Below are 72,089 nucleotides of genomic sequence, written 5' to 3' on the forward strand. Positions count from 1 at the left end.
ATTTCTTTTTGTATACATGACTTTTTATGCACTTGCCGAAGGAAATTATTTTACTTTTCTCCAAAACCATTTTACTGTGATTTTCTCGTTACACTGTATACGAATTCCACCGACTTTGTCGGGTATGACTGGATGAAACCAGAAATATCCAGTTGTGTTTTCTCTAACTCAATTCCAGATATTTCTACAGCCTCTGTGTTTGTTTTTCCTGGATATTAGCAATGGAATTTATGGTTTTGAATGTTTTTTATCAGGGAACATTTAATACTGTGCAGGGACACACTAATTGGTTCCACATGGAGACACCAGCTCTACACATTCGTATTTTCTAGGGAGAAAGCTAGAGGAACTGCGGCAAACAAACATGATATTTCTTTTTCTATATATGACATTTTATGCAATGGCCAAAGGAAAAGACTTTGCTTTTCTCCAAAATCATTTTTACTGCCATTTTCTCCATCCATTGCATAAGAATTCCACACCAATTTTTCCTGATGTGACTGGATGAAACCAGAAATATCTGGTTGTGCTTTGGCTTACTACATCCCAGATATTGCAACATCCTCTGTGTTTCTGTTTTCCGGATATCATCAATGGACTATATGATTTTGAATGTTTTTTATGAGGATATATTTAATTTTGTACCGTGGAAACACATATTGGTTCCACATGCAGACACCAGCTCTACACATTCGTATTTTCCGTGTAGAATGCTAGAGGAAATGTGGTAAGCAAACATGACATTTCTGTTTCTATACATGACATTTTATGCACTTGCCTAATGAAAAGACTTTGCTTTTCTCCAAAACCCTTTTAACTGTGACTTTCTGGGTCAATTGCATACGAATTCCACCCACTTTGTCCGGGTATGACTATATGAAACCAGAAATATCCGGTTGTGTTTTGGTTAACTCAATCCCAGATATTGCTACTGCCTGAGTGTTTGAATTTCCTGGATATTCTCAATGGACTTAGTGTTTTAAATGTTTTTATCAGGGAACCTTTATTTTTGTACCGTAGAAACACTAACTGGTTCCACATGGAAACACCAGCTCTACACATTCATATTTTCTAGGGAAAAATTTACAGGAACTGAAGCAACAAACATGATATTTCTGTTTGTATAGATGACATTTCATGCACTTTGCTAACGGAAAGACATTGCTTTTTTCCAAAACCATTTTTACTGTGATTTTCTCAGTCCATTACATTCGAATTCACCCCACTTTGTCTGGATATGACTGGATGAAACCAGAAGGATCCGGTTGTGTTTTGGCTAACTCAGTCCCAGCTATTGCTACAGCCTCTGTGTATGTGATTTCCGGATATTACCAATGGACTTTATAGTTTTGAATGTTTTTTATCAGGGAACATTTATTTTTGTGCTGGGAAGCACTAATTGGTTCCACATGGAGACACCAGCTCTACACATTCGTATTTCCTAGGGAGAAAGCTAGAGGCACTGCGGGAAACAAACATGATATTTCTGTTTATATAGTTGACATTTTACGCACTTGCCTAATGAAAAGACTTTGCTTTCCTCCAAAACCATTTTTACTGTGATTTTCTCGGTCCATTGCATACGAATTCCACACCACTTTGTCCGGATATGACTGGATGAAACCAGAAATATCCGGTTGTGTTTTGGCTAACACAATCCCAGATGTTGTGAAAGCCTCTGTGTTCGTGTTTTCCGGATATTATCAATGGACTTTATGGTTTTGAATGTTTTTATCAGGGAACCTTTAATTTTGTACCGTAGAAACACTAATTGGTTCCACATGGAGACACCAGCTCTGAACATTTACATTTTCTAGGGAGAAAGCTAGAGGAACTTCGGCAAACAAACATGATATTTCTGTTTGTATACATGACATTTTATGCACTTGCTAAAGGAAAAGACTTTGCTTTTCGCTAAAACCATTTTTACTGTGATTTTCTCGGTCCATTGCATCCAAATTCCACCAAACTTTGTCCGGATATGACTGCATGCAACAAGAAATATCCGGTTGTGTTTTGGCTAACTCAATCCCAGATATTGCTACAGCCATTGTGTTTGTGTTTTCCGGATATTATGAATGGACTTTATTGTTTTGAATGTTTTTATCAGGGAACATTTAATTTTGTACCGTAGAAACACTAATTGGTTCCACATGGAGACACCAGCTCTAACAATTGTATTTTCTAGGGAGAAACCTAGAGGAACTGTGGCACACAAACATGATATTTCTGTTTGTGTAGATGACATTTTATGCACTTGCCTAACGAAAAAAGTTTGCTTTTCTCCAAAACCATTTTAACTGTGATTTTCTCGGTCCATTTCATATGAATTCCACCAAATTATGTCCGGATATGACTGGATGATACCAGAAATATCCGGTTGTGTTTTGGCTAACTCAGTCCCAGATATTGCTACAGCCTCTGTGTTTGTGTTTTCTGGATATTCTCAATGGACTTTATTGTTTTGAATATTTTTATCCGGGAACATTTAATTTTGTCCGGTAGAAACACTGATTGGTTCCACATGGAGACACCAGCTCTACACATTCGTATTTTCTAGGGAGAAACCTAGAGGGACTTTGGCAAACAAACATGATATTTCTGTTTGAATAGGTGACATTTTATGCACTTGCCTAATGAAAAGACTTTCATTTCTCGAAAAACATTTTTACTGTGATTTTCTCGGTCCATTGCATACGAATTCCAGCCCATTTTGTGCGGATATGACTGGATGATACCAGAAATATCTGGTTGTGTTTTGGCTAACTCAATCCCAGATATTGCTACAGCCTCTGTGTTTGTGTTTTCAGGATATTATCGACAGACTTTATTATTGTGAATTTTTTTATCAGGAAACATTTAATTTTGTACCGTAGAAACACTAATTGGTTCAACATGGAGACACCAGCTCTACACATTCGTATTTTCTAGGGAGAAAGCTAGAGGAACTGCGGCAAACAAACATGAACATGATATATCTGTTTGTATAGATGACATTTCATGCACTTGCCTAATGAAATTACTTTGCTTTTCTCCAAAACCATTTTTTTGTGATTTTTTTGGTCCATTGCATAAGAATTCCACGCCACTTTGTCTGGATATGACAAGATGAAACCAGAAATATCCGGTTGTGTTTTGGCTAACTCAATCCCAAATAGTGTGAGAGACTCCGTGTTTGTGTTTTCTGGACATTATCAATGGAATTTACTGTTTTGAATGCTTTTTATCAGGGAACATTTAATTTTGTGCTGGGTAACACTAATCGGTTGTACATGGAGACACCAGCTCTACACATTCATATTTTCTAGGAAGAAAGCTCGAGAAACTGTGGCAAACAAACCTGACATTTCTCATTGTATAGATGACATTATATGCATTGGCCTAAGAAAAAGACTTTACTTTTCTCCAAAACCATTTTTACTGAGATTTTCTTAGTCCATTGCATATGAATTCCACACCACTTTGTCCGGATATACCTGGATGAAAACAGAAATATCTGGTTGTGTTTTGGCTAACTCAATTCCAGATATTGCTACAGCTTGTGTGTTTGTGTATTCTGGATATTATCGATGGACTTTATTGTTTTGAATGTTTTTTATCAGGGAACATTTAGTTTTGTGCTTGGAAACACTCGTTGACTCCACATGGAGACACCAGCTCTACACATTAATATTTTCTAGGAAGAAAGTTAGAGGAACTGCAGCAAACAAACCTGACATTTCTGTTTGTATAGATGACATTTTATGCACTTTCCTAACGAAAAGACTTTGCTTTTCTCCAAATCCATTTTTACTGTGAATTTCTCAGTCCATGGCATGCGAATTCCACACCAATTTGTTCGGATATGTCTGGCTGAAAACAGAAATATGCGGTTGTGTTTTGGCTAACTCAATCAAAAATATTGTGAAAGCATCTGTGTTTGTGTTTTCTGGATTTTACCCATGGACTTTATTTTTTTGAATGTTTTTTATCAGGGAACATTTAATTTTGTACCGTAGAAACACTAATTGGTTCACATGGAGAAACCAGCTCTACACATTCGTATTTTCTAGGGAGAAAGCTAGAGGAAATGCGGCAAACAGCATGATATTTATGTTTGTATAGAATACATTTTATGCACTTGCCTAATGAAAAGAATTTGTTTTTCTCCAAAACCATTTTTACTGTGATTTTCTCAGTCCATTGCATCAGAATTCCACACCACTTTGTCCGTATATGCCTGGATGAAACCAGAAATATCCGGTTTTGTTTTGGCTATCTATATACCAGATATGGCTACAGTGTCAGGGTTTGTGTTTTCTGGATATTATCAACAGACTTTATTGTTTTGAATTTTTTTATCATGGAACATTTAATTTTGTACCATAGAAACACTAATTTGTTCACATGGAGACACCAGCTCTACACATTCCTATTTTCTAGTGAGAAAGCTAGAGGAACTGCGGCAAACAAAGTTGATATTTCTATTTGTATACATGACATTTTATGCACTGGCCGAAGGAAATGACATTACTTTTCTCCAAAACAATTCTTTTTGTGATTTTCTCAGTCCAATGTATCCGAATTCCACAACACTTTGTCCGGATATGCCTGGATGAAAACACAAATATCCGGTTCTGTTCTGGCAAACTATATCCCAGATATGGCTACAGCCTCAGAGTTTGTGTTTTCTGGATATTATCAATGGACTTTATTGTTTTGAATGTTTTTTTATCAAGGAGCATTTAACTCTGTGCTAGGAAACACTAGTTGATTCTACATGGAGACACCAGTACTACAGACCTGTATTTTGTAGGGTGAAATCTAGAGGAACTGCAGCAAACAAATGTGCCATTTCTGTTTGTATAGATGACATTTTATGCACTTGCCTAACGAAAAGACTTTGCTTTTCTCCAAAACCATTTTTGCTGTGATTTTCTCGGTCCATTGCATACGAATTCCACACCACTTTGGCCGGATATGCCTGGATGAAAACAGAAATATCTGTTCTGTTTTTGCTAACTCAATCCGAAACATTGTGAAAACCTCTGTGTTTGTGTTTTTTGGATATTATCGATGGATTTATTGTTTTGAAATTTTTTACCAAGGAACATTTAATTTTGTACCGTAGAAAAACTAATTCGTTCCACATGGAGACACCAGTCTAAACAATCCTATGTTCTAGGGAGGAAGCTTGAGGAACTACAGCAAACAAACATGATGTTTCTGTTTGTATAGACGATATTTTATTCAATTGCCGAAGGAAAAGACTTTGCTTTTCTCCAAAAGCATTTTTACTGAGATTGTCTCGGCCCATTGCATACCAATTCAATACCACTTTATCCGGATATGACTGGATGAAACCAGAAATATCCCGTTGTGTTTTCGGTAACTCAATCCGAAATATTGTGAAAGCCTCTAAGTTTGTGTTTTCTGGATATTACCAATGGACTTTATTGTTTTGAATGTTTTTATCAGGGAACATTTAATTAAATACCATAGAAACACTAATTTGTTACACGTGGAGACAACAGCTCTACACATTCGTGTTTTCTAGGGAGAGAGCTAGAGGAACTACGGCACACTATCATGATATTTCTGTTTGTATACATGCCATTTTATGCACTTTCCTAACGAAAAGACTTTGCTTTTCTGCAAAACCATTTTTACTGTGATTTTCTCAGTGCATTGCATACAAATTCCACACCACTTTGTCCGTATATGACTGGATGAAACCAGAAATATCCGGTTGTGTTTGGCTAACTCAATACCAGATATTGCAACAGCATTTCTGTTTGTGTTTTGTGGATATTATCAATGGACTTTATTTTTTTGAACGTTTTTTTATCAGGGAACATTTAATTTTGTTCTGGGAATCACTAATTGGTTCCACATGAAGACACCAGCTCTACACATTCGTATATTCTAGGGAGAAAGCTAGAGGAACTTCGGCAAACAAACATGATATTTCTGTTTGTATAGATGACATTTTATGCACTTGCCTAACGAAAAGTCTTTGCTTTTCTAGAAAACCATTTTTACTGTGATTTTCTCGATCCATTGCATACGAATTCCACACCACTTTGACCGGATATGCCTGCATGAAAACACAATTATCCTGTTGTAATTTGGCTAACTCAATCCGAAATATTGTGAAAGCCTCTGTGTTTGTGTTTTCTGAATATTATCAACGGACTTTATTGTTTGAATGTTTTTATCAGGCAACATTTAATTTTGTTCTGTGAAACACTAATTGGTTCCACATGGAGACAACAGCTCTAAACATTCGTATTTTCTATGGAGAAAGGTAGAGGAACTGCGGCAAAGAAACATGATATTTCTGTTTGTATACATGACATTTTATGTACTTCCCTAACGAAAAGACTTTGCATCTCTCCAAAACCATTTTTACTATGATTTTCTCAGTAAATTGCATATGAATTCCACACCACTTTGTCTGGATATGACTCGATGAAACCAGAAATATCCTGTTGTTTTTTGACTAACTCAATGGGAAATATTGTGAAAGACTCTGTGTTTGTGTTTGATGGATATTATCAATGGACTTTATTGTTTTCAATGTTTTTATCAGGGAATATTTAATTTTGTACCATAGAAACACTAATTGGTTCAACGTAGAGACACCAGCTCTACACATTCGTATTTTCTAGGGAGAAAGCTAGAGGAACTGCGGCAAACAATCATGATATTTCTGTTTGTATAGATGACAATTTTATGTACTTGCCTAATGAAAAGACTTGCGTTTTTCCAAAACCATTTTTACTGTTATTTTCTCGGTCCATTGCATACAAATTCCAGACAAGTTTGTCCATATATGACTGGGTGAAACCAGAAATATCCAGTTGTGTTTTGGTTAACTCAATCCCAGATATTCCTACAGCATATCTGTTTGTCTTTTTTGGATATTATCAATGGACTTTATTGTTTTGAATGTTTATTATCAGGGAACATTTAATTTTATTCTGGGAATCAATAATTGGTTCCACATGGAGACACCAGCTGTACACATTCGTATTTTCAAGGCAGAAAGCTAGAGGAACTGCGGTAAATAAACATGGTATTTTCGTTTGTATAGATGACATTTTATGCACTTGCCGAAGGAAATGACTTTGCTTTTCTCCAAAACCATTTTTGCTGTGATTTTCTCAGTCCATTGCATACAAATTCCAGACAAGTTTGTCCGTATATGACTGGATGAAACCCGAAATATCCGGTTGTGTTTTGGCTACCACAATGCCAGATATTGCTACAGCCTCTTTGTTTGTGTTTTCCAGATATTATCAACAGACTTTATAGTTTTTCATGTCTTTTATCAGGATACATTTAATTTTATACTGGGGAACACTAGTTGGTTCCATATGGAGACACCAGCTCTACGCATTCGTATTTTCTAGGGAGAAAGCTAGAGGAACTGCAGCAAACAAACATATTTCTGTTTATATAGATGACATTTTATGCACTTGCCTAAAAAAAGAATTTGCTTTTCTCCAAAACCATTTTTACTGTGATTTTCTCAGTCCATTGCATCTGAATTCCACACCACTTTGTCCGGATATGCCTGGATGAAAACAGAAATATCCAGCTCTGTTTTGGCTAACTATATCCCAGATATGGCTACAGCCTCAGTGTTTGTGTTTTATGGATATTATCAACAGACTTTATTGGTTTGAGTGTTTTTATCAGGGAACATTTAATTTTGTCCGGTAGAACCACTAATTGGTTCCACATGGAGACACCAGCTCTACACATTCGTTTTTCTAGGGAGAAAGCTAGAGGAACTGCGGCAAACAAACTTGATATTTCTGTATGAATAGATGACATTTTATGCACTTGCCTAATGAAAAGACTTTGGTTTTCTCCAAAACCATTTTTACTGTGCTTTTTCGGTCCATTACATATGAATTCCACCCCACTTTGTCTGGATATGACTGCTGAAACCAGAAATATCCAGTTGTGTTTTCCCTAACTCAATCCCAGATATTGCTACAGCCTCTGTGTTTGTGTTTTCCGGATATTATCAACGGACTTTATGGTTTTTCATGTTTTCTATCAGGGAACATTTAATTTTATGCTGGGAAACACTAGTTGGTTCCACATAGTGACACCAGCTTTACACATTAGTATTTTCTAGGGAGAAAGCTAGAGGAACTGCGGCAAACAAACATGATATTTCTGTTTATATAGATGACATTTTATGCACTTGCCTTAAAAAAGACTTTACTTTTCTCCAAAACCATTTTTACTGTGATTTTTCTCAGTCTGTTGCATGCGAATTCCACACAACTTTGTCCGGATATGCCTGTATGAAAACAGAAATATCCAGTTCTGTTTTGGCTAACTCAGTCCCAGATATGGCTACAGCCTCAGTGTCTGTGTTTTCTGGATATTATCAATGGACTTTATTGTTTTGAATGTTTTTATCAGGGAACATTTAATTTTGTACCGTAGAAACACTAATTGGTTTCACAAGGAGAAACGAATCTACACATTCTTATTTTCTAGTCAGAAAGCTAGAGGAACTGCGGCAAACAAACATGATATTTCTGTTTGAATAAATGATATTTTATTCACTTGCCTAATGAAAAGACTTTGCTTTTCTCCAAAACCATTTTTACTCTGCTTTTTCGGTGCATTGCATACGAATTCCACCCCACTTTGTCTGGATATGACTGGATGAAACCAGAAATATCCAGTTCTGTTTTGCCAACTCAATCACAGATATGGATACAACCTCAGTGTTTGTGTTTTCCGGATATTATCAACAGACTTTACGGTTTTTCTTGTCTTTTATCAGGGAACATTTAATTTTTTGCTGGGGAACACTAGTTGGTTCCACATGGATACACCAGCCCTACACTTTCGTATTTTCTAGGGAGACAGCTAGAGGAACTGCGGCAAGCAAACATGATATTTCTGTTTATATAGATGACTTTTTATGCACTTGTTTTAAAAAAGAATTTGCTTTTCTCCAAATCTATTTTTACTGTGATTTTCTCGGTCCATTGCATCCGAATTCCACACCACTTTGTCCGGATATGCCTGGATGAAACCAGAAATATCCAGTTCTGTTTTGGCTAACTATACCCCAGATATGGCCACAACCTCAGTGTTTGTGTTTTCTGGATATTGTCAACAGACTTTATTGTTTTGAGTGTTTTTATCAATGTAAAATTAATTTTGTACCGTAGAAAATGTAATTCGTTGCACATGGAGACACGACTCCACACATTCTTATTTTCTAGGGAGAAAGCTAAAGTAACTGCGGCAAACAAACTTGATATTTCTGTATGAATAGATGACATTTTATGCACTTGCCTAATGAAAAGACTTTGCTTTTCTCCAAAACCATTTTTACTGTGCTTTTTCGGTCCATTGCATATGAATTCCACCCCACTTTGTCTGCATATGACTGATGAAACCAGAAATATCCAGTTGTGTTTTGGCTAACTCAATCCCAGATATTGTGAAAGCCTCTGTGTTTGTGTTTTCCAGATATTGTCAACGGACTTTATGGTTTTTCATGTTTTCTATCAGGGAACATTTAATTTTATGCTGGGAAACACTAGTTGGTTCCACATAGTGACACCAGCTCTACACATTCTTATTTTCTAGGGAGAAAGCTAGAAGAACTGTGGCAAACAACATGATATTTCTGTTTGTATACATGACATTTTATGCACTTGCCTAACAAAAAGACTTTGCTTTTCTCCAAAACTATTTTTACTGTGATTTTCTTCATCTATTGCATACCAACTCCACACCACTTTGTCGGGATATGACTGGATGAAACCAGAAATATCCGGTTGTGTTTTGGCTATCTCAATCCGAAATATTGAGAAAGCCTCTGTGTTTGTGATTTCTGGATATTATCATTGGACTTTATGGTTTTAAATATTTTTATCAGGTAACAATTAATTTTGTACCATAGAAAAGTAATAAATTCAGCATGGAGAAACCAGCTCTACACATTCGTATTTTCTAGGCAGAAAGCTATAGGATTTGAGGCAAAAAAACATGATATTTCTGTTTGTATACATGACATTTTATGCACTTGACTAACGAAAAGAGTTTGCTTTTCTCCAAAACCATTTTACTGTAATTTTCTGGATCCAATGCATACGAATTCCACCCACTTTATCCGGATATGACTGGATGAAAGCAGAAATATCCGGTCGTGTTTTGGCTAACTCAATCTGATATTGCTATAGCTTCTGTGTTTGTGTATTCCGGATATTATCAATGGGCTTTATGGTTTTGAATGTTTTTTATGAGAGAATATTTAACTTTGTGCTGGAAAACACTAATAGCTTCCACATGGAGACACCAGCTCTACACATTCGTATTTTCAAGGAGAAACCTAGAGGAACTGTGGCAAACAAACATGATATTTCTGTTTCTAAAGATGATATTTTATGCACTTGCTGAAGGAAAAGATTTTGCTTTTCTCCAAAACTATTTTTACTATGATTTTCACAGTCCATTGCATAATAATTCCACACCACTTTGACCGCATATGCATGGATGAAAACAGAAATATCAGTTGTGTTTTTGCCAACTCAATCCAAACATTTTGAAAACCTCTTTGTTTGTGTTTTTTGGATATTATCGATGGACTATATTGTTTTGAAATTTTTTACCAAGGAACATTTAATTTTGTACCGTAGAAACACTAATTAGTTCCACATGCAGACACCAGCTCTACACATTCATATTTTCTAGGGAGAAAGCTAGAGGAACTGCAGCAAACAAAGATGATGTGTCTGTATGTATAGATGATATTTTATGCAATTGCCGAAGGAAAAGACTTTGCTTTTCTCCAAAAGCATTTTTACTGTGATTTTCTCGGTCCATTGCATACCAATTCAATACCACTTTATCTGGATATGACTGGATGAAACCAGAAATATCCGGTTGTGTTTTCGCTAACTCAATCCCAGATATTGCTACTGCTTCTGTGTTTTTGTTTTCTGGATATTATTGATGGACTTTATTGTTTTGAATATTCTTTAGCTTTGAAAATTTAAATTTGTGCTGGGAAACACTAATTGGTTCCATATGGAAACACCAGCTCTACACATTTGTGTTTTCAAGGGAGAAAGCTAGAGGAACTGCGGCAAACAAACATAATATTTCTGTTTGTATACATGACATTTTATACACTTGCCTAACGACAAGACTTTGCTTTTCTCAAAAAGCTTTTTTACTGTGATTTTCTCGGTTATTTGCATACGAATTCGACACAACTTTCTCCGTATATGACTGGATGAAACCAGAAATATCTGGTTGTGTTTTGTCTAATTCAATCCCAGATATTGCCACAGGATCTGTGTTTCTGTTTTCTGGATATTATAGACAGACTTTATGGTGTTGAATGTTTTTTGATCAGGGAACATTTAATTTTGTGCTGGCAAACCCTGATTCGTTCCACAGGGAGACACCAGCTCTACACATTCATATTTTCTAGGGAGGAAGCTAGAGGAACTGCGGCAAACAAACATGATATTTCTCTTTCTATAGATGACACTTTATACACTTTGCTAACGAAAAGACTTTGTTTTTCTCCAAAACCTTATTTACTGTGATTTTCTTGGTCCATTGCATATGAATTGCACACCAGTTTGTCCAGATATGACTGGATGAAACCAGAAATATCTTGTTTTGTTTTGGCTAACTCAATCCCAGATATAGCTGCAGCCTATGGGTTTGTGTTTTCCAGATATTATCAATGGACTGTATTGTTTTTGAATGTATTTTATCAGGGAACATTTAATTTTATGCTGGGAAACACTAATTGGTTCCACATGGAGACACCATCTCTACACATTCCTATTTTCTAGGGAGAAAGCTAGAGGAACTTCGGCAAACAAAGATGATATTTATGTTTGTATAGATGACATTTTATGCACTTGCTGAAGGAAAAGACTTTGCTTTTCTCAAAAACCATTTTTGCTGTGATTTTCTTGGTCCAGTATATACAAATTCCAAACCATTTTTTCCGTAGAGGACTGTTTGAAAACACAAATATCTGTTTGTGTTTTGGCTAACTCAATCCGAAATATTGTGAAAGCCTATGTGTTTGTGTTTTCTGGATATTACCTATGGATTTTATTGTTTTTAATATTTTTATCAGGGAACATTTAATTTTGTGCTGGGAAACACTAATTGGTTCAACATGGAGACAATAGCTCTACACATTCATATTTTCTAGGGTGAAAGCTAGAGGAACTGCGGCAAACAATCATAATATTTCTGTTTGTATAGATGACATTTTATGCACTGGCCGATGGAAAAGACTTTGCTTTTCTCCAAAACCATTTTTACTGTGATTTCTCGGTCCATTACATACGAATTCCACACCACTTTTAGCGGATATGCCTGGATGAAACCAGAAATATCTGGTTCTGTTTTGGCATACTATAACCCCGATATTGCTACAGCCTCTGTGTTTGTGTTTCCAAATATTATCTACGGACTTTATTGTTTTGAATGTTTTTATGAGAGAACATTTAATTTTGTGCTGGGAAACACTAATTGGTTCAACATGGAGACAATAGCGCTACACATTCATGTTTTCTACTGAGAAAGCTAGAGGAACTGCGGCAAAAACATAATATTTCAGTTTGTATACATGACATTTTATGCACTTGCCCAATGAAAAGACTTTGCTTTTCTCCAAAACCATTTTTACTGAGATTTTTTCGGTTCATTGCATACGAATTCCACCCACTTTGTCCGGATGACTGGATGAAGGCAGAAATATCTGGTTGTCTTTTGGCTAACTCAATCCCAGATATTGCTACAGCCTCTGTGTTTGAGTTTTCCAGATATTATCGACAGACTTTATTGTTTTGAATATTTTAACAGGGAACATTTAATTTTGTGCTGGAAACACTAGTTGTTTCCACATTGAGACACTAGCTCTACACTTTCGTTTATTAGAGGGAGAAAGCTAGAGGAACTGAGGCAAACAAACATGATATTTCTGTTTGTATAGATGACATTTTATGCACTTGCCTAACGAAAAGACTTTGCTTTTCTCCAAAACCATTTTTACTGTGAATTTCTCGGTCCATTGCATACGAATTCCACCCACTTTGTCCGGATATGACTGGATGAAACCAGAAAAATCCGGTTGTGTTTTGGCTAACTCAATCCCAGATATTGCTACAGCCTCAGTGTTTCTGTTTTCCGGATATCATCAATGGACTTTATGGTTTTGAATGTTTTTTATCAAGGAACTTTTAATTTTGTGCTGGGAAACACTAGTTGAATCCACATGGAGACACGAGTTCTACACATTCCTCTTTTCTAGGGAGAAAGATAGAGGAACTGCGGCAAACAAACATGATATTTCTGTTTGTATAGATGACATTTTATGCACTTGCCTAACAAAAAGACTTTGCTTTTCTCCAAAACCATTTTTACTGTGATTTTCTCGGTCCATTGCATACGAATTCCACACGACTTTGTTCGGTTATGGCTGGATGAAACCAGAAATAACCAGTTGTGTTTTTGCTAACTCAATCCCAGATATTGCTACAGCCTCTGTGTTTGTGTTTTCCGGATACTATCTACGGGCTTTATGGTTTTGAGTGTTTTTTATCAGGGAACGTTTAATTTTGTGCTGGGAAATACTAACTGGTTCCATATGGAGACACCAGCTCTACACATTCGTATTTTCTAGGGAGAAAGCTAGAGGAACTGCTGCAAACACACATGATATTTCTGTTTGACTAGATGACATTTTATACACTGGCTGAAGGAAAAGACTTTGCTTTTCTCCAAAACCATTTTCACTGTGATTATCTCAGTACATTGCACACGAATTCCACAACACTTTGTCTGGAAATGACTGGATGAAACCAGAAATATCCGGTTGTGTTTTGTCTAACTGTATCCCAGATATGGCTACAGCCTCAGTGTTTGTTTTTTCTGTATATTATCAACGGACTCTATTGTTTTGAATGTTTTTATAAGGGAACAGTTAATTTTGTACCGTAGAAAGACAAATTGTTTCCACATGGAGACGCCAGATCTGCACATTCGTATTTTCTAGGGAGAAAGCTAGAGGAACTGCGGCAAACAAACATGATATTATTGTTTGTATAGATGACATTTTATGCACTTGCCTAACGAGAAGACTTTGCTTTTCTACAAAACCATTTTTACTGTGATTTTCTCGTTGCATTGCATAAGAATTCCACACCACTTTGACCGGAAATGCCTGGATGAAAACAGAAATATCTGGTTATGTTTGGCTATCTCAATCCCATTTATTGCTACAGCCTCTGTGTTTGTGTTTTCTGGATATATTCAACGGAGTTTATTGTTTTGAATGTTTTTTATGAGGAAATATTTAATTTTGTACAGTAGAAACACTAATTGGTTTCACATGGAGACACGACTCTAAACATTCGAATTTTCTAGGGAGAAAGCTAGAGGAACTGCGGCAAACAAACATATTTCTATTTGTATAGATGACATTTTATGCACTTGCCTAACGAAAAGACTTTGCTTTTCTTCAAAACCATTTTACTGTGATTTTCTCGGTCCATTCATACGAATTCCACACCATTTTGTCCTGATATGACTGGATGAAACTAGAAATATCTGGTTGTGTTTTGGCTAACTCAATCCCAGATATTGCTTCTGGCTCTGTGTTTGTGCTTTCGGGATATTATCATCGGATTTTATTGTTTTCAATTTTTTTTATCAAGGAACATTAAATTTTGTGCTGGGAAACAGTAATTGCTTCTACAAGGAGACAGACGCTCTACACATTCGTTTTTTCTAGGTAAAAAGCTAGAGGAACTGCGGCAAACAAACATGATATTTCTGTTTTTGTAGATGACATTTTATGCACTTGCCTAAGAAAAGACTTTGCTTTTCCCCAGAACCACTTTTACTGATTTTCTCGGTTCATTACATATGAATTCCACACCACTTTGATTAGATATGCCTGGATGAAACGAGAAATATCCCGTTCTGTTTTGGCTAACACAATCCCCGATATTGCTACAGCCTCTGTGTTTGTGTTTTTTGAAATTATCGATGGACTTTATGGTTTTGAATGTTTTTTATCAGGGAACATATTATTTTATGCTGGGGAACACTAGTTGGTTCCACATGGAGACACCAGCTCTGCACATTCGTATTTTCTGGGGAGAAAGCTATAGGAACTGCGGCAAACAAACATGATATTTCTGTTTGCATAGATGACATTTTATGCACTTGCCTAACAAAACCATTTTTTACTCGGATTTTCTCGGTCCATTGCATACAAATTCCACAACACTTCGTCTGGATATGACTGGATGAAACCAGAAATATCCAGTTGTGGTTTGGCTAACTCAATCCCAGATATTGCGAAAGCCTCTGTGTTTGTGTTTTCCAGATATTATCAATGGAAACACTAGTTGACTCCACATGGAGACACCAGCTCTAAAGATTCATATTTTCTTGGGAGAAAGCTACAGGAACTGTGGCAAACAAACATGATATTTCTGTTTGTATAGATGACATTTTATGCACTTGCCTAACGAAAAGACTTTGCTTTTCTCCAAAACCATTTTTACTGAGATTTTTTCTGTCCATTGCATACGAATTCCACCCACTTTGTCCGGATATGACTGGATGAAACCAGAAATCTCCGGTTTTGTTTTGGCTAACTCAATCCCAGATATTGGAACAGCCACTCTGTTTGTGTTTCCTGATATTATCAACAAACTTTATGGCTTTGAATGTTTTTTATCAAGGAACATTTAATTTTGTGCTGGGAAACACTAGTTGAATCCACATGGAGACACGAGTTCTACATATTCCTCTCTTCTGGCGAGAAAGCTAGAGGAACTGCTGCAAACACACCTGATATTTCTGTTTGACTAGATGACATTTTATACACTGGCTGAAGGAAAAGACTTTGCTTTTCTCCAAAATCATTTTCACTGTGATTTTCTCAGTACGTTGCAAAGGAATTCCATAACACTTTGTCCGGAAATGACTGGATGAAACCAGAAATATCCGATTTTGTTTTGGCTAACTGTATCCCAGATATGGCTACAGCCTCAGTGTTTGTTTTTTCTGAATATTATCAACGGACTCTATTGTTTTGAATGTTTTTATAAGGGAACATTTAATTTTGTACCGTAGAAAGACAAATTGTTTCCACATGGAGACACCAGATCTACACATTCGTATTTTCTAGGGAGAAAGCTAGAGGAACTGCGGCAAACAAACATGATATTATTGTTTGTATAGATGACATTTTATGCACTTTCCTAACGAGAAGACTTTGCTTTTCTACAAAACCATTTTTACTGTGATTTTCTCGTTGCATTGCATAAGAATTCCACACCACTTTGACCGGAAATGCCTGGATGAAACCAGAAATATCTTGTTGTGTTTGGCTAACTCAATCCAATTTATTGCTACAGCCTCTGTGTTTGTGTTTTCTGGATATATTCAACGGAGTTTATTGTTTTGAATGTTTTTTATGAGGAAATATTTAATTTTGTACAGTAGAAACACTAATTGGTTTCACATGGAGACACGACTCTAAACATTCATATTTTCTAGGGAGAAAGCTAGAGGAACTGTGGCAAACAAACATGATATTTCTGTTTGAATAGAGGACATTTTATGCACTTGCCTAACGAAAGATTTTGATTTTCTCTAAAACCATTTTTACTATGATTTTTTTGGTCCATTGCATACGAATACACCCCAGTTTGTCCGGATATGACTGGATGAAACCAAAAATATCTGGTTGTGTTTTGGTTAACTCAATCCCAGATATTGTGAAAGCTTCTGTGTTTGTGTTTTCCGGATAATATCAATGGACTTTATGGTGTTTCGTCTTTTTTATCAGGGAACATTTAATTTTGTGCTGGAGAACACTAGTTGGTTCCACATGGAGACACCAGCACTACAATTTCCTATTTTTGAGGGAGAAAGCTAGAGGAACTGCGGCAAACAAACATGATATTTCTGTTTGTATAGATGACATTTTATGCACTGTCCGAAGGAAAAACTTTGCTTTTCTCCAAAACCGTTTTTACTGTGTTTTTCTCAGTCCATTTCATACGAATAAACCAAACTTTTTCCGGATAAGACTGGAGGAAACCAGAAATATCTGGTTGTGTTTTGGCTAACTCAATCCGAGCTATTGCCACAGCCTCTGTGTTTGTGTTTCTGGATATTATCATCGGACTTTATTGTTTTGAAAGTTTTTATGAGGGAACATTTAATTTAGTACCGTAGAAACACTAATCATTTCACCATGGAGAAACCAGCTCTACACATTCTGATTTTCTAGGGAAAAAGCTAGAGGAACTGTGGCAAACAAACATGATATTTCTGTTTGAATAGAAGACATTTTATGCACTTGCCTAAGAAAAGACTGTGCTTTTCTCCAGAACCATTTTTACTGTGAATTTTTCGGTCCATTGCATACAAATTCCACCCCACTTTGTCCAGATATGACTGGATGAAACCAGAAATATCCGGTTTTGTTTTGGCTAACTCAATCCTAGATATTGTGAAAGCCTCTGTGTTTGGGTTTTCCAGATACTATCAACCGACTTTCTGGTTTTACATGTTTTTTATAAGGAACATTTAAGTTTGTGCTGGGGAACACTAGTTGGTTCCACATGGAGACACCAGTCTACACATTCGTATTTTCTAGGAAGAAAGCTAGAGGAACTGCGGCAAGCAAACATGATATTTCTGTTTCTACATATGACATTTTATGCACTGGCTGAAGAAAAAGACTTTGCTTTTCTCCAAAACTGTTTTTACTGTGTTTCTCTCGGTGCATTTCATACGAATTCCACACCACTTTGTCCAGATATGCCTGGATGAAAACAGCAATATCCGGTTGTGTTTTGGCTAACTCAATCCCAGATATGGCTACAGCCTCTGTGTTTGTGTTTTCTGGATATTATCAATGGGCTTTATGGTTTTGAATGTTTCTTATCAGAGAATATTTAATTATGTGCTGGGAAACACTAATTGGTTCCACATGGAGACACCAGCTCTACACATTCGTATTTTCTAGGGAGAAACCTAGTAGAACTGCGGCAAACAAGCATGATATTTCTGTTTCAATAGAAGATATTTTATGGACTTGCCTAACAAAAAGACTTTGTTTTTCTGCAGAACCACTTTTACTGTGATTTGTTCCGTCCATTGGATACGAGTTCCACACACTTTGTCCGGATAGGACAAGATGAAACCAGAAATATCCGGTTGTGTTTTGGCTAACTCAATGCCAGATATTGCTACAGCCTCTGTGTTTGTGTTTTCCGGATATTATCAACGGACTTTATGGTTTTGCATGTTTTTTATCAGGGAACATTTAATTTTGTGCTGGGGAACACCAGTTGGTTCCACATTGTGACACCAGTCTACACAATCCTATTTTCTAGGGAGAAAGCTAGAGGAACTGCGGCAAACAAACATGATATTTCTGTTTGAATAGATGACATTTTATGCATTTGCCTAACAAAAAAGACTTAGCTTTTCTCCAAAACCATTTTTACTGTGATTTTCTCGGTCCATTGCATACGAACGCCACACCATTTATCCTGATATGACTGGATGAATTCAGAAATATCCAGTTGTGTTTCGGCTAACTAAATCCCAGATATTGCTACAGCCTCTGTGTTTGTGTTTTCTAGATAATATCAATGCGCTTTATTGTTTTGAATGTTTTTTATCAGGGAACATTTAATTTTGTGCTGGGAAACACTAATTGGTTCCACATGGAGACACCAGCTCTACACATTCGTATTTTCTAGGGAGAAACTTAGAGGAATTGTTGCAAACAAACATGATATTTCTGTTTGTATACATGGCATTTCATGCACTGGCCGAATGAAAAGAATTTGCTTTTCTTCAAAACTATTTTAGTGTGATTTTCGTGGTCCATTACATACGAATTCCACAGCCCTTTTTCTGGATATGACTGGATGAAACCAGAAATATTCAATTTTGTTTTGGTTAAATGAATCCCAAATATTTTGAAAACCTGTGTGTGTTTGTTTTTTCTGGACATTATCAATGGACTTTGGAATGTTTTTTTATCAGGGAACATTTAATTTTGTGCTGGGAAAAACTACTTGACCCCACTTGGAGACACCAGCTCTGTCATTTGTATTTTCCAAGGAGGAAGCTAGAGGAACTGTGACAAACAAACATGATATTTCTGTTTGTATAGGTGACATTTTATGCACTTGCCTAACGAACAGACTTGCTTTTCTCCAAAACCATTTTTACTGTGATTTTCTCGGTCCATTGCATATGAATCCCACACCACTTTGTCTGGATATCCCTGGATGAAAACAGAAATATCCGATTGTGTTTTGGGTAACTCAATCCAAAATATTGTGAAAGCCTCTATGTTTGTGATTTCTGGATATTATCGAAGGACTTTATTGTTTTCAATATTTTTATCAGGGAACATTTAATTTTGTACCACAGAAACACTAATTAAATCACCATGGAGAAACCAGCTCTACACATTCTTATTTTCTAGGGAGAAAGCTAGAGGAACTGCGGCAAACAAGCATGATATTTCTGTTTCTATACATGACATATTATGCACTTCTCTAACAAAAAGAATTTGCTTTTCTCCAAAACCATTTTTACTGTTATTTTCTCGGTCCACTGCATACGAATTCCAAACAACTTTGTCCGGGTGTGACTGGATGAAACCAGAAATATCCGGTTGTGTTTTGGCTAACTCAATGCGAAATATTTTGAAAGCCTGTGTGTTTGTGTTTTCCGGATATTAACAATAGACTTTTTGTTTGGAATGTTTTTTTTTTTATCAGGGAACATTTAATTTTGTGCTGAGAAACACTAGTTGACTCCACATGGATATACCAGCTCTGCGCATTTACATTTTCTAGGTAGGAAGCTAGAGTAACTGCGGCAAACAAGCATGATATTTCTGTTTCTTTTTTAACTTTTATTTAAAGAATATAAATTTCCAGTGTACATCTTATAGATTACAATGGCTTCCCCCTCCCATAACTTCCCTCCCACCCGCAACCCTCCCCTCTCCCGCTCCCTCTCCCCTTCCATTTGCATCATGATTCATTTTCAATTCTCTTTATATACAGAAGATCAATTTAGTATAAAGATTTCAACAGTTTGCACCCACATAGAAACACAAAGTGAAACATACTGTTTGAGTACTAGTTATAGCATTAAATCAAAATGGACAGCACATTAAGGACAGAGATCCCACATGAGGAGCAAGTGCACAGTGGCTCCTGTTGTTGACCCAACAAATTGACACTCTAGTTTATGGCGCCAGTGACCATCCTAGGCTGTCATCATGAGTTGCCAAGGCTATGGAAGCCTTCCAAATTTGCCGACTCTGATCATATTTAGACAAGGACATAAAAGACAGGGTGAGGATAGTAACCAAGGATCCTAAGAGTGGCATTTACCAGGTTTGAACAATTGTACAGCATTAAGTGGGGAAGAGGACCATCAGTACACACAGGTTGGGAGTAGAGCCATTGGTGGTAGAGTAGAGGAAATGATTACAAAGGAATGAGGCCCAAGTGCACTAGACAGGGCCTAGAACAAAGGACAGAGTCATTATTAGAGGAGCTAAAAAAGGTGCTGTCTAAGCTACAAGTAATTTTTCTGATTGAGAGGCAAATAGAACCTGATAGAAGGGGCTTGGTAATAATCTGGTGGGCTTTAGGCCTTGTAAGTTAAGAGGCCCAGACCTATCTATCTCTTCACATGGGGTACATCCTAAGGGAGGTGTGAACCTCCTAGGGGAAGGCACTCTGTGACTTTCATTACTTGGCTGGCCTGGGAGGAGAGCTGGCCAGGTAAAGGCAGGGGGCATCTCTAACTAGAAATTGACAGTTCTGCCTGCAATGTTGCTGACCCTACTTGACCATCCCCTCAGCTGCAGTGGTCACTTTGGAAGTTGGGCTGAGTGAAGGGCTTTTCAGCTTAGAGCCAATAAGATCTGTGGCTCTGACCTGGGCATCCTTCGACTCCAGGGCAGGTCCATTTCCAGTGATCCAACTCTTGGCAGAGCTGCCAGGGCTCTTCACAAGCTGACTTCTGCTGAAGCCCAGGCTTACCACATTGAAAGCCACTGCAGTGGACTGGCCTGTTGGGTCTGCTTGAGGGCAGATCACTGTACAGATCAGCCATTAATAGGCCTGCCACCCATTGCTTCTGATGCCAAGCTTTCTTTACCTCCTGGTTTGTGTTAAAGCAGACCAGAGGATGCAAGTCAAGGGCGTGCCCAAGTCCCATCTCTAATCTTCGGTGGCCTGAACTACAAGTCTATAGTCACAGGCATGTTCTGTAGTAGTTTTTCTAAGGTAGACAATGCCCATGAGGAAAATGATATTCTCACTTTAAAACTTTCTTTCCCTTTGGTCTGAACGGGAGGTTTTTTCCTACTTACTGTATACTTCACTGATGGCGAAGTGAATCTAGCTATGAGATTATTATTTAAGTTCTTATTTTGGCTATGCTATTACAGAAAAATGTTAGCCATCTCTTTTATAAGGTCTAAAGATTAAATTGTGGGTCCTACAGATTCCTTTATAATAGAATTAGATTCCTACCTTGAAGAGAATAGAGAAATGAAAGAACAAGTTGGGCTTAGAATAGAGAAATGAGGGAGCAAGTCCTAGATCGCTTGCTGACAATAGCAATATTACATGAATACTTAGCAAACCATTTCAACCATTAGATAACAACTTAAGAAAACATTTACCAGAAGGTCCAATGCCTTCTATAAATTTTAAGAATCATGTATTTGAAAACACCTCTTAAATATCTAAAATGGTGTAGTTTGTTTAGCCAGTAAACTTAAGCACAATCATCTAAAATGTCTTTAGTTTCTTTCTACCAACACGTTTAAAACATATGATACACAGATTCAGGTCACACAAATTAAAATGTGTCTTTGATTGATTTTAGCAGCTTAAATTGATGGACAATCTTATCTATAAGCCATTTAAAATAAATCTCTTAATAAAATTTCCCCATGTGGACATACAATATGTACACACATATAACATAGCATAATAGACCAATATAGCAATTTTAATAATAGCTTTTAAAATCTTTAACTATTTTTGTAGGTTGCCAATTGATTTGAATTGCTTTTTGTTTTTAGTAACTTCAGTTAACCATACTTTCTCTCAGTTGGTACTGTTAATACATTATTGGCTTCATCTGTTTACAGAGCCATCCCAAAGTACTGAATACAATAAAAGTGGCTGGAAACAGTCCATAGGAACCTATAGGAGGACAGCTAAACACAGAACCTACAACGCTTTAGTTTTATGAGCAGCACATCATATATAACTATGGATGACAAAAGACTTTATGTCGCCATGTTTAAAATTATAAACTCATCCACCAACAAGAGGCACTTGCTTACTTCACAGTATTTTTGACAGCACCTGTAGGATTTTACAAGTATTTAACCCTTTAGGCCTCTGGGGCTTTCTCATTAAGATAACTATCATGTCTAGTAACACAAGATCATTAGACTTTTTAATTCTCAAACATTTTTATTAATAGCATTTTCCATTATAGAAACTTAAAGTCTGGTACCACATCACATCTTGACAGTCCTTCTAATATAATCCAAAGAGACTGATTAGTTGGTGTCTCTATAAGATGAGAGACATAGGTCCTTTGATTTTTTCAGTTTTGCCCAAACTGGAAAATCCAACGTCCAGGATTTACTGGAAATTTTAGAGACCAGATTGTTTGACTTTGATTTTGTGAATGCCTGTCAAGAATGCCAAGAAGGCTCAAAATCCAAAATATCTGGTTGAAATAAGATGCCTTAAAATCATGACATAACATAGACCAAATTTGATCATTGTTACAAGGTGATTCTTCAAATCTTTGAAAATAAGCACATATTTAAATAACCCATAGCTCTTAATAAAAATTCAGCTGTTTTTGAACAATTAGAATTGAACAGACATCAAGAGCACATAATAGATTATTTTAACACATTGATTCTACAGAGCATCAGAATTTAATTCTATGTCAAAGAGAAATTGAGCTTCCTGTGATTTTTTGCTGTGAGGTTTCCTTCCTTCTTTCATATTGGTGACCATGTTTCTGTGTTTTTTTTATCAGGGAACATTTAATTTTGTGCTGGGAAACACTAGCTGGTTCCTCATGGAGACACCAGCTCTACACGTTCGTATTTTCTAGGGAGAAAGCTTGAGGAACTGCGGCAAGCAAACATGATATTTCTGTTTGTATACATGACATTTTATGCACTTGCCTAACGAAAAAACTTTGCTTTTCTCCAAAGCCATTTTTACTGTGAATTTCTCGGTCCATTGCATACGAATTCAACAACACTTTGTCCGGATATGACTGGATGAAACCAGAAATGTCCGGTTGTGTTTTCGCTAACTCAATGCCAGATATTGGAACAGCCACTGTGTTTGTGTTTTCCGGATATTATCAACGGGCTTTATGGTTTTGAATGTTTTTTATCAGAGATTATTTAATTTTGTGCTGGGAAACACTAATTGGTTCCACATGGAGACACCAGAACTATACATTCGTATTTTCTAGGGAGAATCCATGAGGAACTGCGGCAAACAAGCATGATATTTCTGTTTCTATAGATGACATTTTATGCACTTCCCTAAGAAAAGACTTTGCTTTCCTCCAGAACCATTTCTACTCTGATTTTCTCGGTCCATTGCATACGAATTCCACACGACTTTGTCCGGATATGACTGGATGAAACAAGAAATATCCGGTTGTGTTTTGGCTAACTCAATCTGAAATATTGAAAAAGCCTCTGTGTTTGTGACTTCTGGATATTATCAATGGACTTTATTGTGTTGAATATTTTTATCAGGGAACATTTAATTTTCTACCATAGAAACACTAATTAATTCACCATGGAAAAAGAAGCTATACACATTCGTATTTTCTAGGGAGAAAGCTAGAGGAACTGCGGCAAACAAACATGATATTTCTCTTTGTATATTGACATTTTATATACTTGCCTAAAGAAAAGACTTTGCTTTTCTTCAAAACCATTTTTACTGTGATTTTCTCAGTCAATTGCATACGAATTCCACACCACTTTGTCTGGATATGACTGGATGAAAGCAGAAATATCCGGTCGTGTTTTGGCTAACTCAATCCCACATATTGCTACAGCCGCTGTGTTTGTGTTTTGCGGATATTATCAACGGGTTTATGGTTTTGCATGTTTTTTTAAGAGAGAATATTTAATTTTGTGCTGGGAAAGACTAATTTGTTCCACATGGAGACACCAGTTCTACACATTCGTATTTTCTAGGAGAAACCCAGAGAAACTTTGGCAAACAAACATGATATTTCTGTTTCTAAAGATGATATTTTATGCACTTACCTAATGAAAAGACTTTGCTATTCTCAAGAACCATTTTAACTAGATTTTCTGGGTCCATTGCATACGAATTCCAAACCACTTTGTCCGGATATGACTGGATGAAACCAGAAATATCCGGTTGTGTTTTGGCTAACTCAATCCCAGATATTGCAACAGCCTCTGTGTTTGTGTTTTCCGGATATTATCAATGGAATTTATTGTTTTGAATTTTTTTTTATCAGGGAACATTTAATTTTGTCCTGGGAAACACTAGTTGGTTCCACTGAGGCAAAGAAACATGATATTTCTGTTTGTATAGATGACATTATATGCACTTCCAAAAGAAAGACTTTGCTTTTCAGAAAAATTATGATTTACTCGTTCAATTGCATACGAATTCCCCACCAGTTTGTTCAGATATCACTGCGTAAAGCCAGAAATATCTGGTTGTGTTTTGGCTAACTCAATCCCAGATAATGCTACAGCCTCTGTGTTTGTGTTTCCCGGATATTATCAACAGACTGTATTGTTTTGAAGATTCTTTATCAGGGAACATTTAATTTTTTGCTGGGAAACAATAGTTGATTCCACATGGAGACACCAGCTCTACACATTCGTATTTCTAGGGAGAAAGTTAGAGGAACTGAGGCAAACACACATGAACATGATATTTCTGTTTGTACAGATGACATTTCATGCACTTGCCTGATGAAAAGTCTTTGCTTTTCTCCAAAACCATTTTTACTGTGTTTTTCTCGGTCCATTGCATACGAATTCCACACCACTTTGTCCGGATATGCCTGGATGAAAACAGAAATATCTGTTGTGTTTTCGCTAACTCAATCGGAAACATGTGAAAACCTCAGTGTTTGTGTTTTTTGGATATTATCGATGGACTTTATTGTTTTGAAATTTTTTACCAAGGAACATTTAATTTTGTACCGTAGAAACACTAGTTAGTTCCACATGGAGACACCAGCTCTACACATTCATATTTTCTATGGAGAAAACTAGAGGAACTGCAGCAAACAAACATGATATTTCTCTTGGTATAGATGACATTTTATGCCCTTCATGACGAAAAGACTTTGCTTTTCTCCAAAACTATTTTTACTGTGCTTTTCTCGGTCCATTTTATACAAATTCCACACCACTTTGTCCGGATATGCCTGGATGAAACAAGAAATATCCGGTTCTCAATTGGCTAACTCAATCCGAAATATTTTGAAATCCTCTGTGTTTGTGTTTTCTGGATAATATCAATGGACTTTATTTTTTTCAATATTTTTTATGAGGGAACATTTAATTTTATGCTGGGAAACACTAGTTGACTCCACATGGAGACACTAGCTCTACACATTCCTATGTTCTAGGGAGAAAGCTAGAAGAACTGAGGCAAACAAACATGATATTTCTGTTTCTATAGATGACATTTTATGCACTTGCCTAACCAAAGGACTTTTCTTTTCTCCAAAACCATTTTTACTGTGATTTTCTCTGTCCTTTGTATACAAATTCCACACAAATTTGTCCGTATATAACTGGATGAATCCAGAAATATCCTGTTGTGTTTTGGCTAACTCAATCCTAGATATTGCTACAGCCTCTGTGTTTGTGTTTTCTTGATATTATCGAAGGACTTTATTGTTTTGAAAGTTTTTATCAGGGAACATTTAATTTTGTACCGGAGAAACACTAATTATTTCCACATGGAGACACCAGTCTACACATTCGTATTTTCTAGAGAGAAAGCTAGAGGAACTGCGGCAAACAAACATGATATTTCTGTTTGTATAGATGACATTTTATGCACTTGCCTAACGAAAATACATTGCTTTTCACTAAAACCATTTTTACTGTGATTTTCTCGGTCCATTGCATACGAATTCCACCCACTTTGTCCGCATACGACTGGATGAAACCAGAAATGTACAGTTGTGTTTTGGCTAACTCAATCCCAGATATTGCTATAGACTCTGTGATCTGTTTTCTGGATATTATCGATGTGCTTTATTGTTTTGAATGTTTTTATCAGGGAACATTTAATTTTGTACCCTAGAAACACTAATTGGTTTCACATGGAGACACCAGCTCTACATATTCGTATTTTCTAGGGAGATAGCTAGAAGAACTGCGATAAAGAAACATAATATTTCTGTTTGTATAGATGACATTTTATGCACCTTCCTAACAAAAAGACTTTGCTTTTCTCCAAAACAATTTTTATTATGATTTTCTCGGCCCATTGCATACGAATTCCACCCCACTTTGTCCGGATATGAGTGGATGAACCCCGAAATATTCGGTTGTGTTTTGGATAACTCAATCCCAGATAATTCTACAGCCTCTGTGTTTGTGTTTTCTGGATGTTATCCATGGATTTTATTGTTTTGAATGTTTTTATCAGGGAACATTTAATTTGGACCGTAGAAACACTAATTGGTTCCACATGGGGACACCAGCTCTACACATTCGTATTTTCTAGGGAGAAAGCTAGAGGAACTGCGGCAAACAAACATGATATTTCTGTTTGTATAGATGACGTTTGATGCACTTGCCTAATGAAAAGACTGCTTTTCTCCAAAACCATTTTACTGTGATTTTCTTGGTCCATTGCATACGAATTCCACACCAGTTTGTCCGGATATGACTTGATGAAACCAGAAATATGTGGTTGGGTTTTGGCTAACACAATCCGAAATATTGCTAGAGCCAGTGTATTTTTGTTTTCTGGATATTATCAACAGACATTATTGTTTTGAATGTTTTCATCAGGGAACATTTTATTTTCAGCTTAGATACAGTAATTGGTTGCACATGGAAACACCAGCTCTACATATTCTTATTTTCTAGGGAGAACGCTAGCGGAACTGCGGCAAACAAACATGATATTTCTGTTTGTGTAGATGACATTTTATGCGCTTGCCTAACGTAAAGACTTTACTCTTCTCCAAAACCAATTTTACTCTGATTTTCTCGGTCCATTGCATATGAATTCCACAACATTTTGTCCGGATATGACTGGATGAAACCGGAAATATCCGGTTTTGTTTTGGCTAACTCAATCCCAGATATTGCTACAGCCCCTGTGTTTGTGTTTTCTGGATATTATCAATGGACTTTATTGTTTTGAATGCTTTATTTTGGGGAACATTTTATTTTGAGCTTGGATACAGTAATTGGTTCCACATGGAGACACCAGCTCTACACATTCATGTTTTCTAGGGAGAAAGCTAGAGGAACTGTGACAAACAAACATGATATTTCTGTTTGTATAGATCACATTTTATGCACTTGCCTAATGAAAAGACTTTGCTTTTCTCCAAAACCATTTTTACTGTGATTGACTCGGTCCATTGCATCCGAATTCCACACCACTTTGTCCGGATATGACTGGATGAAACCAGAAATATCCGGTTGTGTTTTGGCTAACTCAATCCAAAATATTGTGAAAGCCTCTGTGTTTGTGTTTTCTGCATATTATCGATGGACTTTATTGTTTTGAATATTTTTATTAGGGAACATTTATTTTTGTACCGTAGAAACACTAATTGGTTCATAATGGGGATACCAGTTCTACATATTTGTATTTTCTAGGGAGAAACCTAGAGGAACTGTGACAAACAAACATGATATTTCTGTTTGTATAGATGACATTTTATGCACCTCCCTAACGAAAAGACTTTTTTTTTCTCCAAAACCATTTTTACTGTGATTGACTCGGTCCATTACATGCGAATTCCAAACCAATTTGTCCGGATATGACTGGATGAAACCAGAAATATCCGGTTGTGTTTTGGTTAACTCAATCGGAAATATTGCTACAGCCTCTGTGTTTGTGTTTTCTGGATATTATCCATGGACTTTATTGTTTTGAATGTTTTTATAATGGAACATTTAATTTTGTACCATAGAAACACTAATTGGTTCAGCATGGGAACACCAGCTCTACACATTTGTATTTTCTAGAGAGAAACCTAGAGGGACTGTGGCAAACAAACATGATATTTCTGTTTGTATTGATGACTTTTTATAAACTTGCCTAACGAAAAGTCTTTGCTTTTCTCCAAAACCATTTTTACTGTGAATATCTTGGTCCATGGCTTATGAATTCCACACCAGTTTACCAGATATGACTGGATGAACCCGGTAATATTGGTTTTATATTGGCTAACTCAATCCCAGATATTGCTACAGCTCTGTGTTTCAGTATTCCTGATATTATCCATGGACTTCATTCTTTGGATGTGTTTTATGAGGGAACATTTAATTTTGTGCTTGGAATCACTAATTGGTTCCACATGGAGACACCAGCTCTACACATTCGTATTTTCTAGGGAGAAAGCTAGAGTAACTGCGACAAACAAACATGATATTTCTGTTTGTATAGATGACATTTTATGCACTTGCCTAACGAAAAGACTTTGCTTTTCTCAAAAACCATTTTTCTGTGATTTTCTCCGGACACTTCATATGAATTCCACACCAGTTTGTCCGCATATGGCTGGATGAAACCCGAAATGTCCGGTTTTGTTTTGCCTAACTCAATCCCAGATATTGCTACAGCCTCTGTGTTTGTGTATTCCTGATATTATCCACAGACTTTATTGTTTTGAATGTTTTTTATCAGGGAACATTTAATTTTATGCTTGGAATCACTAATTGGTTCCACATGGAGCACGACTCTACACATTCGTATTTTCTAGATGGAAAGCTAGAAGAACTGCAACAAACAAACATGATATTTCTGTTTGTGTAGATGACATTTTATGCACTTCCCTAACGAAAAGACTTTGCTTTTCTCCAAAACCATATTTACTGTGATTTTTTTGGTTCATTGCATACCAATTCCACACCACTTTGTCCGGATATGACTGGAGGAAACCATTAATATATGGTTGTGTTTTGGCTAACTCAATCCAAAATATTGTGAAAGCCTCTGTGTTTATGTTTTCTGGATACTATCAACGGACTTTATTTTTTTTTCTTTTTTTGCTTTTATTTAATGAATATAACTATCCAGTGTACAGTTTATGGATTACAATGGCTTCCCCCTCCCATAACTTCCCTCCCACCCGCAACCCTCCCCTCTCCCGCTCCCTCTCTCCTTTCATTTGCATCAAGATTCATTTTCAATTCTCTTTATATACAGAAGATCAATTTAATATATATGAAATAAAGATTTCAACACTTTGCACCCACATAGAAACACAAAGTGAAACATACTGTTTGAGTACTAGTTATAGCATTAAATCAAAATGGACAGCACATTAAGGACAGAGATCCCACATGAGGAGCAAGTGCACAGTGGCTCCTATTGTTGACCCAACAAATTGACACTCTAGTTTATGGCACCAGTAACCATCCTAGGCTGTCATCATGAGTTGCCAAGGCTATGGAAGCCTTCCAAGTTTACCGACTCTGATCATATTTAGACAAGGTCATAAAAGACAGAGTGAGGATAGTAACCAATGATCCTAAGAGTGGCATTTACCAGGTTTGAACAATTGTACAGCATTAAGTGGGGAAGAGGACCATCAGTACACACAGGTTGGGAGTAGAGCCATTGGTGGTAGAGTAGAGGTTATGATTACAAAGGAATGAGGCCCAAGTGCACTAGACAGGGCCTAGAACAAAGGACAGAGACATTATTAGAGGAGCTAAGAAAGGTGCTGTCTAAGCTACAAGTAATTTTTCTGATTGAGAGGCAAATAGAACCTGATAGAAGGGGCTTGATAATAATCTGGTGGGCTTTAGGCCTTGTAAATTCAGAGGCCCAAACCTATCTATCTCTTCACATGGGGTATATCCTAAGGGAGGTGTGAACCTCTTAGGGGAAGGCACTCTGTTGACTTTCATTACTTGGCTGGCCTGGGAGGAGAGCTGGCCAGGTAAAGGCAGGGGGCATCTCTAACTAGAAATTTACAGTTCTGCCTGCAATGTTGCTGACCCTACTTGACCATCCCCTCAGCTGCAGTGGTCACTTTGGAAGTTGGGCTGAGTGAAGGGCTTTTCAGCTTAGAGCCAATAAGATCTGTGGCTCTGACCTGGGCATCCTTCGACTCCAGGGCAGGTCCATTTCCAGTGATCCAACTCTTGGCAGAGCTGCCAGGGCTCTTCACAAGCTGACTTCTGCTGAAGCCCAGGCTTACCACATTGAAAGCCACTGCTGTGGACTGGCCTGTTGGGTCTCCTTGAGGGCAGATCACTGTACAGATCAGCCATTAATAGGCCTGCCACCCATTGCTTCTGATGCCTAGCTTTCTTTACCTCCTGGTTTGTGTTAAAGCAGACCAGAGGATGCAAGTCAAGGGAGTGCCCAAGTCCCATCTCTAATCTTCGGTGGCCTGAACTACAAGTCTATAGTCACAGGCATGTTCTGTAGTAGTTTTTCTAAGGTAGACAATGCCCATGAGGAAAATTATATTCTCACTTTAAACTTTCTTTCCCTTTGGTCTGAAAAGGAGGTTTTTTCTACTTACTGTATACTTCGCTGATGGTAAAGTGAATCTACTATAAGATTATTATTTAAGTTCTTATTTTGGCTATGCTATTACAGAAAAATGTTAGCCATCTCTTTTATAAGGTCTAAAGATTAAATTGTGGGTCCTACAGATTCCTTTATAATAGAATTAGTTTCCTACCTTGAAGAGAATAGAGAAATGAAAGAACAAGTTGGGCTTAGAATAGAGAAGTGAGGGAGCAAGTCCTAGATCACTTGCTGAAAATAGCAATATTACATGAATACTTAGCAAACCATTTCAACCATTAGATAACAACTTAAGAAAACATTTACCAGAAGGTCCAATGCCTTCTATAAATTTTAAGAATCATGTATTTGAAAACACCTCTTAAATATCTAACATGGTGTAGTTTGTTTAGCCAGTAAACTTAAGCACAACCATCTAAAATGTTTTTAGTTTCTTTCTACCAACAAGTATAAAACATATGATACAGAGATTCAGCTCACACCAATTAAAATGTATCTTTGATTGATTTTAGCAGCTTAAATTTATGGACAATCTTATCTATAAGCCATTTAAAATAAAACTCTAATAAATTTCCCCATGTGGACATACAATATGTACACACATATAACATAGCATAATAGACCAGTATAGCAATTTTAATAATAGCTTTTAAAATCTTTAACTCTTTTTGTAGGTTGCCAATTGATTTGAATTGCTTTTTGTTTTTAGTAACCTCAGTTAACCATACTTTCTCTCAGTTGGTACTGTTAATACATTATTGGCTTCATCTGTTTACAGAGCCATCCCAAAATACTGAATACAAGAAAAGTGGCTGGAAAAAGTCCATAAGAACCTATAGGAGGACAGCTAAACACAGAACCTACAATGCTTTAGTTTTATGAGCAGCACATCATATATAACTATGGATGACAAAAGACTTTATGTCGCCAGGTTTAAAATTATAATCTCATCCACCAACAAGAGGCACTTGCTTACTTCACAGTATTTTTGACAGCACCTGTAGGATTTTACAAGTATTTCACCCTTTAGGCCTCTGGGGCTTTCTCATTAAGATAACTATCATGTCTAGTAACACAAGATCATTAGACTTTTTAATTCTCAAACATTTGTATTAATAGCATTTTCCATTATAGAAACTTAAAGTCTTGTACCACATCACATCCTGACAGTCCTTCTAATATAATCCAAATAGACTGATTAGTTGGTGTCTCTATAAGATGAGAGACATAGGTCCTTCGATTTTTTCAGTTTTGCCCAAACTGGAAAATCCAACGTCCAGGATTTACTGGAAATTTTAGAGACCAGATTGTTTGAAACTTTGATTTTGTGAATGCCTGTCAAGAATGCCAAGAAGGCTCAAAATCCAAAATATCTGGTTGAAATAAGATTCCTTAAAATCATGACATAACATAGACCAAATTTGATCATTGTTACAAGGTGACTATTCAAATCTTTGAAAATAAGCACATATTTAAATAACCCATAGCTCTTAATAAAAATTCAGCTGTTTTTGAACAGTTAGAAGTTAACAGACATCAAGAGCACATAATAGATTACTTTAACACATTGCTTTAACAGAGCATCAGAGTTTAATTCTGTGTCAAAGAGAAATTGAGCTTCCTGTGATCTTTTGCTGTGAGGATACCTTCCTTTACCTTCTTTCATATTGGTGACCGTGTTTTTGTGTTTCTGTGTGTAACACATCTTTAAGCATCTTTTGCAGGGCAGGATGAGTGGCAACAAATTCTTTCAGTTTCTGTTTGCTATGAAAAGTCTTAATTTCACCTTCATTCACAAATGAGAGCTTTGCAGGATATAGTATTCTGGGCTGGCAGTTTTTCTCTCTTAATACCTGGGCTATGTCTCGCCATTCCCTTCTAGCTTCTAGGGTTTCTGATGAGAAATCTGCTGTGAGTCTAATTGGAGATCCTCTAAGAATAATCTGACGTTTCTCTCTTGCACATTTTAGGATCTTTTCTTTATGTTTCACTGTGGTGAGTTTGATTACAACATGTTGTGGTGAGGATCTCTTTTGGTCATGTTTATTGGGGTTCTATAAGCTTCCTGTACTAAGATGCCTCTGTCCTTCTCCAAACCTGGGAAATTTTCTGCTAGTATCTCACTGAAAATGCCTTCTAATCCTTTCTCCCTCTCCATGCCTTCAGGAACTCCTAGAACCCGAATGTTGGGTTTTTTAATAGTATCCTGTAGATTCCTGACAATATTATTTAGATTTCTGATTTCTTCTTCTTTTCTTTGGTTTGCCTGTTTCCTTTCCTGTTCTCCGTCTTCTAAGTCTGATATTCTTTCTTCTGCTTCGCCCATTCTGTTTTTAAGGCTCTCTAATGTGTTTGTCATTTGATCTATTGAATTCTTCATTTCATTATGATTTCTCGTCACTATCACAATTTCTTGTTCCACTAGTTGTTTCATTTCATTTTGATTCCTCCTTAATATTTCATTTTCACGAGACAGATTTTCTATCTTGTCCATTAAGGATTTCTGTAGTTCAAGAATTTGTTTTTGAGAACTTCTTAATGTTCTTATCAATTTTTTGAGATCCGCTTCTTGCATTTCTTTGATCTCAAGATCTTCATAATCTTGAATTGGGGTGCCTTTTTCATTTGGGGGCATCATAGTGTCTTCCTTGTTCTTGTTAGCTTGGTTTTTGTGTTTGTTGTTTGGCATGTTGGAGATATTTGGTTTCTTCACTGTGGTGTTTTTTCTTGTTACACCATGGCTCTATATTAAGTGGACTGTCTGCTTTCAGTGGAGTCTTAGAGGCTTGAGATGAGTGTGGACTGAGAGCTGTGTTTGGCTCCTCAGGCTTGAGGGTGTGTCAAAGATGACACTCCCAGGTTAGGTGTGGTAAATGTCTCTTTCTTTTTTTGATTCAAAAGGGAAGTAATTCTGCACAGCTGAATGTAATTGGAGGTAGTTAGCAGGCAAATGATATACCCACAGGAGCCAGAGATCGGAAGCTCTTTCCCAAGGACCACACAGGAAATCTGTGCTGCCCTCAGTGTGGGCTCCAATTCTGCAGTCTCCCACTGTGTTGCCAAGTTAGATCCTAACCTCCTGTTATTTCACCCCTCCCCACAGAGTCAGGTGTTTCTGCTAGGCTCAGGGCCGGTGCAGACCTGAGGTCGCCCTGCTTATGACGTATGTCCAAAATGGCGCCTGCTCTGTCTTGCTCAACTTTGAGAGGTGAGTGGAGAGAGAGAAACTTGTTTTAGTATCGGTCACTTTTTTTATTATTTCCTCTCTCTCTTCTAGTTAGCCTGGTGAATTTTTCCCCACGGAGTTTCAAGCCTCGTTCCCTCTAGCCTCCTCTTTCCACTTGCCCGCTGGTGTCTCGGGCTATTGAGGATCGGCTCACCTCACGTCACAGCTCTGGTGTGTTGAGTCTGCCACTGGTGTCCCGAATTTGGGCTCCCATGCTCTCCACGCAGGTACACTGTGAATCACTAGTTCTGGAACTGTTTCCTCTGCTGTTTCATCCCCTACTCATCCTTGACCCTGCAGTATCTCCACTTATAGTAAACTGTCTCTCCCCCGGACTAATAGTGTGCTCCCTGCCTATTCTGCCATCTTGCCGCTCTCCTAATTTCCTATCTGGACTTTATTATTTAGAATGTTTTTTTATCGGGGAACATTTTATAATGAGTTTGGATACATTAATTGGTTCCACATGGAGACACCAGCTCTACATATTCGTATTTTCTAGGGAGAAAGCTAGAGGAACTGCGGCAAACAAACATAATATTTCTGTTTGTTTAGATGACATTTTATGCACTTGCCTAACGAAAATACTTTGCTTTTCTCCAAAACCATTTATACTATGATTTTTGTGGTCCATTGCATACGAATTCTACACCACTTTGTCCAGAAATGACTGCATGAAACCAGAAATATCTGGTTGTGTTTTGGCTAACTGAATCCGAAATATTGCTACAGCCTCTGTGTTTGTGTATTCCTGATATAATCCATGGACTTTATTTTTTTCAATTATTTTTCAGGGATCATTTCAGTTTGTGCTTGGAAACACTAGTAGGTTCCACATGGAGACACCAGCTCTACACATCGTATTTTCTAGGGAGAATGCTAGAGGAACTGTGGCAAACAAACATGATATTTCTGTTTGTATAGATGACATTTTATGCACTTGCCTAACGAAAAGACTTTGCTTTTCTCCGAGACCATTTGTACTGTGATTTTCTCAGTCCATTGCTTATGATTTCCACACCACTTTGTCCGGATATGACTGCATGAAACCAGAAATATCTGGTTGGGTTTTGGCTAACTCAATCCCAGATATTGCTACAGCCTCAGTACATGTTTATTCCTGATATTATCCACGGAGTTTATTCTTTTGAATGTTTTTTTTCAGGGAACATTTAATTTTGTACTTGGAAACAAAATTGGTTCATCATGGGGACTCCATCTCTACACATTCGTATTTTCTAGGGAGAAAGCTAGAGGAACTGGGGCAAACATGATATTTCTGTTTGTATATATGACATTTTATGCACTTACCTAATGTAAAGACTTTGGTTTTCTCCAGAACCATTTTTACTGTGATTTTCTCGGTCCATTGCATAAGAATTCCACACCAGTTTGTCCGGATATGACTGGATGAAACCGGAAATATCCGGTTTTGTTTTGCCTAACTCAATCCCAGATATTGCTACAGCCTCTTTGTTTGTGTATTCCTGATATTATCCACGGACTTTATTAATTTGAATGTTTTTTTTTTTCAGGGAACATTTATTTTTGTACCGTAGAAACACTAATTGGTTCCACATGGAGACACCAGCTCTACACATTCGTATTTTCTAGGGAGAAAGCTAGAAGACCTGCGGAAAACAAACATGATATTTCAGTTTGTATAGATGACATTTTATGCACTTGCATAACGAAAAGACTTTGCTTTTCTCCAAAACCATTTGTACTGTGAATTTCTCGGTCCATTGCATACGAATTCCAAACCACTTTGACTGGATATGACTGGATGAAATCAGAAATATATTGTTGTGTTTTGGCTAACTCAATCCAAAATATTTTGAAAGTCTCTGTGTTTGTGTTTTCCGCATATTATCGATGGACTTTATTGTTTTGAATATTTTTATCAGGGAACATTTATTTTTGTACTGTAGAAACACTAATTGGTTCATAATGGGTATACCAGCTCTACACATTCGTATTTTCTGGGGAGAAAGCTAGAGGAACTGCGGCAAACAAACATGATATTTCTGTTTGTAAAGATGACTTTCATGCACCTCCTTAATGAAAAGACTTTGCTTTTCTCCAAAACCATTTTTACTGTGATTGACTCGGTCCATTACATGCGAATTCCAAACCACTTTGTCTGGATATGACTGGATGAAACCAGAAATATCCGATTGTGTTTTGGCTAACTCAATCCTAATATTTTGAAAGTCTCTGTGTTTGTGTTTTCTGCATATTATCGATGGATTTTATTGTTTTGAATGTTTTTTATCAGGGAATATTTATTTTTGTACCGTAAAAACACTAATTGGTTCCCCTAGTTACACCAGCTCTACACATTGGTATGTTCCCGGGAGAAAGCTAGAGGAACTGCGGTAAACAAACATGATATTTCTGTTTGTATAGATGACATTTTATGCACTTGCCTAACGAAAAGACTTTGCTTTTCTCCAAAAACATTTTTACTGTGATTTTCTCGGTCCATTGCATACGAATTCCACACCAGTTTGTCCGGATATGACTAGATGAAACCGGAAATATCCGGTTTTGTTTTGGCTATCTCAATCCCAGATATTGCTACAGCCTCTGTGTTTGTGTATTCCTGATATTATCCACGGACTTTATTTTTTTCAATCTTTTTTTTTTCAGGGAACATTTATTTTTGTACCATTGAAACACTAATTAGTTCATCATGGGGACACCAGCTCTACACATTCATATTTTCTAGGGAGAAAGCTAAAGAAATTGTGGCAAACAAACATGATATTTCTGTTTGTATCGATGATATTTTATGCACTTGCCTAACAAAATGACTTTGCTTTTCTCCAAAACCATTTGTACTGTGGTTTTCTCGTTGCATTGCATACGAATTCCACACGAGTTTGTCCGGATACGACTGGATGTAACAGGAAATATCCTGTTTTGTTTTGGCTAACTGAATCCCAGATATTCCTACAGCCTCTGTGTTTGTGTATTCCTGATATTATCCACGGACTTTATTTTTTTAATGTTTTTTTTCTGGGAATATTTAATTTTGTGCTTGAAAACACTAATTTGTTCCACATGGGGACACCAGCTCTACACATTCGTATTTTCTAGGGAGAAAGCTAGAGGAACTGTGGCAAACAAACATGATATTTCTGTTTGTATAGATGACATTTTATGCACTTGCCTAACGAAAAAACATTGGTTTACTTCAAAAACATATTTATTCTGATTTTATCGGTCCATTGCATATGAATTCCACAACAGTTTTTCCGGATATGACTGGATGAAACCAGAAATATCTGGTGGTGTTTGGCTAACTCAATCCGAAATATTTAGAAAGTCTCTGTGTTTGTGTTTTCTGGACATTATCGATGGACTTTATTGTTTTGAATGTTTTTATCAGGGAACATTTAATTTTGTACCATTGAAACAATAATTGGTTCATCATGGGTAAACCAACTCTACACATTCGTATTTTCTAGGGAGAAAACTAGAGGAACTCTGGCAAACAAACATGACATTTCTGTTTGTATAGATGACATTTTATGCACTTACCTAACGAAAATACTTTGCTTTTCTCCAAAACCTTTTGTACTGATATTTTCTCGGTCCATTACATACGAATTCCACATCAGTTTGTCCGGATATGACTGGATGAAACCAGAAATATCCAGTATTTTTTTGGCTAACACAATCCCAGATATTGCTAAAGCCTCTGTGTTAGTTTTTTCTGGATACTATCAATGGGCTTTATTGTTTTAAATGTTTTTTATCGGGGAACATTTTATTTTGAGCTTGGATACAGTAATTGGTTCCAAATGGAGACACCAGCTCTACATATTCGTATTTTCTAGGGAGAAAGCTAGAGGAACTGCCACAAACATAATATGTCTTTTATATAGATGACATTTTATGCACTTGCCTAATGAAAATACTTTGCTTTTCTCCAAAACCTTTTGTACTGTGATTTTCTCGGTTCATTGCATACGAATTCCACACCAGTTTGTCCGGATATCACTGGATGAAACCAGAAATATCCGGTTGTTTTGGCTAACTCAATCCGAAATATTGTGAAAGTTTCTGTGTTTGGGTTTTCAAGATATTATTGATGGACTTCATTGTTTTGAATGCTTTTTATCGGAGAACATTTTATTTTGAGCTTCCATATAGTATTTGGTTCCACATGGAGACACCAGCTCTACATATTCATATTTTCTAGGAAGAAAGCTAGAAGAACTGTGGCAAACAAGCATGATATTTCTCTTTGTATAGATGACATTTTATGCACTTGGCCTAATGAAAAGACTTTGCTTTTCTCCAAAACCATTTGTACTGTGATTTTCTCGGTTCATTGCATAAGAATTCCACACCACTTTGTCCGAATATCACTGGATGAAACCAGAAATATCCGGTTGTTTTGGCTAACTCAATCTGAAATATTGCTACAGCCTCTGTGTTTGTGTTTTCTTGATATTATCGATGGACTTTTTTATTTTCAATATTTTTATCAGGGAACATTTAATTTTGTGCATGGAAACACTAATTGGTTCCACATGGAGACACGAGCTCTACACATTCGTATTTTCTAGGGAGAAAGCTAGAGGAACTCCAAAAAACAAACATGATATTTCTGTTTGTGTAGATGACATTTTATGCCCTTGCCTAACGAAAAGATTTTACTTTTCTCCAAAACCATTTGTACTGTGATTTTCTCAGTCCATTGCATACAAATTCCACACCAGTTTGTCCCTATATTACTGGATGAAAGTGGAAATATCCAGTTTTATTTTGGCTAACTCAATCCCAGATATTGCTACAGCCTCCGTGTTTGTGTTTTCTGGATATTATCAGCAGACTTTATTGTTTTGAATGTTTTTATCAGGGAACATTATTTTTGTCCCTTGGAAACACTAATTGGTTCATCATGGCGACACCATCTCTACACATTCGTATTTTTTAGGGAGAAAGCTAGAGGAACTGTGGCAAACAAACATGATATTTCTGTTTGTGTCGATGACATTTTATGCACTTGCCTAATGAAAATACTTTGCTTTTCTCCAAAATCATTTTTACTGTGATTTTCTCAGTCCATTGCATATGAATTACACACCAGTTTACCGGATATCACTGGATGAAACCGGAAATATCCGGTTGTGTTTTGGCTACTCAATCCCAGATATTGCAACAGCCTCTGTGTTTCTGTATTCCTGATATTATCCCCCGACATAATTGTTTTGAATATTTTTCATCAGGGAACATTTAATTTTGTGCTGCGAAACACTAAATGTTTCCACATGGAGACACCAGCTCTACACATTCATATTTTCTAGGGAGAAATCTAGAGGAACTGTGGCAAACAAACATGATATTTCTGTTTGTATCGATGACATTTTATGCACTTGCCTAACGAAAAGACTTTGCTTTTCTCCAAAACCATTTGTACTGTGATTTTCTCGGTCCATTGCATACGAATTGCACACCAGTTTTTCCGGATATGACTGCATGAAACCAGAAATATCCAGTTTTGTTTTGGCTAACTCAATCCCAGATATTGCTACAGCCTCTGTGTTTGTTTTTTCTGGATACTATCAATGGACTTTGTTGTTTTGAATGCTTTTTATCAGGGAACATTTAATTCTGTATCGTTGAAACACTAATTGTTTGCACATGGAGACCCCAGCTCTACACATTTGTAATTTCTTTTTTTTATTAAACTTTTATTTAATGAATATAAATTTCCAAAGTACAGCTCATGGGTTACAATGGCTTCCCTCTCCCAAAACTTCCCTCCCACCCACAACCCTCCCCTTTCTCGCTCCCTCTCCCCTTCCAATCACATCATGATTCATTTTCAATTCTCTGTATATACAAAAGATCAGTTTAGTATAAATTAGGTAACGATGTCAACAGTTTGCCCCCATATAGCAACACAAAGTGAAAAAAAAATACTGTTGGAGTACTAGTTATAACATTAAATAAGAGTGTACAGCACATTAAAGGCAGAGATCTTACATAATATTGTTTTTTAAAAATTAATTAATTTTCTATGCCATTTCCAATTTAACACCAGGTTTTTTTTTCATTTCCAATTATCTTTATATACAGAAGATCGATTCATTATATAATGAGTAAAGATCTCATCAGTTTGTACCCATGCAGAAACACAAAGTGTAAAAATACTGTTTCAGTACTAGTTATAGCATCACTGCACGTTACACAACACATTAAGGACAGATCCCACAAGGGATGTAAGTACACAGTGACTCCTGTTGCTGACTTAACAATTTGACACACTTGTTCATGGCGTCAGTAATTAAGTTCATAATATCTACGGAGAAACCAATAGGCTTTGCGGCAAACAAACATGATATTTCTGTATCTATAGCTGTCATTTTATGCATTTGCCTAACGAAAATACTTGCTTTTCTCCAAAACCATTTGCACTGTGATATTCTCGGTCCATTGCATACGAATTCCACACCACTTTGTTCCGATATGACTGGATGAAACCAGAAATATCTGGTTGTGTTTTGGCTGACTCAATCTGAAATATTGTGAAAGCCTCTGTGTTTGTGTATTCCTGATATTATCAACAGACTTTATTGTTTTGAATGTTTTTTTTCAGGGAACATTTAATTTTGTGCTTGGAAACACTAATTGTTTCCACATGGAGACAGCATCTCTACACATTCGTATTTTCTAGGGAGAAAGCTAGAGGAACTGCGGCAAACATCATATGTCTGTTTGGATAGATGACATTTTATGCACTTGCCTAACGAAAAAACATTGGTTTACTTCAAAAACATATTTATTCTGATTTTATCGGTCCATTGCATATGAATTCCACAACAGTTTTTCCGGATATGACTGGATGAAACCAGAAATATCTGGTGGTGTTTGGCTAACTCAATCCGAAATATTTAGAAAGTCTCTGTGTTTGTGTTTTCTGGACATTATCGATGGACTTTATTGTTTTGAATGTTTTTATCAGGGAACATTTAATTTTGTACCATTGAAACAATAATTGGTTCATCATGGGTAAACCAACTCTACACATTCGTATTTTCTAGGGAGAAAACTAGAGGAACTCTGGCAAACAAACATGACATTTCTGTTTGTATAGATGACATTTTATGCACTTACCTAACGAAAATACTTTGCTTTTCTCCAAAACCTTTTGTACTGATATTTTCTCGGTCCATTACATACGAATTCCACATCAGTTTGTCCGGATATGACTGGATGAAACCAGAAATATCCAGTATTTTTTTGGCTAACACAATCCCAGATATTGCTAAAGCCTCTGTGTTAGTTTTTTCTGGATACTATCAATGGGCTTTATTGTTTTAAATGTTTTTTATCGGGGAACATTTTATTTTGAGCTTGGATACAGTAATTGGTTCCAAATGGAGACACCAGCTCTACATATTCGTATTTTCTAGGGAGAAAGCTAGAGGAACTGCCACAAACATAATATGTCTTTTATATAGATGACATTTTATGCACTTGCCTAATGAAAATACTTTGCTTTTCTCCAAAACCTTTTGTACTGTGATTTTCTCGGTTCATTGCATACGAATTCCACACCAGTTTGTCCGGATATCACTGGATGAAACCAGAAATATCCGGTTGTTTTGGCTAACTCAATCCGAAATATTGTGAAAGTTTCTGTGTTTGGGTTTTCAAGATATTATTGATGGACTTCATTGTTTTGAATGCTTTTTATCGGAGAACATTTTATTTTGAGCTTCCATATAGTATTTGGTTCCACATGGAGACACCAGCTCTACATATTCATATTTTCTAGGAAGAAAGCTAGAAGAACTGTGGCAAACAAGCATGATATTTCTCTTTGTATAGATGACATTTTATGCACTTGGCCTAATGAAAAGACTTTGCTTTTCTCCAAAACCATTTGTACTGTGATTTTCTCGGTTCATTGCATAAGAATTCCACACCACTTTGTCCGGATATCACTGGATGAAACCAGAAATATCCGGTTGTTTTGGCTAACTCAATCTGAAATATTGCTACAGCCTCTGTGTTTGTGTTTTCTTGATATTATCGATGGACTTTTTTATTTTCAATATTTTTATCAGGGAACATTTAATTTTGTGCATGGAAACACTAATTGGTTCCACATGGAGACACGAGCTCTACACATTCGTATTTTCTAGGGAGAAAGCTAGAGGAACTCCAAAAAACAAACATGATATTTCTGTTTGTGTAGATGACATTTTATGCCCTTGCCTAACGAAAAGATTTTACTTTTCTCCAAAACCATTTGTACTGTGATTTTCTCAGTCCATTGCATACAAATTCCACACCAGTTTGTCCCTATATTACTGGATGAAAGTGGAAATATCCAGTTTTATTTTGGCTAACTCAATCCCAGATATTGCTACAGCCTCCGTGTTTGTGTTTTCTGGATATTATCAGCAGACTTTATTGTTTTGAATGTTTTTATCAGGGAACATTATTTTTGTCCCTTGGAAACACTAATTGGTTCATCATGGCGACACCATCTCTACACATTCGTATTTTTAGGGAGAAAGCTAGAGGAACTGTGGCAAACAAACATGATATTTCTGTTTGTGTCGATGACATTTTATGCACTTGCCTAATGAAAATACTTTGCTTTTCTCCAAAATCATTTTTACTGTGATTTTCTCAGTCCATTGCATACGAATTACACACCAGTTTACCGGATATCACTGGATGAAACCGGAAATATCCGGTTGTGTTTTGGCTACTCAATCCCAGATATTGCAACAGCCTCTGTGTTTCTGTATTCCTGATATTATCCCCCGACATAATTGTTTTGAATATTTTTCATCAGGGAACATTTAATTTTGTGCTGCGAAACACTAAATGTTTCCACATGGAGACACCAGCTCTACACATTCATATTTTCTAGGGAGAAATCTAGAGGAACTGTGGCAAACAAACATGATATTTCTGTTTGTATCGATGACATTTTATGCACTTGCCTAACGAAAAGACTTTGCTTTTCTCCAAAACCATTTGTACTGTGATTTTCTCGGTCCATTGCATACGAATTGCACACCAGTTTTTCCGGATATGACTGCATGAAACCAGAAATATCCAGTTTTGTTTTGGCTAACTCAATCCCAGATATTGCTACAGCCTCTGTGTTTGTTTTTTCTGGATACTATCAATGGACTTTGTTGTTTTGAATGCTTTTTATCAGGGAACATTTAATTCTGTATCGTTGAAACACTAATTGTTTGCACATGGAGACCCCAGCTCTACACATTTGTAATTTCTTTTTTTTATTAAACTTTTATTTAATGAATATAAATTTCCAAAGTACAGCTCATGGGTTACAATGGCTTCCCTCTCCCAAAACTTCCCTCCCACCCACAACCCTCCCCTTTCTCGCTCCCTCTCCCCTTCCAATCACATCATGATTCATTTTCAATTCTCTGTATATACAAAAGATCAGTTTAGTATAAATTAGGTAACGATGTCAACAGTTTGCCCCCATATAGCAACACAAAGTGAAAAAAAAATACTGTTGGAGTACTAGTTATAGCATTAAATAAGAGTGTACAGCACATTAAAGGCAGAGATCTTACATAATATTGTTTTTTAAAAATTAATTAATTTTCTATGCCATTTCCAATTTAACACCAGGTTTTTTTTTCATTTCCAATTATCTTTATATACAGAAGATAGATTCATTATATAATGAGTAAAGATCTCATCAGTTTGTACCCATGCAGAAACACAAAGTGTAAAAATACTGTTTCAGTACTAGTTATAGCATCACTGCACGTTACACAACACATTAAGGACAGATCCCACAAGGGATGTAAGTACACAGTGACTCCTGTTGCTGACTTAACAATTTGACACACTTGTTCATGGCGTCAGTAATTAAGTTCATAATATCTACGGAGAAACCAATAGGCTTTGCGGCAAACAAACATGATATTTCTGTATCTATAGCTGTCATTTTATGCATTTGCCTAACGAAAATACTTGCTTTTCTCCAAAACCATTTGCACTGTGATATTCTCGGTCCATTGCATACGAATTCCACACCACTTTGTTCCGATATGACTGGATGAAACCAGAAATATCTGGTTGTGTTTTGGCTGACTCAATCTGAAATATTGTGAAAGCCTCTGTGTTTGTGTATTCCTGATATTATCAACAGACTTTATTGTTTTGAATGTTTTTTTTCAGGGAACATTTAATTTTGTGCTTGGAAACACTAATTGTTTCCACATGGAGACAGCATCTCTACACATTCGTATTTTCTAGGGAGAAAGCTAGAGGAACTGCGGCAAACATCATATGTCTGTTTGGATAGATGACATTTTATGCACTTGCCTCACGAAAAGACTTTGCTTTTCACCAGAACCATTTGTAATGTGATTTTCTCGGTCCATTGCATATGAATTCCACACCAGTTTGTCCAGATATGACTGGATGAAACCGGAAATATCCAGTTTTGTTCTGCTAGCTCAATCCCAGATATTGCTACAGCCTCTGTGTTTGTGGATTCTGGATATTATCGATGGGCTTCATTGTTTTGAATGTTTTTTTATCAGGGAACATTTATGTTTGTCCTTAGAAACACTAATTGGTTCCACATTGAGACACCAGTTCTACACATTCGTATTTTCTAGGGAGAAACCCTGAGGAACTGCGGCAAACAAACATGATATTTCTGTTTGTATACATGACATTTTATACACTTGCCTAACAAAAAGATTTTGCTTTTCCCCAAAACCATTTTTACTGTCATTTTCTTCCTCCATTGCATATGAACTCCACACCACTTTTTCCGGATATGCCTGGAGGAAAACAGAAATATCCGGTTCTGTTTTGGCTAACTCAATCCAAAATATTGAGAAAGACTCTGTGTTTGTGATTTCTGGATATTATCGATGGACTTTATTGTTTTGAATGTTTTTATCAGGTAACATTTAATTTTGTACCGTAGAAACAATAATTAATTCATCATGGAGAAACCAGCTCTACACATTCGTATTTTCTAGGGAGAAAGCTAGAGGAACTGCGGCAAACAAACATGATATTTCTGCTTGAATAGATGACATTTTATTTGCTCCCTAACGAAAAGACTTTGCTTTTCTCCAAAACCATATTTACTGTGATTTTCTTCGTCTATTGCATACGAATTCCACACCTCTTTGTCCAGATATGACTGGTTGAAACCAGAAATATCCAGTTGTGTTTTGGCTAACTCAATCCGAAATATTGTGAAAGCCTGTGTGTTTGTGTTTTCCAGATATTATCAACGGACTTTTTCTTTTGAATATTTTTTATCAGGGAACATTTAATTTTGTGCTGGGAAACACTAGTTGACTGCACTTGGAAACATCACACTGCACATTGGTATTACCCAAGGAGGAAGCTAGAGGAATTGTGGCAAATAAAAATGATATTTCTGTTTGTGTAGATGACCTTTTATGCACTTGCTTAACAAAAAGACTTTGCTTTTCTCCAAAACAATTTTTTCTGTGATTTTCTCGGTCCATTGCATACGAATTCCACACAGGTTTGTCCGGATATGACGGGATGAAACCAGAAATATCCGGTTGTGTTTTGGCCAACTCAATCTGAAATATTGAGAAAGACTCTGTGTTTGTGCTTTCTGGATATTATTGATGGACTTTATTGTTTTGAATGTTTTTATTAGGTAACATTTAATTTTGTGCTGGGAAACACTAGTTGGTTCCACATGGAGACAACAGCTCTACACATTCGTATTTTCTGGGGAGAAAGCTAGAGGAACTGCGGCAAAAAAAACATGATATTTCTGTTTGTATGCATGACATTTTATACACTTGCCTAACTAAAAAACTTTTCTTTTCTCCAAAACCATTTTTACTGTGATTTTTTCGGTCCATTGCATATGAATTCCACACCACTTTGTCCAGATATGACTGGTTGAAACCAGAAATATTCGGTTGTGTTTTGGCTAACACAATGCCAGATATTGCTACAGCCTCAGTGTTTGTGTTTTCTGGATATTATCAATGGGCTTTATGGTTTTGAATGTTTTTTATGAGAGAATATTTAATTTTGTGATGGGAAACACTGATTGGTTCCACATGGAGACACCAGCTCTACACATTCCTATTTTCTAGGGAGATACCTAGAGGAACTGGGGCAAACAAGCATGATATTTCTGTTTCAATAGAAGATATTTTATGCACTTTGCCTAACGAAAAGACTTTGCTTTTCTCCAGTACCATTTTTACTCTGATTTTCTCGGTCCATTGCATACGAATTACACAGCACTTTGTCTGGATATGACTGCATGAAACCAGAAATATCCAGTTGTGTTTTGGCTGACTCAATCCCAGAAATTGCTTCAGGCTCTGTGTTTGTGATTTCTGGATATTATCGATGGACTTTATTGTTTTGAATGTTTTTATCAGGTAACATTTAATTTTGTACCATAGAAACAATAATTAATTCATCATGGAGAAACCAGCTCTACACATTCGTATTTTCTAGGGAGAAAGCTAGAGGAACTGCGGCAAACAAACATGATATTTCTGCTTGAATAGATGACATTTTATTTGCTCCCTAACGAAAAGACTTTGCTTTTCTCCAAAACCATATTTACTGTGATTTTCTTCGTCTATTGCATACGAATTCCACACCTCTTTGTCCAGATATGACTGGTTGAAACCAGAAATATCCAGTTGTGTTTTGGCTAACTCAATCCGAAATATTGTGAAAGCCTGTGTGTTTGTGTTTTCCAGATATTATCAACGGACTTTTTCTTTTGAATATTTTTTATCAGGGAACATTTAATTTTGTGCTGGGAAACACTAGTTGACTGCACTTGGAAACATCACACTGCACATTGGTATTACCCAAGGAGGAAGCTAGAGGAATTGTGGCAAACAAAAATGATATTTCTGTTTGTGTAGATGACCTTTTATGCACTTGCTTAACAAAAAGACTTTGCTTTTCTCCAAAACAATTTTTTCTGTGATTTTCTCGGTCCATTGCATACGAATTCCACACAGGTTTGTCCGGATATGACGGGATGAAACCAGAAATATCCGGTTGTGTTTTGGCCAACTCAATCTGAAATATTGAGAAAGACTCTGTGTTTTTGCTTTCTGGATATTATTGATGGACTTTATTGTTTTGAATGTTTTTATTAGGTAACATTTAATTTTGTGCTGGGAAACACTAGTTGGTTCCACATGGAGACAACAGCTCTACACATTCGTATTTTCTGGGGAGAAAGCTAGAGGAACTGCGGCAAAAAAAACATGATATTTCTGTTTGTATGCATGACATTTTATACACTTGCCTAACTAAAAAACTTTTCTTTTCTCCAAAACCATTTTTACTGTGATTTTTTCGGTCCATTGCATATGAATTCCACACCACTTTGTCCAGATATGACTGGTTGAAACCAGAAATATTCGGTTGTGTTTTGGCTAACACAATGCCAGATATTGCTACAGCCTCAGTGTTTGTGTTTTCTGGATATTATCAATGGGCTTTATGGTTTTGAATGTTTTTTATGAGAGAATATTTAATTTTGTGATGGGAAACACTGATTGGTTCCACATGGAGACACCAGCTCTACACATTCCTATTTTCTAGGGAGATACCTAGAGGAACTGGGGCAAACAAGCATGATATTTCTGTTTCAATAGAAGATATTTTATGCACTTTGCCTAACGAAAAGACTTTGCTTTTCTCCAGTACCATTTTTACTCTGATTTTCTCGGTCCATTGCATACGAATTACACACCACTTTGTCTGGATATGACTGCATGAAACCAGAAATATCCAGTTGTGTTTTGGCTGACTCAATCCCAGAAATTGCTTCAGGCTCTGTGTTTGTGATTTCTGGATATTATCGATGGACTTTATTGTTTTGAATATTTTTATCAGGTAACATTTAATTTTCCACCATAGAAACACTAATTAATACACCATGGAGAAACCAGCTCTACACATTCGTATTTTCTAGGGAGAAAGCTAGAGGAACTGTGGCAAACAAACATGATATTTGTTTGTATACATGACATTTTATACACTTGCCTAAAGAAAAGACTTTGCTTTTCTTCAAAACCATTTTTATTGTGATTTTCTTATTCTGTTGCATACAAGTTCCAAACCACTTTGTCCGGATATGACTGGATGAAACCAGAAATATCCGGTCTTGTTTTGGCTAACTCAATCCCAGATATTGCTACAGCCTTGGTGTTTGTGTTTTCTGGATATTATCCACAGGCTTTATGATTTTGAATGTTATTTATCAGAGAATATTTAATTTTGTGCTGGGAAACACTAATTGGTTCCACATGGAGACACCAGCTCTACACATTCATATTTTCTAGTGACAAACCTAGAAGAACTGTGGCAAACAAACATGATATTTCTGTTTCTATAGATGACGTTTTATGCACTTGCCTAAAGAAAAGACTTTGCTTTTCTCCAAAACCATTTTTACTGTGATTTTCTCGTTCCATTGCATACGAATTCCACACCACTTTGTCCGGATATGACTTAATGAAAGGAGAAATATCCAATCCGAAATATTGTGAAAGCCTCTGTGTTTGTGTTTTCCAGATATTATCAACGGAATTTTTCTTTTGAATGTTTTTTATCAGGGAACATTTAATTTTGTGCTAGGAAACACTAATTGGTTCCACATGGAGACACCAGCTCTACACATTCGTAGTTTCTAGGGAGAAAGCTAGAGGACGTGTGGCAAACATATTATTTCTGTTTGTATACATGACATTTTATGCACTTGCCTAACGAAAAGACTTTGCTTTTCTCTAAAACCATTTTTCCTGTGGCTTTCTCAGTCCATTGCACACGAATTCCACCCCACTTTGCCGAATATGATTGGATGAAACAAGAAATATTCGTTTGTGTTTTTCTATAACTCAATCCCAGATATTGCTACAGCCTCTGTGTTTGTGTTTCCTGGATATTATCAACGGACTTTCTTGTTTTGAATTTTTTTATCAGGGTACCTTTAATTTTCTACCGTAGAAACACTAATTGGTTCCACATGGAGACAGCAGCTCTACACATTCGTATGTTCTAGGGAGAAATTAGAGGAACTGCAGCAAACAAACATGATATTTCTGTTTCTATAGATGACATTTTATGCACTTGCCTAATGAAAAGACTGCTTTTCTCCAAAACCATTTTTACTGTGATTTTCTCAGTCCAATGGATAGGAATTCCACAGCACTTTGTCTGGATATGCCTTGTTGAAACCAGAAATATCCAGTTGTGTTTTGCCTAACTCTATTTCAGATATTGCTACAGCATCTGTGTTTGTGATTTCTGCATATTATCAATGGACTTTATTGTTATGAATGTCTTTTATCAGGGAACATTTAATTTTGTGCTGGGAAACACTAAACCATTTTTAGTGTGATTTTCTCGGTCCATTGCACATGAATTCCACCCCACTTTGTGCGGATATGACTGGATGAAACCAGAAATATCCAGTTGTGTTTTGGCTAACTCCATCCCAGATATTACTAAAACCTCTTTTTTTGTGTTTTCCGGATATTATCTTTTTTTTAATTTTTTTTTATTTTTTTGACAGGCAGAGTGAACAGTGAGAGAGAGAGACAGAGAGAAAGGTCTTCCTTTTGCCATTGGTCACCATCCGATACCCGCCGCGTAAGCGCACTGAGGCCGCGGCCTACACAATGCGCACTGATCCAATGGCAGGAGCCAGGTGCTTATCCTGGTCTCCATTGGGGTGCAGGGCCCAAGGTCTTGTGCCATCCTCCACTGCGCTCCCTGGCCACAGCAGAGAGCTGGCCTGGAAGAGGGGCAACTGGGACAATATCGGTGCCCCGACCAGGACTAGAACCTGGTGTGCCGGTGCCACAAGGCAGAGGATAAGCCTAGTAATATAGGCGCCAGCAAAGGATATTATCGATGGATTTTATTGCTTTGAATGTTTTTATCAGGGAACATTTAATTTTGTACCATAGAAACTCTAATTGGTTCCACATGGAGACACCAGCTCTACACATCCGTATTTTCGAGGGAGAAAGCTAGAGGAACTGTGGAAAACAAACATGATATTTCTGTTTCTATACATGACATTTTATGCACTTGCCTAAAGAAAAGACTTTGCTTTCCTCCAAAACCATTTTTACTGTGATTTTCTCGGTCCACTGCATACGAATTCCACACCACTTTGTCCGGATATGACTGGATGAAACCAGAAATATCCAGTTGTGTTTTGGCTAACACAATCCCAGATATTGATACAGATTCTGTGTTTTTTTTCCGGATATTATCAACGGACTTTATGGTTTTGAATGTTTTTTATCAGGGAGCATTTAATAATGTGCTGGGAAGCACTAAATGGTTCAACATGGAGACACCAGGTCTACACATTCGTATATTCTAGGGAGAAATCTAGAGGAACTATGACAAACCAACATGATATTTCTGTTTGTATAGATGACATTTATGCACTGGCTGAAGGAAAAGACTTTGCTTTTCTCCAAAACCATTTTTACTGTGATTTTCTCGGTCCATTGCATAGGAATTCCACCCCACTTTGTCCGGATATGACTGCATGCAACCAGAAATATCCGGTTGTGTTTTGGCTAACTCAATCCCAGATATTGCTACAGCCTCTGTGTTTGTGTTTTCTGGATATTATGGATGGACTTTCTTGTTTTGAATGTTTTTGTCAAGGAACATTTAATTTTGTCCGGTAGAAACACTGATTGGTTCCACATGGATACACCAGCTCTACACATTCGTATTTTCTAGGGAGAAAGCTAGAGGAACTGCGGCTAACAAACATGATATTTCTGTTTTGATACATGACATTTAATGCACTGTAAAAAGGACAAGACATTGCTTTTCTCCAAAACCTTATTTACTGTGACTTTCTTGGTATATTGCATCCGAATTCCACACCACTTTGTCCGGATATGACTGGATGACAACAGAAATATCCGGTTCTCTTTTGGGTAACTATATCCCAGATATGGATACAGCCTCAGTGTTTCTGATTTCTGGATATTATCAACAGACTTTATTGTTTTGAATGTTTTTATCAGGGAACATTTAATTTTGTACCGTAGAAACACTAATTGGTTCCACATGGAGAAACCAGCTCTACACATTCGTATTTTCTAGGGAGAAAGCTAGAGGAACTGCGGCAAACAAACATGATATTTCTGTTTGTATACATGACATTTAATGCACTTGCCTAAAGAAACGTCTTTGCTTTTCTCCAAAACCATTTTTACTGTGCTTTTCTCGGTCCATTGCATAAGAATTCCACCAAATTTTGTCCGGATATGACTTGATGAAACCAAGAATATCTGGTTGTGTTTTTCTATAACTCAATCCCAGATATTGCTACGTCCTCTATGTTTGTGTTTTCTGGATATTATCAACGGACTTTATGGTTTTCAATGTACTTTATCAGGGAACATTTATTTTTGTACCATAGAAAGACTAATATGTTCAACATGGAGACACAAGTAACACATTCCTATGTTCTAGGGAGAAAGCTCGAGGAACTGCGGCAAACAAACATGATATTTCTGTTTGTATACATGACATTTTATGCAGTTGCCTAACGAAAAAACTTTGCTTTTTCCCAAAACCATTTTACTGTGATTTTCTCGGTCCATGGCAACCAAATTCCACACCACCCTGTCCAGATATGCCTGAATGAAAACGGAAATATCCGGTTGTGTTTTGGCTTACTCAATCCCAGATATTGTGAAAGCATCTGTGTTTGTTTTTTCCATTTATTATCAACGGACTTTATGGTTTTTCATGCTTTTTATCAGGGAAAATTTAAATTTGTGCTGGGGAACACTAGTGGTTTCCACATGGAGACAACACCTCTACACATTCGTATATTCTAAGGAGAAACCTAGAGGAACTGCAGCAAACAAGCATGGTATTTCCGTTTGAATAGATGACATTTTATACACTTCCCTAATGAAAAGACTTTGCATTTATCCAAAACCATTCTTACTGTGATATTCTCAGTCCATTATATATGAATTCCACACCACTTTGTCCAGATATGCCTGGATGAAAACAGAAATATCGAGTTGTGTTTTGGCTAACTCAATCCCAGAATTTGCTACAGCCTCTGTGTTTGTGTTTCCTGGATATTACCATTGGACTTTATTGTTTTGAATGTTTTTATCAGGAAACCTTGAATTTTGTACCGTAGAAACATTAATTGGTTCCACATGGAGACACCAGGTCTACAAATTCGCATTTTCTAGGGAGAAAGCTAGAGGAACTGCTGCAAACAAACATGATATTTCTGTTTGTATTCATGACATTTTATGCACTTGACGAAGGAAAAGACTTTGCGTTTCTCCAAAACCGTTTTTACTGTGATTTTCTCGGTCCATTGCGTACGAATTCCACAACACTTTCTCTGGATATGACTGGATGAAACCAGAAATATTCAGTTTTGTTTTGGCTAACTTAATCCGAAATATTTTGAAAGCCTGATGTTTGTTTTTTCCGGATATTTTCATTGGACTTTTTCTTTTGAATGTTTTTTTATCAGGGAACATTTAATTTTGTGCTGGGAAAAACTAGTTCACCCCACTTGGAGACACCAGCTCTGCACATTCGTATTTTCTACTGAAAAAGCTTGAGGAACTGCGGCAACAAACATGATACTTCTGTTTGTATAGGTGACATTTTATGCACTTGCCTAACGAAAAGACTTGCTTTTCTCCACAACCATTTTTACTGTGATTTTCTCGGTCCATTGCATACGAATTCCACAGCTATTTGTCCAGATATGCCTGGATGAAAACAGAAATATCCGGTTGTGTTTTGGCTAACTCAATCCCAGAATTTGCTACAGCCTCTGTGTTTGTGTTTCCTAGATATTACCATTGGACTTTATTGTTTTGAATGTTTTTATCAGGAAACCGTGAATTTTGTACTATAGAAACATTAATTGGTTCCACATGGAGACACCAGGTCTACAAATTCGCATTTTCTAGGGAGAAAGCTAGAGGAACTGCGGCAAACAAACATGATATTTCTGTTTCTATACATGACATTTTATGCACTTGCCTAAAAAAAGACTTTGCTTTTCTCTAAAACCATTTTTACTGTGATTTTTTCGGTCCATTGCATATGAATTCCACCAAACTTTGTGCTGATATTACTGGATGAAACCAGAAATATCCGGTTGTGTTTTGGCTAACTCAATCCGAAATATTGTGAAAGCCTGTGTGTTTGTGTTTTCTGGATATTATCAACGGACTTCATTGTTTTGAATGTTTTTATCAGGGATTCATTAATTTTTTACCGTAGAAACACTAGTTGGTTCCACATGGAGACACCAGCTCTAACAATCGTATTTTCTAGGGAGAAAGCTAGAGGAACTGCGGCACACAAACACTATATTTTTGTTTGTATAGATGACATTTTATGCACTTGCCTAACGAAAAGATTTTGCTTTTCTCCAAAACCATTTTAACTGTGATTTTCTCGGTCCATTTCATATGAATTCCACCAAATTATGTCCGGATATGACTGGATGATACCAGAAATATCCGGTTGTGTTTTGGCTAACTCAATCCCAGATATTGCTACAGGCTCTGTGTTTGTGTTTTCTGGATATTCTCAATGGACTTTATTGTTTTGAATGTTTTTATCCGGGAACATTTAATTTTGTCCGGTAGAAACACTGATTGGTTCCACATGGAGACACCAGCTCTACACATTCGTATTTTATAGGGAGAAAGCTAGAGGGACTTTGGCAAACAAACATGATATTTCTGTTTGAATAGGTGACATTTTATGCACTTGCCTAGTGAAAAGACTTTGCTTTTCCCCAAAACCATTTATACTGTTATTTTTTCGGTTCATTGCATACGAATTCCACCCCAATTTGTCCAGCTATGACTGGATGAAACCAGAAATATCCGGTAGTGTTTTGGCTAACTCAATCCCTGATATTGCTACAGCCTCTGTGTTTGTGTTTCCTGGATATTATCAATGGACTTTATTGTTTTGAATGTTTTTATCAGGGAACATTTAATTTTGTACCGTAGAAACACTAATTGGTTCCACATGGAGACACCAGCTCTGCACATTTACATTTTCTAGGGAGGAAGCTAGAGGAACTGCGGAAAATAAGCATGATATTTTTGTTTGTATAGATGACATATTATGCACTTGCCTAATGAAAAGACTTTGCTTTTCTCCAAAACCATTTTTACTGTGATTTTCTCGGTCCATTGCATACGAATTCCACATCACTTTGTCCAGATATGACTGGAAGGAACCAAAAATATCCGGATGTGTTTTGGCTATCTCAATCTGAAATATTGAGAAAGCATCTGTGTTTGTGATATCCAGATATTATCGATGGACTTTATTGTTTTGAATATTATTATCAGGGAACATTTAATTTAGAACCATAGAAACACAAAATAATTCACCATGGAGAAACAAGCTGTAGACATTCGTATTTTCTGGGAGAAAGCTAGTGGAACTGCGGCAAACAAACGTGATATTTCTGTTTCAATAGATGACATTTTATGCACTTGCCTACAGAAAGGACTTTGCTTTTCTCCAGAATTATTTTTACTGTGATTTTCTCGGTCCATTGCATACGAATTCCACACCACTTTGTCCGGATATGACTGGATGACACCAGAAATATCCGGTTGTGTTTCGGCTAACACAATCCCAGATGTCGTGAAAGACTCTGTGTTCGTGTTTTCCGGATATTTTCAACGGACTTTATGGTTTTGAATGTTTTTATCAGGGAACCTTTAATTTTGTACCGTAGAAACACTAATTGGTTCCACATGGAGACACCAGCTCTGAACATTTACATTTTCTAGGGAGGAAGCTAGAGGAACTGTGGCAAACAAACATGATATTTCTGTTTGAATAGGTGACATTTTATGCACTTGCCTAATGAAAAGACTTTGCTTTTCTCTAAAACCATTTTTACTGTGATTTTCTTGGTCCATTGCATCCAAATCCACCAAACTTTGTCCAATTTATGACTGCATGCAACAAGAAATCTCCAGTTGTGTTTTGGCTAACTCAATCCCAGATATTGCTACAGCCACTGTGTTTGTGTTTTCTGGATATTATCAATGGACTTTATTGTTTTGAATGTTTTTATCAGGGAACATTTAATTTTGTACCGTAGAAACACTAAGTGGTTCCACATGGAGACACCAGCTCTACACTTTTGTATTTTCTAGGGAGAAAGCTAGAGGAACTGCAGCAAACAAACATGATATTTCTGTTTGTATACATGACATTTTATGCACTTACCCAACGAAAAGACTTTTCTTTTCCCCAAAACCATTTTTACTGTGATTTTTTTGGTCCATTGCATATGATTTCCACCAAACTTTGTCCGGATATGACTGGATGAAACCAGAAACATCCGGTTGTTTTTTGGCTAACTCAATCCCAGATATTGTGAAAGCCTCTGTGTTTGTGTTTTCTGGATACTATCAATGGAATTTACGGTTTTTCATGTTTTTTATCAGGGAACATTTAATTTTGTGCTGGTGAACACTAGTTGGTTCCACATGGAGACACAAGCTCTACACATTCGTATATTCTAGGGAGAAACCTAGAGGAACTGCGGCAAACAAACATGGTATATCTGTTTGAATAGATGACATTTTATGTACTTGCCTAATGAAAAGACTTTGCTTTTCTCTAAAACCATTTTTACTGTGATTTTCTCGGTCCATTGCATCCAAATTCCACCAAACTTTGTCCAGATATGACTGCATGCAACAAGAAATATCCAGTTGTGTTTTGGCTAACTCAATCCCAGATATTGCTACAGCCGCTGTGTTTGTGTTTTCCGGATATTATGAATGGACTTTTTTGTTTTGAATATTTTTATCAGGGAACATTTAATTTTGTACTTGGAAAAACTAATTGGTTCCACATGGAGACACCAGCTCTACACTTTTGTATTTTCTAGGGAGAAAGCTAGAGGAACTGCGACAAACAAACATGATATTTGTTTGTATTCATGACATTTTATGCACTTGACGAAGGAAAATACTTTGCGTTTCTCCAAAACCGTTTTTACTGTGTTTTTCTCGGTCCATTTCATGCGAATTCCACACCACTTTGTCCGTATATGACTGGATGAAACCAGAAATATCCGGTTGTGTTTTGGCTGACTCAATCCCAGATATTGCTACAGCCTCTGTGTTTGTGTTTTCCGGATATTATCCACAGACCTTATTGTTTTGAATGTTTTTTATCAGGGAACATTTAATTTTGTGCTGGAAATACTAGTTGACTCCACATGGAGACACCAGCTCTACACATTTGTATATTCTAGGGAGAACGCTAGAGGAACTGCGGCAAACACACATGATATTTCTGTTTCAATAGATGACATTTTATGCACTTGCCTAACGAAAAGACTTTGCTTTTCTCCAAAACCGTTTTTACTGTGATTTTCTCGGTCCATTGCGTACGAATTCCACAACACTTTCTCTGGATATGACTGGATGAAACCAGAAATATTCAGTTTTGTTTTGGCTAACTTAATCCGAAATATTTTGAAAGCCTGATGTTTGTTTTTTCCGGATATTTTCATTGGACTTTTTCTTTTGAATGTTTTTTTATCAGGGAACATTTAATTTTGCGCTGGGAAAAACTAGTTCACCCCACTTGGAGACACCAGCTCTGCACATTCGTATTTTCTACTGAAAAAGCTAGAGGAACTGTGGCAACAAACATGATATTTCTGTTTGTATAGGTGACATTTTATGCACTTGCCTAACGAAAAGTCTTGCTTTTCTCCACAACCATTTTTACTGTGATTTTCTCGGTCCATTGCATTCGAATTCCACACCACTTTGTCAGCATATGCCTGGATGAAAACAGAAATATCCGAGTGTGTTTTGGCTACTCAATCCCAGAATTTGCTACAGCCTCTGTGTTTGTGTTTCCTGGATATTACCATTTGACTTTATTGTTTTGAATGTTTTATCAGGAAACCTTGAATTTTGTACCGTAGAAACATTAATTGGTTCCACATGGAGACACCAGGTCTACAAATTCGCATTTTCTAGGGAGAAAGCTAGAGGAACTGCGGCAAACAAACATGATATTTCTGTTTGTATACATTACATTTTATGCAGTTGCCTAAAAAAAGACATTGCTTTTCCCCAAAACCATTTTTACTGTGATTTTTTTGGTCCATTGCATATGAATTCCACCAAACTTTGTGCAGATACGACTGGATGAAACCAGAAATATCCGGTTGTGTTTTGGCTAACTCAATCCGAAATATTGTGAAAGCCTGTGTGTTTGTGTTTTTCGGATATTAGCAACGGAATTCTCTTTTGAATGTTTTTTTATCTGGGAACATTTAATTTTGTGCTGGGAAACACTATTTGGTTCCACATGGAGACACAAGCTCTACACATTCGTATTTTCTAGGGAGAAAGCTAGAGGAACTGCAGAAAACAAACATGATGTTTCTGCTTCTATAGATGACATTTTATGCACTTTCCGAAGGAAAAGACTTTGGTTTTCTCCAAAACCACTTTTTACTATTTTCTCGGTCCATTGCGTACAAATTCCACCTCACTTTATCCGGATATGACTGGATGTAACCAGAAATATCCGCTTGTGTTTTGGCTAACTCAATCCCAGATATTGCTACAGCCTCTGTGTTCATGTTTTCAAGATATTATCAACTCGCTTTATGGTTTTGTATGTTTTTTCATCAGGGAATTTTTAATTTTTTCCTCGGTAACACTAATTGGTTCCACATGGAGACACCGACTCTACATTTTCGTAATTTCTAGGGAGAAAGCTAGAGGAACTGCGGCAAACAAACATGATATTTCTAAAGGCTTCCATAGCCCTGGCAACTCATGACTAGAGCCTAGGGAGATTACTGACGCCATGAACAGGAGTGTCAAATTGTTAAGTCAGCAACAGGAGTCACTGTGTACTTACACCCCATGTGGGATCTGTCCCTAATGTGTCGTCTAAAGCCAAGTGATGCTACGACTGGTACTGAAACGGTATTTTTATACTTTGCGTTTCTGTGTGGGCGCAGACTGATGAGGTCTTTGCTAATTAAATACTGAAGTGATCTTCTGTATATAAAGAGAATTGGAAATGAAAAAAAAAATAACCTGGTGTTAAAATGGAAATGGCATAGAAAATTAATTAATTTGAAAAAAAAAATTCTGTAGGATCTCTGTCTTTAATGTGCTGCACATTGCTATTTAATGCTATAATTAGTAATCCAATGGTAGTTTTTTCACTTGATGTTGCTATATGGGCAAAAAGTTGAAATCTTTACCTAATATATACTAAACTGATCTTCTGTATACAAAGAGAATTGAAAATGAATCTTTACATGAATGGAAGGGGAAAGGGGAGGGTGGCGGGCGGGAGGGAAGTTATGGGAGGGGGGAAGCCATTGTAACCCATAAGCTATACTTTGGAAATCTATATTCATTAAATAAAAGTTTAATAAAAAAAAAAAAAAAAAAAAAAAAAAAAAAAAAAAAAAAACATGATATTTCTGTTTCTATACATTGCATTTTATGCACTTGCCTGACAAAAGACTTTGCGTTTCTCCAAAACAATTTTTACTGTGATTTTCTCGGTTCATTGCATACTCATTCCAGACCTCTTTGCCCGGATATGCCTGGATGAAACCAGAAATATCCGATTGTGTTTTGGCTAACTCAATCTGAAACATTGTGAAAACCTCTGTGTTTGTGTTTTCTGAATATTATCGATGGACTTTATTGTTTTGAAACATTTCACTAGAGAACATTTAATTTTGTACCATAGAAACCCTAATTATTTCAACATGGAGACACCAGCTCTACACATTCCTATTTTCTAGGGAGAAAGCTAGAGGAACTGCGGCAAACAAACGTGGCATTTATGTTTGGACAGATGACATTATATGCACTTGCCTAATGAAAAGACTTTGCTTTTCTCCAAAACCATTTTTTGTTATTTTCTTAGTCCATTGCATCCGAATTCCATGACACTTGGTCCGGATATGACTGGATGAAACCAGAAATATCCGGTTGTGTTTTGGCTAACTCAATCCCAGATATTGCTACAGCCTAAGTGTTCATGTTTTCCAGATATTATCAACTTGCTTTATGGTTTTCAATGTTTTTTTATCAGGGAATATTTAATTTTTTCCTGGGTAACACTAATTGGTTCCACATGGAGACACCGACTCTACACTTTCATATTTTCTGGGGAGAAAGCTAGAGGAACTGCGGCAAACAAACATGATATTTCTGTTTCTATACATTGCATTTTATGCACTTCACTGACAAAAGACTTTACTTTTCTCAAAAACCATTTTTATGTGATTTTCTTGGTCCATTGCATACTCATTCCAGACCACTTTGCCCGGATATGCCTGGAAGAAACCAGAAATATCCTGTTGTGTTTTGGCTAACTCAATCTGAAACATTGTGAAAACCTCTGTGTTTGTGTTTTCTGGATATTATCGATGGACTTTATTGTTTTGAAACATTTCACCAGAGAACATTTAATTTTGTACCTTAGAAACCCTAATTACTTCAACATGGAGACACCAGCTCTACAGAATCGTATTTTCTAGGGAGAAAGCTAGAGGAACTGCGGAAAACGAACATGATGTTTCTGCTTCTATAGATGACATTTTATGCCCTTGCCGAACGAAAAGACTAAGCTTTTCTCGAAAACCATTTTACTTTGATTTTCTCGGTAGATTGCATACGCATTCCACACCACTGTGTCCGGATAAGCCTGGATGAAACCAGAGATAGCCGGTTGTGTTTTGGCTCACTCAATCCGAAACATTGTGAATTCCTATGTGTTTGTGTTTTCTGATTATTATCGATGGACTTTGTTGTTTTGAAGTTTTTTACCAGGGAACATTTAATTTTGTACCGTAGAAACACTAATTAGTTGAAAATGGAGACACCAGCTCTACACATTCGTATATTCTAGGAAGAAAGCTAGAGAAACTGCAGCAAACACGATATTTCTGTATGTATAGATGACTTTTTATGCACTTGCCTAATGAAAAGACTTTCCATTTCTCGAAAAACATTTTTACTCTGATTTTCTCAGTCCATTGCATGCGAATTCCAGCCCATTTTGTGCGGATATGACTGCATGATACCAGAAATATCTGGTTGTGTTTTGGCTAACTCAATCCCAGATATTGCTACAGCCTCTGTGTTTGTGTTTTCAGGATATTATCGACGGACTTCATTTTTGTGAATTTTTTTATCAGGAAACATTTAATTTTGTACCGTAGAAACACTAATTGGTTCAACATGGAGAAACCAGCTCTACACATTAGAATTTTCTGGGGAGAAAGCTAGAGGAACTGCGGCAAACAAACATGATATTTCTGTTTATATAGATGATATTTTATGCACTTGCCTAAAAAAAGACTTTGCTTTTCTCCAAAACCATTTTTACTGTGATTTTCTCAGTCTGTTGCAAGCGAATTCCACACCACTTTGGCCGGATATGCCTGGATGAAACCAGAAATATCCAGTTCTGTTTTGGATAACTATATCCCAGATATGGCTACAACCTCAGTGTTTGTGTTTTCCGGATATTATCAATGGACTTTATGGTTTTTCATGTCTTTTATCAGGGAACATTTAATTTTGTGCTTGGAAACACTTGTTGACTCCACATGGAGACACCAGCTCTACACATTCGTATTTTCTAGGAAGAAAGCTAGAGGAACTGCGGCAAACAAACATGATATTTCTGTTTCTGTAGATGACATTTTATACACTGGCCGAAGGAAAAGACTTTTCTTTCCTCCAAAACCATTTTTCCTGTGATTTTCTCGGTCCATTACATACGAATTCCACACCACGTTATTCGGATATGCCTGGATGAAACCAGAAATATCCGGTTGTGTTTTGGCTAACTCAATCCCAGTTATTACTACAGCCTCTGTGTTTGTGTTTTCCGGATATTATCATTGTTTAATTTTTTTTATTTTTTTTAATTTTTTTTGACAGGGAGAGTGAACAGTGAGAGAGAGATAGAGCGAAAGGTCTTCCTTTTGCCGTTGATTCACCCTCCAATGACCACTGCGGTAGCGCTTTTCGGCCAGAGCACTGCACTGATCCGATGGCAGTAGCCAGGTGCTCATTGTGGTCTCCCATGGGGTGCAGGTCCCAAGGGCTTGGGCCTTCCTCCACTGCACTCCCTGGCCACAGCAGAGAGCTGGCCTGGAAGAGGGGCAACCGGGACAGGATCGGTGCCCCGACCGGGACTAGAACCCGGTGTGCCGGCGCCGCTAGGCGAGGGTTAGCCTGGTAAGACGAGGCACCGGCCAAGGATATTATCAATGGACTTTATTGTTTTGAATGTTTTTTATCAGGGAACATTTAATTTTGTGCTGGGAAACACTAATTGGTTCCACATGGAGACACCAGCTCTACACATTCGTATTTTCTATGGAGAAAGCTAGAGGAACTGCGGCAAACAAACATGATATTTCTGTTTGTATAGGTGACATTTTATGCACTGGCAGAAGGAAAAGACTTTGCTTTTCTCCAAAACGATTTTTAGTGTGATTTTCTCCGTCCATTGCATACGAATTCCACACCACTTTGTACGGATATGACTAGATGAAACCAGAAATATCCGGTTGTGTTTTGGCTAACTCAATCCCAGATATTGCGACAGCCTCTGTGTTTGTGCTTTCTGGATATTATCAGGGAACATTTAATTTTTTTCGGGGAAACAATAGTTGGATTCACATGGAGACACCAGCTCTACACATTCGTATTTTCTAGGGAGAAAACTAAAGGAACTGCGGCAAACATGATACTTCTGTTTGTATAGGTGACATTTTATGCACTTGCCTAACACAAAGAATTTGCATTTCTCCAAAACCGTTTTTACTGTGATTTTCTCGGTCCATTGCATACGAATTCCACACTACTTTGTCCAGATATGACTGGATAAAACCAGAAATATCTGGTTGTGTTTTGGCTAACTCAATCCGAAATACTGTGAAAGCCTCTGTGTTTTTGTTTTCTGGATATTATCGATGGAATTTAGTGTTTTGAATATTTTTATCAGGGAACATTAAATTTTGTGCTGGGAAACACTAATTGGTTCTACATGGAGACACCAACTCTACACATTCTTTTTCTAGGGTGAAAGCTAGAGGAACTGCGGCTAACAAAGATCGTATTTCTGTTTGTATAGATGTCATTTTATGCTCTTGCCTAACGAAAAGAAACTAGGAAGAAAGCTAGAGGAACTGCGGCAAACAAACTTGATATTTCTATTTGTATACATGACATTTTATGCACTGGCCGAAGGAAATGACATTACTTTTCTCCAAAACAATTCTTATTGTGATTTTCTCAGTCCAATGTATCCGAATTCCACACCACTTTGTCCGGATATGCCTGGATGAAAACACAAATATCCGGTTCTCTTTTGGCTAACTATATCCCAGATATGGCTACAGCCTCAGAGTTTGTGTTTTCTGGATATTATCAATGGACTTTATTGTTTTGAATGTTTTTTATCAAGGAGCATTTAACTCTGTGCTAGGAAACACTAGTTGATTGTACATGGAGACACCAGTACTACACACCTGTATTTTGGAGGGTGAAATCTAGAGGAACTGCAGCAAACAAATGTGCCATTTCTGTTTGTATAGATGACATTTTATGCACTTGCATAACGAAAAGACTTTGCTTTTCTACAAAACAATTTTTACTGTGATTTTCTTGGTCCATTGCATACGAATTCCACCCCACTTTTTCCAGAAATGTCTGGATGAAAACAGAAATATCCCGTTGTGTTTTGGCTAACTCAATCCCAGATATTGCTACAGCCTCTGCGTTTGTGTTTTCTGGATATTATCACGGACTTTATTGTTTTAAATGTTTTTTATCAAGCCGCATTTAATTTTGTGCTAGGAAACACTAGTTGCTTCCACATGGAGAAACCAGTACTACACACTCGTATTTTCAAGGGTGCAAGCTAGAGGAACTGCAGCAAACAAACCTGACATTTCTGTTTGTATAGATGACATTTTATGCTCTTGCCTAACGAAAAGACTTTGCTTTTCTCCAATTCCATTTTTACTGTGAGTTTCTCAGTCTATGGCATGTGAATTCCACACCACTTTGTCCGGATATGTCTGGATGAAAACAGAAATATGTGGTTGTGTTTTGGCTAACTCAATCCGAAATATTGTGAAAGCATCTGTGTTTGTGTTTTCTGGATATTACCGATGGACTTTATTGTTTTGAATGTTTTTATCAGGGAATATTTAATTTTGTACCGTAGAAACACTAATTGGTTCACATATAGACACCAGCTCTACACATTCGTATTTTCTAGGTAGAAAGCTAGAGGAAGTGCAGCAAACAGCTTGATATTTCTGTTTGTATAGATGACATTTTATGCACTTGCCTAACGAAAAGAATTTGCTTTTCTCCAAAACCATTTTTACTGTGATTTTTTCAGTCCATTGCATCCGAATTCCACACCACTTTGTCCGTATACACCTGGATGAAACCAGAAATATCCGGTTCTGTTTTGGCTAACTATATACCAGATATGGCTAGAGCATCAGGGTTTGTGTTTTCTGGATATTATCAACAGACTGTATTGGTTTGAATGTTTTTATCACGGAACATTAAATTTTGTACCGTAGAAACACTAATTGGTTTAACATGGAGAAACGACTCTACACATTCGTATTTTGTAGGGAGAAAGCTAGAGGAACTGCGGCAAACAAACATGATATTTATGTTTGTACAGATGACATTTTATGCACTTCCCTAACGAATAGATCATGCTTTTCTCTAAAACTATTTTTATTGTGATTTTCTGGGTCCATTGCATATGAATTCCACACCACTTAAATCTGGATATGACTGGATGAAACCAGAAATATCCGGTTTTGTTTTGCCTAAATCAATCCCAGATATTGCTACAGCCTCTGTGTTTGTGTTTTCTGGATATTATCAACGGACTTTATGGTTTTTAATGTTTTTTATCATGGAGCATTTAATTTAGTGCTGGGAAACATAATTGTTTCCACATAGAGAAACCAGCTCTACACATTCCTATTTTCTAGGGAGAAAGCTAGAGGAACTGTGGCAAAGAAACATGATATTTCTGTTTGTATAGATGACATTTTATGCACTGGCCGAAGGAAAAGACTTTGCTTTTCTGCAAAACCATTTTTACTGTGATTTTCTCCATCCATTGCATACGAATTCCACACTACTTTGGATATGACTGGATGATATCAGAAATATCCAGTTGTGTTGGCTAACACAATCCGACATATTGCTATAGCCTCTGCGTTTGTGTTTTCTGGATAGTATCGACGGACTTTATTGTTTTGAATGTTTTTATCAGGGAACATTTAATTTTGTACAGTAGAAATACTAACTGGTTCCACATGGAGACACAAGTCTACACATTCGTATTTTCTATGGAGGAATCTAGAGGAACTGCAGCAAACATGATATTGCTGTTTGCATAGATGACATTTTATACACTTGCCTAACTAAAAGACTTTGTTTGTCTCCAAAACCATTTTTCCTGTGATTTTCTCGGTCCATTGCATACGAATTCCACAACACTTTGGCCGGATATGACTGGATGAAACCAGAAATATCCGGGTTTTTTTTTTTTTTTTTTGCTAACTCAATCCCAGATGTTGCTACAGACTCTGTGTTTGTGTTTTCTGGATATTATAGATGGATTTTATTGTATTGAATGATTTTATCAGGGAACATTTAATTTTGTGCCGTAGAACACTGATTGTTTCCACATGGAGACACCAGCTCTACACATTCGTAGTTTGTAGGGAGAAAGCTAGAGGAACTGCGGCAAACAAACATGATATTTCTGTTTGTATTGATGACATTTTATGCACTGGCCGAAGGAAAAGACTTTGCTTTTCTCCAAAACCATTTTTACTGTGATTTTCTTGGACCATTGCATACGAATTCCACAGACTTTGTCTGGATATGACTGGATGAAACCAGAAATATCTGGTCGTGTTTTGGCAAACTCAATCCTAGATATTGCTACAGATTCTGTGTTTCTGTTTTCCGGATATTATCAATAGACTTTATAGTTTTTCATGTCTTTTATCAGGGTACATTTAAATTTATGCTGGGGAACACTAGTTGGTTCCACATGGAGACACCAGCTCTACACATTCGTATTTTCTAAGGAGAAAGCTAGAGGAACTGCGGCAAACAAACATATTTCTGTTTGTAAAGAGGACATTTTATGCACTTGCCTAAAAAAAGACTTTGCTTTTCTCCAAAACCATTTTACTGTGATTTTCTCGGTCCATTGCATCCGAATTCCACACCACTTTGTCCGGATATGCCTGGATGAAAACAGAAATATCCGGTTCTGTTTTGGCTAACTATATCCCAGATATGGCTACAGCCTCAGTGTTTGTGTTTTCTGGATATTATCAACAGACTTTATTGGTTTGAGTGTTTTTATCAGGGAACATTTAATTTTGTCCGGTAGAAACACTAATTGGTTCCACATGGAGACACCAGCTCTACACATTCGTATTTTCTAGGGAGAAAGCTAGAGGAACTGCGGCAAACAAACTTGATATTTCTGTATGAATAGATGACATTTTATGCACTTGCCTAATAAAAGACTTTGCTTTTCTCCAAATCCAATTTACTGTGCTTTTTCGGTCCATTGCATACGAATTCCACCCCACTTTGTCTGGATATGACTGGATAAAACCAGAAATATCCAGTTATGTTTTGGCTAACTCAATCCCAGATATTGCTACAGCCTCTGTGTTTGTGTTTTCCAGATATTATCAACGGACTTTATGGTTTTTCATGTTTTCTATCAGGGAACATTTAATTTTCTGCTGGGAAACACTAGTTGGTTCCACATAGTGACACCAGCTTTACACATTAGTATTTTCTGGGGAGAAAGCTAGAGGAACTGCTGCAAACAAACATGATATTTCTGTTTATATAGATGACATTTTATTGACTTGCCTAAAAAAAGACTTTGCATTTCTCCAAAAGCATTTTTACTGTGATTATCTCGGGCCATTGCATACGAATTCCACACGAGTTTGTCCGGATATGCCTGGATGAAAACAGAAATATCCAGTTCTGTTTTGGCTAACTATATCCCAGATATGGCTACAGCCTCAGTGTTTGTGTTTGCTGGATATTATCAACAGACTTTGTTGTTTTGAGTGTTTTTATCAGGGAACATTTAATTTTGTTCCATAGAAACACTAATTGGTTCCACATGGAGACACCAGCTCTACACATTCGTATTTTCTAGGGAGAAAGCTAGAGGAACTGCGGCAAACAAACATGATATTTCTGTTTGAATAGATGACATTTTATGCACTTGCCTAATAAAAGACTTTGCTTTTCTCCAAAACCATTTTTAGTGTGATTTTCTTGGTCCATTTCATACAAATTCCACGAAACTTTGTCGGATATGACTGGATGAAACCAGAAATATCCAGTTGTGTTTTGGCTAACTCAATCCCAGATATTGCTACAGAGTCTGTGTTTGTGTTTTCCCGATATTATCAACGGACTTCATGGTTTTTCATGTTTTCTCTCAGGGAACATTTAATTTTTTGCTGGGGAACACTAGTTGGTTCCACATGGAGACACCAGTTCTACACATTCGTATTTTGTAGGGAGAAAGCTAGAGGAACTGCGGCAAACAAACATGATATTTCTGTTTTTATAGATGACATTTTATGCACTTGCCTAACAAAAAGATTTTGCTTTTCTCCAAAACAATTTTTACTGTGATTTTGTCGGTCCATTGCATACGAATTCCACACGACTTTGTCCGGATATGCCGGGATGGATCCAGAAATATCCAGTTCTGTTTTCGCTAACTATATCCCAGATATGGCTACAGCCTCAGTGTTTGTGTTTTCGGGATATTATCAACAGACTTTATGGTTTTTCATGTTTTCTATCAGGGAACATTTAATTTTATGCTGGGAAACACTAGTTGGTTCCACATGGTGACACCAGCTTTACAGATTAGTATTTTCTGGGGAGAAAGCTAGAGGAACTGCGGCAAACAAACATGATATTTCTGTTTGAATAGATGACATTTTATATACTTGCCTAAAGAAAAGACTTTGCTTATCTCCAAAACCATTTTTACTGTGATTTTCTCAGTCTGTTGCATGCGAATTCCACACGACTTTGTCCGGATATGCCTGGATGAAAACAGAAATATCTGGTTATGTTTTGGCTGACTCAAACGAAATATTGTGAAAGCCTCTGTGTTTGTGATTTCTGGATATTATCGATGGATTTTATTGTTTTGAATGCTTATATCAGGTAACATTTAATTTTATACCATAGAAACACTAATTAACTCACCATGGAGTAATCAGCTCTACACATTCTTATTTTCTAGGGAGAAAGCTAGAGGAATTTCGGAAAACAAACATGATATTTGTGTTTGTATACATGACATTTTATGCACTTGCCTAACGAAAAGAATTTGCTTTTCTCCAAAAACATTTTACTGTGAGTTTCTCGGTGCATTGCATACGCATTCCATACCATTTTGTCCGGATATTACTTGATGAAACGAGAAATATCTGGTTGTGTTTTGGCTGACTCAATCGAAATATTGAGAAAGCCACTGTGTTTGTGTTTTCCGGATATTATCAACGGACGTTTTCTTTTGAATGTTTTTTATCAGGGAACATTTAATTTTGTGCTAGGAAACACTAATTTGTTCCACATGGAGACACCAGCTCTACACATTCGTACTTTCTAGGGAGAAAGCTAGAAGAACTGCAGCAAACAAACATGTTATTTCTGTTTGTATACATGGCCTTTTATATACTTGCCTGAAGAAAAGACTTTGCTTTTCTCCAGAACCATTTTTACTGTGATTTTCATATACCATTGCATACGAATTCCACACCACTTTGCCCGGATATGACTGGATGAAACCAGAAATATTCAGTTGTGTTTTGGCTAAGTCAATGCCAGATATTGCTACAGCCACTCTGTTTGTGTTTTCCGGATATTATCAACGGGCTTTATGGATTTGAATGTTTTTTATCAGAGAATATTTAACTTTGTGCTGGGAAACACTAATTGGTTCCACATGGAGACACCAGAACTACACATTTGTATTTTCTAGGGAGAATCCCTGAGGAACTGCGGCAAGCAAGCATGATATTTCTGTTTCTATAGATGACATTTTATGCACTTCCCTAAGAAAAGACTTTGCTTTCCTCCAGAACCATTTTTACTGTGATTTTCTCGGTCCATTACATACGAATTCCACACCACTTTGTCCGGATATGACTGGATGAAACCAGAAATATTCAGCTGTGTTTTGGCTAACTCAATGCCAGATATTGCTACAGCCACTGTGTTTGTGTTTTCCGGATATTTTCAACAGCTTTATGGTTTTGAATGTTTTTTATCAGAGCATATTTAATTTTGTGCTGGGGAACACCAGTTGGTTCCACATGGAGACACCAGCACTATACATATTCCTATTTTCTAGGGAGAAACCATGAGGAACTGCGGCAAACAAGCATGATATTTCTGTTTCTATTGATGACATTTTATGCACTTCCATAAGAAAAGACTTTGCTCACCTCCAGAATAATTTTTACTCTGATTTTCTCGGTCCATAGCATTCGAATTCCACACCACTTTGTCCGGATATGACTGGATGGAACAAGAAATATCCGGTTGTGTTTTGGCTAACTCAATCTGAATGAAATATGGAGAAAGCCTCTGTGTTTGTGATTTCTGGATATTATCGATGGAGTTTATTGTTTTGAATATTTTTATCAGGGAACATTTAATTTTATACCACAGAAACACTAATTAATTCACCATGGAGAAACCAGGAATACACATTCGTATTTTCTAGGGAGAAACCTAGAGGAACTGCGGCAAACAAACATGATATTTCTGTTTGTATAGATGACATATTATGCACCTGCCTAACGAAAAGACTTTGCTTTTCTCCAAAACCATTTTTACTGTGCTTTTTCGGTCCATTGCATACGAATTCCACCCCACTTTGTCTGAATATGCCTGGATGAAGCCAGAAATATCCGGTCGTGTTTTGGCTAACTCAGTCCCAGATATTGCTACAGCCTCTGTGTTTGTGTTTTCCGGATATTATCAACGGGCTTTATGGTTTTGAATGTTTTTTATCAGAGCATATTTAATTTTGTGCTGGGGAACACCAGTTGGTTCCACATGGAGACACCAGCACTATACATATTCCTATTTTCTAGGGAGAAACCATGAGGAACTGCGGCAAACAAGCATGATATTTCTGTTTCTATTGATGACATTTTATGCACTTCCATAAGAAAAGACTTTGCTCACCTCCAGAATAATTTTTACTCTGATTTTCTCGGTCCATAGCATTCGAATTCCACACCACTTTTCGGGATATGATGGGTTGAAACCAGAAATATTCAGTTGTGTTTTGGCTAACTCAATGCCAGATATTGTTACAGCCACTGTGTTTGTATTTACTGGATATTATCAACGGGCTTTATGGTTTTGAATGTTTTTTATCAGAGAAAATTTAATTTTTTGCTGGGAAACACTAATTGGTTCCACATGGAGACACCAGCACTACACATTCGTATTTTCTAGGGCGAATCCCTGAGGAACTACGGCAAACAAGCATGATATTTCTGTTTCTATAGATGACATTTTATGCACTTCCCTAAGAAAAGACTTTGCTTTCCTCCAGAACCATTTCTACTCTGATTTTCTTGGTCCATTGCATATGAATTCCACACCACTTTGTCCGGATATGACTGGATGAAACCAGAAATATCCGGTTGTGTTTTGGCTAACTCAATCTGAAATATTGAGAAAGCTTCTGTGTTTGTGATTTCTGGATATTATCGATGGACTTTATTGTTTTGAATATTTTTTATCAGGGAAAATTTAATTTTCTACCATAGAAACACTAATTAATTCACCATGGAGAAACCAGCTATACACATTCGTATTTTCTAGGGAGAAAGCTAGAGGAACTGCGGCAAACAAACATGATATTTCTGTTTGTATACATGACATTTTATATACTTGCCTAAAGAAAAGACTTTGCATTCTGGATATTATCGATGGGCTTTATGGTTTTGAATGTATTTTATCAGAAAATATTCAATTTTCTGCTGGCAAACACTAATTGGTTCTTCAAGGAGACACCAGCTCTACACATTGGTATTTTCTAGGGAGAAAGCTAGAGGAACTGTGGCAAACAAACAAAAAGACTATGCTTTTCTCCAAAACTATTTTTACTGTGATTTTCTTCGTCCTTGCATACGAATTCCATACCACTTTGTCCGGATATGACTGGATGAAACCAGAAATAGGTGGTTGTGTTTTGGGTAACTCAATCCCAGATATTGCTACAGCCTCTGTGTTTGTGTTTTCCGGACATTATCAACAGACTTTATGGTTTTGAATGTTTTTTGATCAGGGAACATTTAATTTTGTGCTGGGAAACATTAATTGGTGCCACATGCAGACACCACCTCTACACCTTCGTATTTTCTAGGGAGAAATCTAGAGGAATTGCGCAAACAAACATGACATTTCTGTTTCTATACATGACATTTTATGCACTTGCCTAAAGAAAAGATTTTGCTTTTCTCCAGAACCATTTTTACTCTGATTTTCTCGGTCCATTGCATATGAATTCCACAACACTTTGTCCGGATATGACTGGATGAAACCAGAAATACCCGGTTGTGTTTTGGCTAAGTCAATGCAAGATATTGCTACAGCCTCTGTGTTTGTGTTTTCCGGATATTATCAACGGGCTTTATGGTTTTGAATGTTTTTTATCAGAGAATATTCAATTTTGTGCTGGGAAACACTAATTGGTTCCACATGGAGACACCAGCACTACACATTTGTATTTTCTAGGGTGAAACCTAGAGGAACTGTGGCAAACAACCATGATATTTTTGTTTGTATACATGACATTTTATGCACTTGCCAAAAGAAAAGACTTTCCTTTTTTCCAAAACGAATTTTTACTCTGATTTTCTTCGTCCATTGCATACGAATTCCACACCAGTTTGTCCGGATATGCCTGGATGAAAACTGAAATATAGGGTTCTGTTTTGGCTAACTCAATTCAAAATATTGAGAAAGCCTCTGTGTTTGGGATTTCTGCATATTATCAATGGACTTTATTTTTTTGAATGTTTTTATCAGGTAACATTAAATTTTGTACCGTAGAAACACTAATTAATTCACCATGGAGAAACCAGCTCTACACATTCTTATTTTCTAGGGAGAAAGCTAGAGGAACTGCCGTAAACAAGCATGATATTTCTGTTTCAATATAAGACATTTTATGCAATTGCCTAAGAAAAGACTTTGCTTTTCTCCAGAACCATTTGTACTCTGATTTTCTCGGTCCATTGCATATGAATTCCACCCCACTTTGTCCAGATATGACTGGATGAATCCAGAAATATCCGGTTGTGTTTTGGCTACCTCAATCCCAGATAATGCTACAGCCTCAGTGTTTGTGTTTTCCGGATGTTATCAACAGACTTTCTGGTTTTGAATGTTTTTATCAGGTAACATTTAATTTTCTGCGGGGAATGACTAGTTGATTCCACATGCAGACACCAGCTTTACACATGGGAGAAAGCTAGAGGAACTGCAGCAAACAAACATGATATTTCTGTTTGTATACATGACATTTTATGCAATTGCCTAACGAAAAGCCTTTGCTTTTTCCAAATCCATTTTTATTGTGATTTTCTCGGTCCATTGCATTCGAATTCCAAAACACTTTGTCCAGATATGACTGGATGAAACCAGAACAATTCAGTTTTGTTTTGGCTAACTGAATCCGAAATATTTTGAAAGCCTGTGTGTTTGTTTTTTCTGGATATT

This window comes from Lepus europaeus, chromosome 19, assembly GCF_033115175.1.
Source record: "Lepus europaeus isolate LE1 chromosome 19, mLepTim1.pri, whole genome shotgun sequence".
Taxonomy (NCBI): Eukaryota; Metazoa; Chordata; class Mammalia; order Lagomorpha; family Leporidae; genus Lepus; species Lepus europaeus.